Source organism: Panicum hallii, chromosome 5, assembly GCF_002211085.1.
Source record: "Panicum hallii strain FIL2 chromosome 5, PHallii_v3.1, whole genome shotgun sequence".
In the NCBI taxonomy this organism is placed as follows: Eukaryota; Viridiplantae; Streptophyta; class Magnoliopsida; order Poales; family Poaceae; genus Panicum; species Panicum hallii.
In genome coordinates, this window is record NC_038046.1 from 50,837,944 (window position 1) to 50,890,571 (window position 52,628).

A 52,628-nucleotide genomic window follows, 5' to 3' on the forward strand; every position below is an offset into this window, starting at 1 on the left:
CGTCCGCGGAGGAGTGGACTCGTGGAGACCCGTGCCGTGCGTGGCTTGGGCAGCAAGGAGTCGACTCGACCCGACCCGACCGTGCACGTCCATCGAAGCGGCCGGTGGTCCGAGCCGAGTCCACGCCTCGGCGACGGGACGAGTCTTTCTTCGCAAGCCGGTGGCGACGGACGGGAGGAAGGCGCATGCGGCGGGGAGCCTTTCCGGGCAGGGGAGGGGATGACGATGAGCACGGGCCCGCGGCCAGAAGGACACAGGGGGCCCGCACCGCCCCGGCCGCCCGCGGCGGCGGCCGCAGCAACCGACCGCCGGCACGGCCGCACGGGATGGGATGGGGATCGGGATGACCAGCCGCGCGGCCGCGCGCGCGGGCCTCCACCGCGGCGACGCGGTTTCCGTGGGCCCCACCCCACCGTCTCTCCTTGTCTTTCTGCACCGATCGCCACGCGCACCCTGCCCGCGCTCCCCTGCCCTGCAAAGCTTGCATATCCTTTTCTTCTAGAGCAAGCTTGGATATCCTTATGGCTCTTATTATTCTTATTGTTTCTATTTATTACTAATATATAGCATATTTGGTATGGGAACTACAACCCTTATTTGAGTTTGTAGGGTATCCAAGGATCATATGCAGCTGCATTGTACTAAGGCATGCTAAATTTGACTCATGCCTAGTATAGACATTGCGTTATGCTACTACCGTTGTCGTTGAACGCCGATCTGGTGCTACGTTCGAAAGCAGGCCGGATTAATATCCGTTCTTTTACCAAGCAATAGACATACGTGAACTTCAAATCAAATCCTACTAGTAACAGTGACAAAGGGCCAAGTATGTCATGGTACAAAAATATACGATTTCAGATGCCTTTGTGTTGCACAAGTTCACTGGCAAAGAATTCTCTGTCTACAAACGGGGAAGGCTCTGGCTGCCGTACCGTGTACACAGCCAATGGTACGCCTACCATTTCCGGCTGCCGTCCCCGCTCGTCCTATAAATCCCACCGCCGCCTCCCACTACCCCCCCTCCCACCTTCCCCACCCGCTCGCCTCACCCAAATCCGGCCTTCGATCGAGAGCTCGAGCACCTCGCCTCCCAGCCATGGCAAACCGCTTTGCCGGCCTCGACCCCACCTGGGCCCACCTCCCCACGCCGGCCCCGACCCACGCCGCCGCCAGCCACTACTGCTCCTTCACCGCCGCCGCCTTCGAGAACGAGGCGCTCACCTCCGCGCTCCGCGCTTCCATGGCGCCCGCCCACGCCTACACCGCCGCCGCCTCGCCCTTCTCCTCCCCGGCCACCCCGTCCTCCTCTACGACCTCCTCTGCCTCCGAGCTCCTCTCCGGAGGCCACGACGCGCCGGCGCCGTCGTCCGGGCGCGCTGGCCCCCCGCCGACCCGGGCCCTGAAGGGACCTAAGGCCGGCCGCGTCAGCAAGCGCAAGCCGCGGACGTCGCGGCGCCCGCAGACCACCTACATCACCGCCGACCCGGCCAACTTCCGCCGCATGGTGCAGGAGATCACCGGCCTCCCCGCCTCCGCCCCCGCTGCCCCGGAGGCAGCCGCGGCCGCCGCGCCCAGCTGGACGCCGGCGCCCTCGTTCGTTCTCCCGACGCTGGACACGTCCGCGTTCCTCCTCCTCGACCGCGCAGCGCCGGCGCTGGAGGACAGGAGCTCGAGCCGCGGGTACGTGCCGGCCGCCACGGCAGCAGGGAACGACGACTCGTCGGCACTGCTGGAGATGGAGGCGATGATCGACTTCCCGACCCTGGAGAGCTGGGGAATCATCTAACGGCGCGACGAGCTGGCGCGCAGAGGGATTAAGGAGATGGAAGGAAAGCTGGCTTCTTTTGCTGCAGTGGTAGACTGGCAGTCGATCATTTCGCTCTTGTCCGTCCAGCTTGGTAGCAACCTGTTATGGTAGTTTTTGGTCCGTCTGATGCGAGGATCAGACGGCTGTCAGCCGATGCCTCGATGATGCTACTAGCAGTAGCAACCATGGAGTTTTTGCATGCCCTGTAAAGCAAGTAGTGTTAGGCGAGTAGCGCTGTGGTTTAGCTTCTGCAAATGGTCGCCATGGTTCCTTCTCGTTGCTTGTTCAGTAGATTGTGCTAATCATTCTCGTATCGAATCTTGTGGCGCCCTGTTTATGATTCGGCAGAACGAGAAGATTATTCCCCAATGTGAACGGTGTTTAGATTGTGCTTTCAGGCTCTCGGTTTCAGGAATCAGGAGAGTTGCACGTCGCAGGCGCGGCAGCAGCACATTTTGAAGGAGGTGGTGCCGTTGCCATGCCAATGCAGTGCCATGCATGCCAGCTAGTACTAGCAGTAGCAGAGACGAGCGCGAGACACGGCCGAGGGGCATTGACTGGTGGTCCACAGCACAGTAGGTTGTGTGAACGCAACCGCGGGGGCATGGGGGCCGCACCGTCCAGGTGTGTCGAGTGTGAACGCGGCGTCAGCAGCCGTTGCCGAGACGCGTAGATAGATCAGCCAGGCTGATGGAGTGATGGGCGCTGGCCTGCCTCTTTAAGCACAACTCACGACGTCCACGTGAGCGAAGTAGGAACCTTTTCTTTAAGCTACTAGAACCAGTTTGCAACATACGTGATGTAACACAGTAAAACAGACGCATATCGATCCTTCCGTTAGGCTTTAGACAACAGTGTCGGGGTCCTGAAGCAAAGCATGCATACTTCCGTTAGGCTCTAGACAACAATGTCAGGGTTCTGAACCAAAACATACCCAAACGTACAGCTTAACTAGAACAATAGTAAAACTGCAGAGTCCATATAGCCTTTCCTCAAAGCGTACGTGAATTACATTCATTTATTCAACACGATTACTTATTTTCATCCACAAAAGAATTACAGGTACAGTTTCTATATGTGAAGGGTGAATGCAGACCCCACATGGTCTTACAAGGACCAACCACAACTTCGTCAAAGACATATTCAGAAATCAGAACTAATACGTAGTACAGAGGAACATCGGATCTGGACAGCAATATGCACACCGGTTTACACGTCAGTATATGTACCGAGAATTCATGGACACAGGACCTTCTACTACCTATCTCCTTTATGCGTCCTTTTCACCTTCTCAATCGACTCCATCGCATCGTCAAATGATTTCTGCACAGCAAAAATACCAGCACAGTGTTGATTGAGGGATCAGTTGTCAGCATACATGTTTTATCTACAGCAGGATGTAGTAATTTTCAATATTTGCATCTACCAATAAAAGATTAGGGGCGCATTCCAGCCATTACGGTCTTCTCTATGGCAGGATGTAGTAATTTTCAATATTTGCATTTACCAATAGGGGATTAGGGGCACATTCCAGCCATTACGATCTTTCTCTATGGCAGGATATAGCAATTTTCAATATTTGCGTTTACCAATAGGGGCACATTTTCTCCATTACAAGTGCAGCGCAATTTACAATATTTCGATGATGACTATGAGTTTCATCCCTCGAGCAGGTAACCACGCTAATGCGCCTCAATTAGCTAGTCCACCACTCAGCGTATGAAAAAAAGGAAAGGGCTACCAGTTATACTAGTATTACCATGAGAAAATTGATGTCTGAAACCATTTTACTGCCTACCATGCAACATAATATGATCTATCGGCTAATTACTGGTGAAGTGACAACATGTAAATGACATAAAAGAGCATAATCGACATGCCATCACATTATGTGTAGATAAAAAAAAGAGACAGGAAGGGATTGAATTTTAGATGACTAAGCCATCCAATTTGCTACTTAGTGTGCTTACTGAACACATTTGGCTTCAATATTTTGGTGCATATGACAATGGCAATAGCAGGATGCTGCATAAATAAAATGACTAATTTCACTGCTCTCTTTCTTTTCTACATCTTACCAAAGTAAAATGAGTAAACTCGACCTCTTGTAGTTTGTTTCACTCATGTCCTTTTATCATTAAACCAATCAACAAGCTAATTGCTTGCCTATCACAGTATCACCCATTGGCATAACCCCACAATGACAACAATTTAAAAGTTTGTGCAAAACAGTTTATAATAATTGGAGGTTGATATAATTCATTCTGAATAATAGCGGTTCGATTAACCATACAAAGAGAATCAATGTGATTATGTGAACATTGCGAAAAAGAATGAAAAACACTTACCCCAGAGTTATTCATCTTCCAAATTTCTAGAATACTCCCATCCAGAAAAGCTGCTCCAGATAGCAATACACTGCAGTACAGAGTTATAAATGAGACGCTAACTCTCAACAGCTATCATATTTCAAATACTGAAAAATCACCAGAACCATAATACTTGGTAGACAACAAATAAGCTACACTGAATAACACTAGTTGCAACTAAACGTGTGTTCTCTGGAACTTTTACCAACCATATGTGTGGCATTCATTCTCCATTTTTCTTACGAAACTAATCAAACTGCGAATTTCATTGACCTAACATCGACTAAGACAATCATGCTACCTTCTTTTCCGTAAACCTATAATAATACAGAAGATGTGCTACTTAAACATGCAACCGTAGTGAACCACATTTGCACGTTTAGCCCCATTCTGATTGTCCTTGGTTCAAGCACTGATCTCACCTTGTTTGGTCAGTAATCACCAATAGATGGCACTCATCAAAGGAACAAAGCAACTAAGCAAGCGAAGCTACAGACTAGCTTGCTCATTTCCGGAATCCTCTTTTGCACCGCGTTATTGATAGCGAATTGAACAGACGAAATCAATTGACTCACCTGGCGAAACCCAGATTGATAAGGAACCCTCGCCGAGTGACCGCTTTCAGCAGGAATTCCCAATCAATTGATCCCGCCGACGCGCCGGCCCCTGCTCCCGGAGGCGTCCGCCGCCACGAACCACCGCCCTGGCCGTACCCGTAGGCAGCCGACGACGACGACGCCCAGCCGGAGGAGGAGGTGCGCGCGTAGGATGATGCGGAGCCGCGAAGGCGGAGATCGTACTCGGCGCGTCGTCGGTCGTCGGAGAGGACGTCGTACGCATCGGACGCCTGGCGGAACCGGCGCGCGGCGTCTGCGCGGGCGGCCGCGTCGGTGGAGCTGGCGTGGCGGTCGGGATGGTCGCGGAGCGCGCTGCGGCGAAAGGCGGCCTTGACCTCGGCCTTGGTGGCATCGCGCCGGAGCCCCAGCGTCTGGTAGTGGTCGCCCATCGCCCGCCTGGAGGCCCAGGCGATCGGATTCGGTCGGTGGACCGAGGGACGAAAGCTGGAGGATGGCCGCGGGGAGACGAAAGGGATCGGCGGCGGCGTGGCCGCTCTGCCTGCCGCGCGTTCTTCAGGGCCCGACCCGGCCCTTTGTAGGATTACTAGGCTAGATTTGGGCCAAGAGGATAAGGCCCCCTACGCCTATGGTCTTGGGCCAACTATTTCGATTCCAGTTTTACAAACGGAGAAACGGATTTTTTTCCCCCAGAAAAAGAATAGAACTGTTGCTTTTGGATATACGCGAGTTATTATTTGCTGAAAATTCATTTATATCCAAAAATAACAGTGAAATTTCAGAATGCCGAGCTAGGCCTGTGCTGAATGGCTTGTCAACAAGTTGAGCAAGGGTGTGTTTGGTTGGTGGGATGGATGGAGATAGAAGGAAGCGGCTCCATTTTCAGTGGTGTTTGGTTGAGGAACGGTGGGCTGGAGCGGCTCCCGAAAGGGACTATACCTCCAATACGCGGAATGAGCTGGCTCCGCTAAAACGGCCGGACGCAAGCGCTCGCTCGTCCCCCACCCGTGCGAGAGCAGCGTGCGCTCAACACCCCCCCCCCCCCGCGACGCCGTCCTGCCAGGTGACCGCCCCCCACCCCAGGCCGCCCAAGGCCCCCCACCCCCGCCGCCGGCGGATCTGCCACGGCCCCTCGCCGGCGGACTCCAGGGCGCCCAGAGCCCCCCCCCCCCCCCCCCCCCCCCCCCCCCGCAAACTCCAGGTGGGCCGCCCCCCCGTCTTCGGACGGGCGCGCGGCTGCCCAGAGCGCCCCTCCCCCCCCCCCCCCCCCCCGTGCCGGCGGACTCCAGGCGGACCGCCCCCCGTCCCCTGCCCACCCGAAGCCCCCCGCGCCCCCAACTCCCGGCAAGCGCGCAGCCGCCCAGAGCCCCCGCCCGACCAAGCCCCCTCCCCCTCCCCGCGCGCCTCCAGCTCCCGGTGAGCGCGCGCCACAGCACCCCCCACCCACCCCGCGCGGCGCCCCCCGTCCACCGCCCGCCCGAAGCCCCAGCTCCCGACGAGCCACCCCCCACCCCCCGCATCATTTCTTCGTTGTTGGTACTGACTTTTGCTATGGTGCATTTTAACCGGTGGCAAGCTCACCCTAACAAAGAAGAAGGTGACCATACTCACCTGACTCTCCAACCAAACACAGAATGGAATTCTCCAACCAAACACAGAATGGAATGGTTATACTCTAGCGCACTCTCCAACCAACCAAATAAAAAATGGAACGGCTCCATTCTACTTACCAAACGTAGAACAAAACGGCTCCATTCTTAGAAATTAGAATGGAGCCATTCTATTTAAGTTGACTCCCCAACCAAACACACCCTAAGTGAACCACTTTGTAGTTTGTAAAGTATACAGCACAAGAACTTAACGCAGTTTCCACAACATATTCACTAGATCAGTTGATATGAGTTCCCAGCAAAAGCCAGAAAGGCAGATGAACTCACATGGGTCGATAATCAGATCATATACAGCATCCATTGTTCGGAACGGTTAGGGGAACAACATAAAATTTTGACACAAACATATGCAACTTCATTCACTATCTACTAGTCATCTATGGGGACACGAGTTTCCGGTGCACATGCTCATGGAGAGAGTGCTCATCACCATCATGATGATGGAACACATATGTTAAAATTCCGACGAGGCACAGGACCATGCCGACGAGGATCTTGTCGTACCGCTCGACCCAGTGGAACTTGATTTGGTTAGCACCGTAGAATGAGAGGGCCACCAGGGATGTCATCACGGTAATGGTGCTGCAGGCAGAAACTAAATGTAAGTCGACTGAACAGGAGCAATGAATTGGAAGGAAGATAGGACAGGAAGAAACTAAATGTAAGTCGACTGAGCAGGAGGCAGTGAATTGGAAGGAAGATATGCAGTATGAAGCATCTTGTTGATACTTCATGGGCCTATCATATTTTAAAAGAAATCACCTAGAAGAAAATTTGAAGGAAACAAGGCATTTGATGGTGCCTACACTACTTACCCCTCTAAAGTTATGTGCCATCAGTTTCTATTGAAAACTATAGTTGAGAGGTGAGCTAGAAATGAGTGATCATATTTTAAAAGAAATTACCTAGAAGAAAATTTGAAGGAAACAAGGCATTTGATGATGCCGACACTACTTACCCCTCTAAAGTTATGTGCCATCAGTTCCTATTGAAAACTATAGTTGAGAGGTGAGCTAAAAATGAGTGACCCGCTAACAAAGCTGCCACTCATTTTAACATGATAACTAATGATACAGTCATATTCTGCACCCTTGAGTTTAGATGGTAAAACTCTTGTCATTTTGATTCCTAATGTAAGGATCTGCTACAACGAAATGATGACTAATGAAGCAAGAAGTATCTCAATAGGAAAATCTTACAAACTGAAAGAAACAAGATCACAACTCTATACTTAGCAAATGCAATCACCCGCTCCGCTGTCAGTGGATTTTTAGCTCAATACATTGATCTACTTGACTTTGTTCCTTTCTGCCTCAGCATGCTCTATGCATCAGCTAAGGTGACACACAGTGGCCAGAGGTACCAACAAACGGAATTCTGCGGCTAAGCAACTTCTTAAAAGCCAGAATTACAGGTAATCTCAGTATCACTTCTTTGCTCAACTAATTTAGTAGAAGGAAAAACTATCTTGCCACGGTTCATCCCTTTTCTTGTTTCTACTTTAGAGCGCTTAGAAACAAAACAAAAGGAGGACAGGATAGTAGCATTTTAATTTGTACGTACCAACAAGTAAAATTATATCTAAAAAGAGTGGAGTCGGAGAGGGTGAAGACCTGAAGAGGAGCACAATGATTGCAAGAATCATCATTGAGGAAGAGTTGCCAACAGCAAGAAAAACTGGAAGGGTTGTTGCGCAGGGTGATAATGCAGGAACGAGGACAAGACCAGCGACTGCCATCTTTTCCATTGGATGGTTATGAGCATGGCTATGGCCACCTCTTCCTAAGGCAAACAACAGTATATAACTTACTCCAAGAAAAATCAGCAATAGCGAGGCAAGTTTATGAACAGTTTCTTCGCCGGCTATAGTGTTTGCCATAGTAACTGCAGTTATCCCAAGAAGAGCCGTAGAAACAACATGAAGAACACCTCCAAATGCAGCTGCAGAAATTGGTGACTTTTTGTTAGTATGGAAATATGAAAAGAATGTGGTTGTTTGGAAAGTAACAATGTACTCGTTACTAACTTACACACAAAATACGAGGAAGACTATGAAATTGTAAAATATCTTACAGGGATACATTGTTGTAGTACAAAACAGCAAAACCAAACAGAGAAACATAGATGTTGGGTGTAAATCATGACTTCATCTTGTAATGCATCATTAACTCCTTAAAAATGACAACTACAGATTGTCTCAGATAAGCTGCTATGAGAGACCACTAGTTTAATAATGTATGAGTACAGAAAAAACTAGTTTAGTAATGTATTGGCTACTGCTCTAACTAAAAATGAAGCTTTGTAACTTGTTTGCCCAAACTCGGTGCGTGGATATAACACATGACATTACTTGCATTACTAAGAATCATGGTTTTTAAGGCGTCGCCTTGGCGTCCAGGCGGAAATCAAATCCTGGCGTCAGGGCCGCCAGGAATTTCATGGTTATGGCATCCGGAGGCGTCGCCTAGGCGGATTTGGCGTCAGTTTTGCGCTTGGCGGACGCCGCACAGGCGATTTTGAGGGCACGCGCGGGGAACAGAGGGGCAGCGGGGGAGAGCTGCGCGCGCGGAAAAGGGCAGCAGCTGTGCGCGCCTACACCTCCCGGCGCGACGCATCTGAGGGGCGCGGATTCAGAACAAGAGAGGGAAAGAGAGGGTGGCGGGCCGGCGGCACCTGGAATCCTTGGCGGCGGCGCGCTGCTCCGATCCTGCCATGCCTGCTCCCCAATCCCGTGGCTCAAGCCCCTTCTCCTCCAATCGATTTGCATCCTCTTCCTCTTCTCCAACCAATCCGGGTGGACTCCCTCCACTTCTCCTCCACCCACGAGCTCCTGGTTCTTCTTCCGCCTCTCTGCCGGCACCCCCTCCCGCAGCTGCATCACACGGATACAGTTTCCTTTTCCTCTCCTATTCTTTCCCTCTGCTAGGCTGCTAGCGCGTAACCCTGGAGTTGGTGCTCTGCTCTGCTGTAGTGCTATTAATCTGATATATAAGTAGATAGCTTTGTGTGAATGTGTGGTGTGTGCCTGTCTGCCTGATGATGTGCGTGTGCTGCCTTTTGCTTAGCTTCCGTGCGTTGCCTTTTGTTTAATGATTGTGTGCTCCTAGTTTAAACTCTGAATCTCTGTGTTGTGCATGTTGTTCAGTTAGTATAAAAATGCCTAATCGCTTATGTTTGTGCTGCTCAATTCTAAATGATGATATGTGTATGGCGTCACCTCACCGCGCGCCTTATTTGCCCTAGGCGTCCAGAAGGGGGTAGGTCGCCACGCCTCGCCTTACCGCTGTCAAAACAATGCTAAGAATGCCCACTATCCTCCTCAGTACAGATCTACTATCCATATCAAACAATCTATAGTCAAGCTGAGAAACACCAAAACCACTGCATTGGTCACACTCACCTCCGACGGGTGTAAACATGAAAACAAGTGAACAGCTTGCCACCTAGTGAGATGACATAGCAACACTTTCACTAGCAAATTCCAATAATCCATCCAAAAAAGAGGATGGCACAAGCACAAGAGCAGCAGGTGTTCTCCAATACAGTACAGTCTGGCCACCTGACACCAAAAATTCACCCAGACAATCACATGGCGTGGAGCGCCGGACACATGAATATGCTGCCATTGCACAGACAATATCATTCGGATGTTCAGGCGGCACTCAGCACGTCATACGAACTAGGCAGCACCCTGGCACCACCACACTACGATGGCACTACAACTGCAACCATTTGTTGATGCCACTGCACAACTGCACATGAACAACCGTACCCAACCGAAACCAACCACCGACTCACCAAGAGCAGCCCAACCTGAGTAAAACCCTAACAGCACTCTCTTGCACTCTCTTGCACGATCACCTGGACGCGCCTTCACCCACCCTTCATCAAATTAGGCCCCAGATCTGGAGGGAGGGTGAACAGTAACGAGCGGCAACCGCAGCCAGTAGGCGAAAACGAGGCACGGGGGGAGAGAGGTAAGGAGGGAGGAGGGGTACTGACTGACGAGGAGGGTGCGGGAGAGCGGCCACCGCTGCGCGCGCGCGACGATGGAGAAGGGGAGCCAGTGCGTGGGGATGAAGGAGTGCAGCAGCGACACCGTGGCAATGCCCCCGATCGTGGACGCCTCCTCCGCGGTCCACCGCAGCCCGCCCAGTCCGCCGCCGTCCATCCCTCGAACGACCCGGTCAGCTCCGCGCCACCGCCGGGACGCGGGCCGTGACGAGCCTTACTCCCCCCGGGCGCCGCGCAGCCGTGTCGGTGGGGGGTGGGGAGATCTGTGAAGCGAGCGGGGGAGGACCAGGGAGGCGGATGGGGAAAGGAGGCGAAGGAAACAGAAAGCGAGTGGGGTTGGAGTGCGAAGCGGATGAAAGCAAGCCCGGCCCCAACTGCGATGGGGCCTGTCGGATTCAGCCCAGCCCAGTATCTCTCTCCCTGTATTCGCGTCCAATTCGAGGAAGATGTATCGCAAGATCACAAAAAACAAGATGTACAGCTGTACAAGGCAGTAAATAAACACTGCAGCTCTGCAAGTTTTCGGTAACAGTAACTTTCTTAGCTCTGCATGACTTGTTTTTACACAAGAAAAAAAAAGCATTAAAGCTTCCATTCCATGCAAACATGTACTTGTGCATTTGAGGAGAAGGTTTGCAGCTTTGCATGCATCGGATGATGTGTTGAGCTCACCAGGGGCCCCAAAAGCTTTAAGAAAGCAGTGAGGTCAACAAATTTGAGAGGACGTGGCACCTGCTCTCGTCCACCAAAACGATTAAATTGCTTCTCCTCACCAAAAGAAAAGACATCACTCAAAGGATCACTGGATACGTCAGTTAGAATTTAGAAGGAAAAAAAATGTCTCCATGCTGCTCGCGGTGGTTGACCATTTCTTTTAAGAAATTATTAAAAAATATGTCCCTTCACCAATGGCAGGCGTTTGATCCCCGGTAGCAGCTAGCAACAAGTTAAGAATGCCATCCTCTTCAGGCCAGGGAGCCCATGGAACTTCTGTTTCAGCTCTTCTTGCTGGTCGTTGCAACTTGCAAGAAAGAGGAGTAGATCCTCCCAGCACTGTTGGATATTCTGCTGCCACGCCCAGTTTGGTGGTACCGTCGTCATCCGACCCTCCTGCTCGGGTTTCTTTGCCCCCCGATCGCAAGCGAACAACTGCGACAGTGGGGCCAGATTGGGAAATGTTGTCAGATAACCTCGGCAAATGTCAGTTTCATGCAAATTTCTTGATGTGTTGCCGTATTCGTCCGGAGCAACGCCAGAGCAATTTCCTTAGATAGTACGCGCGCTGCCAGCAGTAGCACATGGCAGGGAACGGACGCACCGCTTATGATGCTTCACATCTTATCTACTCAGGCCAGCCAATCATAATCCAAAAGTTCCGAACTGCGCACTCTCTGAGCATCGGCGTTTTTGACTCTCAGAGCTGGAAATCAGCCTTCTGATGCGGTTCTTCTGCCGACACCACCAGCCCATTGCTCCACCAGCGACGCGCGTTCGTAGTTTTTTTTTTTATATATTTCTTTGGATCCCACCATCGAACTCAACACTGAAGCACTCGAACCTGAAGGAGAGAGTGATGGCCAACGCAATAGCAATTGTATTCATCTCAGGTGCTTTATCTAGGGTCGTTTATATGCAGATGAGTCCGGTGCATGAGCTAAAGAACCCGACTCCATAACAGAAAGAGAGAGATGCCCGTGGTGACCGCGCACAGCGCGCATGACGCGAGCACACGATGACCACGGACGTATCGCTAACAGAACCGTCCTTTCCGTCGATGTTTTTTCTCTCCAAAATCGATATAGCATTGGAGCTGCCCTTAATTCCTCACATTGTCGTCTTCCTTGCGCATTATTCCTTACCATTTGTCTTAGTTTCAATATTGTGTACATAAAACTTTGGCACGCTCAAAGTTTTTTATATATATAATTGAAATTTTTAGGCTTCCTTCTTAAAAGCTCTTAACATATAGGTCTAAAGATTTATCCAATAAATGTTCTCAGGTTTTTTTACTGTGCTGACTTAAAGTTTTAGGCTTTATGTTTCAAAGTTTTCATTGTATGGGTCCAAAGTTTTATCTGATAATGTTATTCAAGTATTGTGCAGCATTTAAAGTTTTTCCTGTTGGTAGATCCGTTGTCATTTTCCATATAGCTTCACCTATGACCTATCTTTGTATCTGCAACACTCTTGTAGCTACATAGAGAATATTAGCTATGAATATAAGTTAGGAATATAGAACTTTTTATGTATATGGTTGTTAGTACTTCAAATTAGAGTATTAAGTTTTCGAATATGTGAATTGAAAGTTAGAGGTGTAGAAAAGTTTTTTTATACCTTGTTTGCAAGTTTTTCATATCCAAATATAAAGTTTTAAATATGTGAACTCAGAGTTAAGGATGTACAAATTTTTGGATGTATGAGTCAAAAGTCTTTCAAGTTCAATTATAAAATCTCGTATATATACCCTAAAAGTAGAAAAATACTTTTTTTTAATTAGCAAATTTTGACGTTTGAAATTACAAGGCATAAAATATTCGGTACGTGATTTTGGAAGTTTTACGAAATCGAGTGTAAAGTTTTGTATATGCGATTCAAAAGTTTAAGAAATTCATATTAAACCGTGCTTTTTGGACATTCAGTTATTTTTAGGCTTTTATTTTTAGGAAGGAGAAAGTACGAAAAATATTATAGAAGTTACCTTGTAACAGGGCTTGCTAATAGCGCGCGCTCGCCAGGAGCGCTGTTGGCGCATGATCTATAACACCATCTGTTTTTTCCTTTTCTAGAAAGTATTTTTCTCTGCAATTTTTTATTTCTAAAAAATTATAACTCGTAAAAATGATTTTTGCACACATTCTGTGCGGTAAATTCTCATCGTAACTTTAATGGTACACAACTTTTACGTATAATTCTTTCCTAACAACTTGAAGAATAAGTTTTTAGCACAACTTTTACGGTACATACAAGTTTAATGCATCTTTTTTTAAATAACTTATAGAGGATAACTTTTTAGCACAAATTGTATGAAGATGTTATCGGAAAGATTTCTCGCACAACTTTTAATCAGACAACTTATAAGTAAAATCCGCGGTATAAATTTTTTAGTACGATTTTCATATAAAAGTTGCCAAGAAAACTTCAGACATAACAGAAGGTAATAAAAGGGAAAACCTGGAAAAGAAAAAAAAGGCATGCCAAAAAATAATAGCACTTGCTATCATGGAATGTAAAGGAATAGAAATGAAAAGAGAAATTAAATGGATACCTAGGCCGTCAGGGTGCAGGGTGCAGGCAGCTCCGTTCGCGGCCATCGGTCGGCGTGTAGCATCGCACGCTACGAAGCGCTGGAGCGCGCGACCGTAGAATTGGATTCCCGCCTTGTAACTAATTACCACGGAAGTATAGGAAACTAGACATGGAAACTAGAAACCAGTGGAAAAGTAGTAATTATGTAAGCTAGCAGGTGGGGATGCGTTGCAGACTCGCAACTAACCGCTTGCTGCTCGGTGCTCGGCACCAGTGTATTAGCGACGCATAATGAATATGAAATATATTCGCCGCAAACTAATCCGTACGCGCGCGCGTCGCTAGTAACCACCAACGAACATTCGCCGGCAGCGCACAGCAGCGAACGCGCGCCCATTAACGGCCCCCCGTCCCGCGAATTTGCATCAAATATACTAGGCCTTATTTAGATGCTCTCCAAATTGCAAATATTATAAATTGGAGTACTGTAGCACTTTCGTTTGTATTTGACAAATTTTATCTAATCATGGACTAACTAGGCTAAAAAGATTCGTCTCGTGATGTACAATTAAACTGTGCAATTAGTTATTTTTTTACATACATTTACTGCTTCGTGCATATGTCCCAAAATTGATGTGATGGAGAGAGTGTGTAAAAAGTTGGAATTTGGAGGGGATCTGAACAGGCCCTGCAGGGTTTTTGTAGCTAGTGTTACTAAACAGCGCATGTTAAAAGCTATTTTTTTTACGGTGGAATTGGATGCGGATCTGCGGATGTGTGACAAATCAACTACCCATTTGTTCAGTCTATTGGGTTCGCATACTTGAAACATTTCGAAAATGTTGTCAACTCTAGCTCCACAGCCTGCATTGAGATATAGTGCAAAATGAAGCTAACGTCACCCCGGTAAAAAAATTACTTGACATGTTAAATATAGCATGGTTTTTTTTCTAACAAGTATATTTGGTTACTAATTTGCACTAAGTTATTTTTCTTGTTGTGTTTTCTCTTTTGATTTGTTCTCTAATATGATGATGACGCGTAACTCTCTGCATGTTTGAGGGGAAAAGTAAGATTTTCGTATTTTCAAAAAGGATATTCAATAAATTATTGATTCCTACAGCGGAACTTATCTAAACTTTTAGTTGGGATCAGCGAGAGTACGGAGTACATCCTCCGATGATTACAACAATACGTAGAGCTCAGAAAACTTGTAATTCAGCCCAACGTATACATTTAGGGTCTGTGTGGATCCGGGATTAAACTTTAGTCTCATTATATTGGATGCTTAACATTAATTAGGAGTATTAGATATAGATTAATTATAAAACTAATTGCATAACTAATTCATGGGATGAATCTATTAAGCCTAATTAATCCATCATTAGCATATGTTTACTGTAGCACAACATTATCAAATCATGAACGAATTAGGTTTAATTGATTCATTTCGCGAATTAGTCTCCATTTACGCAATTAGTTTTATAATTAGCCTATATTTAATATTTATAATTAGTGTCCAAACACCCCTTAGTTCGTATATTCATTAGGTTTGGCTATTGTAACGCCAGCCTTTACATCATGTATTGCGGGGTGAGAGTGTCTGACGGTGGTTCCATAGAAATTAATAAAAACTCACTCCAAAGCTAATATGCAAAAATTACCATCATTATCTTTTACTTCCTCCGTTCTAAAATCTAGTTGTCTAGATTTATATATTTTTATATAAATATAGACATATATTATATCTAAATGCATAACTAGAAAGTTAAACCGAACATATTTTGAAGCGGAGGAAGTATATGCTATACGGAGAACCAGTGGCATTTGTTATTCAAACATTCAAAACTGAATAAACAAATAAAGGTGACCATGTGAATTGTTTGCAAACAACACATCCACACCTCGAATAGTGATCTCCAATCAATGTTCAACAAAGTCCAAGAAACAAGAAACACCTTTGAATCTACTTCTGCCATTTTTAAACCCATGTCAACATTTTTTGCAACAACTTCTGCATTTAGATATTTTTGAAATATATCATAACAATTTTAAAACCATATTCAACAATTTTTAAGAACAAAAGAAACACTTAACCCTCAGAAACCCTGCAAAAACTCTCCATCAGCTCCCTTCCGTTTCTGAAAATCCCACTACCAACCACCACGGCACCACCTGCTGCAAGCCTGCAACCCTGCCCCCAACAGAAGAATACTCTCGACTCCCAAAAAGTCTTCCGCTCCCCACCTCCGCCTTTGACCTCGCCGGCGCCCGCCTAAATCCCGCCACCGACGATGCCGCCGGCGCACTAGCACGGCACCTCCGCTCCAGCATGGCGTCCGAGCGCCCGCTCCTCATCTCCACCACCCCGGGCGCCTCCACCCCCGACGACGCCCCCTCACCGCATCCCCCAGCGGCGTCGCAGCTCCCGCCGGCGCAGCCGGAGCCTCCCCTCCGCGCGGACCGGCTCGCCTTCTCCGTCGAGGTCCCCGACCCATTCCTCCCCTCCCGCCGCGGCGACGGCCCCGCCGACGACCCGTCCGCGTCGTCGCAGCGGGAGCGGGAGGTCGGGGACGACGAGTCCCGCGGGGTCGTAGTAGGGGAGCCCTCGCCGGAGTTCGCGGGGAACGCCATCCGGACGGCCAAGTATTCGGTTCTCACCTTCCTGCCGCGAAACCTCTTCGAGCAGTTCCGGCGGCTGTCGTACGTTTACTTCCTCGCCATCACCGTGCTCAACCAGCTGCCCCAGGTCGCCGTCTTCGGCCGTGGCGCGTCAGTGCTCCCGCTCGCCTTCGTTCTCTTCGTCACTGCCGTCAAGGACGCCTACGAGGACTTCCGCCGCCACCGTTCCGACCGCCAGGAGAACAACCGCCTCGCCTCCGTGCTCGCGCCGTGCACCGCGGGCGATTTCCAGCCGAAGAGATGGAAGCACATACGCGTCGGGGACGTGGTGCGCGTGGCGTCCAATGAGACGCTCCCGGCCGACATGGTGCTGCTCGCCACTAGCGACCCCACTGGCGTCGCCCATGTCCAGACCGTGAATCTCGACGGGGAGACCAACCTCAAGACGAGGTATGCCAAGCAGGAGACGCAGGTGAGGTTCTCCCAGAATGGTGGTGTAGGTGGCATCCTGCATTGCGAGCGACCAAACAGGAACATCTACGGATTTCAGGCGAATTTGGAGATTGATGGGAAGCGTGTATCACTCGGACCATCCAACATCGTGCTTCGTGGTTGTGAACTCAAGAACACCACATGGGCGATAGGGGTTGTGGTATATGCTGGGAAGGAGACCAAGGTCATGCTAAATAGCTCAGGTGCGCCATCAAAGCGGAGTCGCTTGGAAACACAGTTAAATCGAGAGACCGTCATATTGTCCATTATGCTTATTGGGATGTGCACAACTGCATCTGTGCTCGCTGGGATTTGGTTGCTAAATCACAAGGGGGACTTGGAGTTCACCCAATTCTTCAGGGAGAAGGATTACACTACTGGGAAAAACTACAATTACTATGGTGTTGGGATGCAGATATTCATTACATTCCTCATGGCAGTAATAGTGTATCAGGTCATCATTCCAATCTCATTGTATATATCAATGGAGTTGGTACGGCTTGGACAGGCATATTTCATGGGTGCTGATAAAGACCTGTATGACGAATCATCAAGGTCAAAGTTCCAGTGCAGGGCTTTGAATATAAATGAGGATTTAGGGCATATAAGGTATGTATTCTCTGACAAGACAGGAACACTGACAGAGAACAAGATGGTGTTCCAGTGTGCATCGATTCGCGGGGTTGATTACAGCTCTGGTAAAGATACTGATGGATACTCAGTTGTAGGTATGATGGCTTCAATGATTCAATGTATCACACTTGTTTTGATATTGTCATTCCCTAATAAGGCATTTGTTTTGCTGGTTTTGGACAGTCGGTGATCAGCTGTGGACAGCAAAGATGGCAGTTAAAACTGATCCTCAGCTTGTGAAGCTACTGAGGGATAGTGGTAAATATGAGGAAGCAAAGCTTGTTCTTGAATTCTTCCTTGCTCTTGCTGCCTGTAATACCATCGTGCCACTTGTCCTTGACACTAGAGATTATACACAAAAGTTGATTGACTATCAGGGTGAGTCCCCTGATGAGCAGGCACTAGCATATGCGGCAGCATCTTATGGCATTGTCCTTGTTGAGCGAACATCTGGTTACATAGTGATTGATGTCCTTGGTGACAGGCAGAGGTAACATATCTCTAGCTATTGGCTTCATAGACATTCTAAATTGGAAAATTACATTAACATGTTTTCAATAACGTTTAGCAACAGATAATTATTTTGAATTGCAAATTGCCTATTGTAATTATGTGATTAGTAGTTAAGGAGGCTACCGGATTCATGATCTTCTAGAAAACAAAGAATGGATAGAATCTTCTATAACTGCTAGGTTTTATTATCAGCAAGAAACGGTAGGGGTACAGACTGCAGAATCAACTATTTGATACGGACTAGCTCAAGTTTTTATACCTTTTGTTTTCTAATTTTAAGTTCAACATCTTTTCTATTTTCAATATTGCTGTTTAGTGACCCGGATGCTAATTTTTAGTTTTCTCTTCCTAATTTGTCTGCATATGTTGTCTTCTCTGGTTGGTGAAGTCGTATTGCTAATTAGATTTAATAAACTGATCTTTTAATAATGGTATGCTTTTCCCTTCTATCTTTTATCTTTTGGTCCTAGGTCTACTGCAACACTTAAATCATTTACTTCTAAGTTCTGAGTGTAGTGATATGAACTCCAGGATAGATGCCAGAGGTATAGTCAATTGAATTAGCTGTCAGGAGAAACTTTTAAATTTGAGCTGCAGTATGAGGTTGTGTTTGCTTCGTTGAATTATAGTATGTCTTGTTGCGTCGTTGAATTGTAGTACAAAAATTCCATTTGAGTATAGGGTTAATGAACTAATAGAGAGCTTTGAGTTGTTAATCTAACTCTAATTTTACTGGTTAAAATTAGAGTTATCTAGTTTTTTTTATCATTCATCCTTCCATGAATGTTTCGAGAGGATCTGCGCTTGGCAATTTGACAGGCACATGCAAATTTAATGACATGCACTTAAGGAGTTTTCTCAATCATGCAGCCCTTAAAGGCTTAAACTTTTCTTTATCTTTTGTGATGTGTAAGTGCTCATCTATATTGCCTGTTATGTCTAGCTATTGTTTTGTGTTACTAGTTTTTCTTTCTTCTTTGGAAGGCCTATTTTGACTCCTTTATTCCCCACTCCAGACTTCCAGTGCATCTTTTTTTTGGTGTATGTCAACTAACATTTTCAATGATCTAATTACATTTTTGGCTTATTATACTGATGTATTCTGCTGGTATGGAATGTGCAGATTTGATATATTAGGACTTCATGAGTTTGATAGTGATCGTAAGAGAATGTCTGTCATAGTTGGCTGCCCAGATAGGACTATCAAGCTGTATGTGAAAGGTGCGGACAGTTCAATATTTGGAATTACAAACAAATCATCAGATTTGGACATTGTTCGTGCTACAGAGGCACATCTCCACAAGTATTCATCACTTGGTCTAAGAACTCTTGTTGTTGGTATGCGTAAATTGAGTCAATCTGAGTTTGAGGACTGGCAATTAGCTTATGAGAATGCCAGCACAGCAGTACTTGGAAGAGGAAGCTTACTCCGATCTGTTGCCACAAACATAGAGTGCAATATCCACATATTGGGGGCCACTGGGATTGAAGATAAGCTTCAAGTTGGAGTTCCGGAAGCAATAGAATCTCTTCGGCAAGCAGACATAAAGGTTTGGATCTTAACAGGAGATAAGCAGGAGACAGCAATTTCTATTGGCTACTCCTGTAAGCTGCTGACTAATGACATGACGCAAATTGTTATAAATAACAATTCAAAGGAGTTGTGTCAGAGAAGTCTTGTGGAAGCGCTTGCCACAACTAAGAAGCTCAGAGCTGCTTCATCAATTGGTACACTGAGTCCAATGTTAGCATCAGAAGCTTCCAACGTAACTATTGCTTTAATTGTAGATGGTAACAGCCTTGTTTACATTCTAGAGACGGAGTTGCAAGAAGAGGTAATCATCTTGATATAGTTCTACCAATGAATGTTCTGGTTGTGGCTCATGCATGATTTGCCTTCTATTGGTTGTGGCAGCTTTTCAAACTAGCGACTGAATGTAGTGTTGTCTTATGTTGTCGAGTGGCCCCATTACAAAAGGCAGGGATAGTCGCTCTTATCAAGAACAGGACAGATGATATGACCTTAGCAATTGGTGATGGTATTATTCCCTCTTTGCTTCTCTTATTATGACATATTTTATTGTCTAGTAACTAATATGTGCAAATCTGACATATGAGTTTCCTTACTTATGGCATTTAGGTGCAAATGATGTTTCAATGATTCAAATGGCTGATGTTGGGGTTGGCATCAGTGGCCAAGAAGGACGACAAGCTGTTATGGCATCAGATTTCGCTATGCGACAATTTAGATTCTTGGTTCCTCTTCTATTAGTTCACGGTCACTGGAATTATCAAAGGATGTCCTACATGATCCTTTACAACTTTTACAAGAATGCTACATTTGTCTTGGTTCTTTTCTGGTAAGAGCTTTTGGTTTCTTTATGTAGATAAGTACTTTATGAACATGAAAAGAGAGGGTAGGAAAAAGGCAATGCTTTATTTATTTTATTACTATATCTGTTAGACAAATTTCTATGTTGAATTACAAATATAACATCTGGTTATGTTAAGTTGCATGGTTGAAATTGGTTGCATTAACTATTTTTCTTATAATTATACTCGGGCATTTGCTGAAGACTAATACTTCATGTGTGATCCCAGGTATGTACTTTATACGGCATTCACTCTGACAACTGCTATCACTGAATGGAGTAGTCTTCTGTATACTGTGCTATATACATCCCTTCCAACAATTGTTGTCGGAATTCTTGACAAGGATCTTAGTAAGTCAACCCTGCTAGCTTATCCAAAGCTATACGGATCTGGCCAGAGGGATGAGAAGTATAATGTGAATTTGTTTGTGCTCAATATGCTTGAAGCGCTCTGGCAGAGTTTGGTTGTTTTCTACTTGCCGTATTTTGCTTATAGACGAAGCACAATAGATATGTCTAGTCTGGGAGATCTGTGGGCACTTGCACCTGTCATTGTTGTAAATATGCAATTGGCCATGGACATCGTTAGTTGGAATTGGATAATACATGCGTTTGTGTGGGGCACAATTGCAGCAACCACCATTTGCCTCTTTGTCATAGACTCCATATGGATTCTTCCAGGTTATGGGTGAGTACTTCCTCTTTAGCCTCTTATTACTGACGACTATTGCATTATCTGTTTGTATTCCCTGTAATAGTTATGCTATTGTTTTTAAATATTCAATGAGTTGGAGTTCGGAACAAAAAGATATTCATGTTCTTTTCCTTATGTGAGATTGTTCACTTCATGAAATGTGTTAGTAGAAAATCATCTGAATAAACAATACCCAGAGCTTTTCATTTATTGCTCATAACATTTCGATTTGTTGCTTTTGCACTGTAATTCTTCTAGTAAAATGAGTGCCGTGAAGTTCTTTTCTTTAAGCTAGAATGAATAAGTTTATTTGCGGTTACTTGTGAGATACTATTATGAATTGCATATTTACCGTTGCCAATCAATTATTTCAGGGCGATCTATCATATAATGGGGACTGGTCTGTTTTGGTTACTGCTGCTTATCATTGTTGTCACAGCAATGGTCCCACATTTTGTTGTCAAGGCTTTCTCAGAACACTTTAGGCCCAGCGATATTCAGATCGCCCGAGAGATGGAAAAATTCACGAATGTAAATCAGGTGAACCGCTCAGAAATTCCAATGGAAGGATTTTCATGACAATAGCAAGGAAACTATAGTGTTTCTTTCTTCTTGTTTCACTTTTGTTTTTTTTTCCACCCTTTCTGTGTGCATACGAGCTGATTCATTTAGCTGTAAGGTGATAGGTTTAGCCTCCAACATGTATGTATGTAGGTATGTATGTATTTCTGACATTTACAGAAAAGGAAATAGAAATAGTTGACGCACAAGATTTTTTTTCAACTGTTTGTGGCAGGAAAATTGCAAGGTAGTAATGTAAATGTGAAGCGTACGGATGCTTTAGTAATTTAGTTTCCAAGATTTGGAGTGTAATGTAAATGTGGAACACACCATTGCTTGAAAATTTTAATTTCCAAAGTTTTTCTCTGCTGCTTTGTCCCTATATGTCGTTATTTTGGCTGTTTATTTTGGTTTCCAAAGTTTGTTTATTTTTTCTGTGTTACCTGAGCGTAGCAGAAGTATTATTTGAAGCCCACGGACAACAAGTTGTGGGTGATCCCAGGCTTCTAAGATTGATACGGAAGTAAATCAATATAGCTGATTTTTGGGTGAAAAAGAATCAACGTAGCTGATTTGGAAAAAAAAAAATCAACATATCAAGGTTTGCATGATAGCCAACTCATGAACTTGAGAACAAAGAAGTAAAAGCACCAGTTTATCATTCCTCCTAAAAACGAAAGAAAACACCAAAATATTTGAGGTAACTCTTTATTTATCATCTCTGGCTACGGTTTTGAACTCCAGCAGAACCATATACAAGCAATGGTGATTCTCCCTCTGCATGCGCTCATGAACCTAAAGTTACCTCACTCCATGACCTCAACATAGCTACAAAGTCTTTCTAGACATGAACTCACAGGCCTAAAGTATTTACATAAGCAGCACTCTGAGCAATCAGAAACTTCAGACCAAACTAAATATTCGACAGAAAAAAAAAGAAAGGAAAACTGGCGAAGTCTTTGCCAGGTTTGAGTTGATTGTCGAATTGCTGCAATTACCAGCACATCAATTCAAGAAGAACACTTGAAGGAACATTGACCATCCTCCGGTATCCTCTTTTGCTGCTGCTTGATTTGCGGAATGATATCACAGATGCGCAATAAAGACCAAACTATAAGCTTCTCAGGTCCTCCCCTGAAATGTCTGAGTGCTAGAAAACACCGCTGGATTGGCCTGCAGAGCCTGTGCAGATTCTGGTGTCTTGCCATTTTTCGGATTCTTTGACTGGAAACACTTGCAAAAGAGTCTCTCATCAGGCTTGATACCTAGAGAGGCCCAGATTGAGCTCTTTGCAGCCTCCTCTGGGTCAGTGATTCTGAGCGCTTTAGGAACCCAGAATGTCTTTTCTGCCTTTTCTTCTTCCTGCGAATTAGCTTCCCTAGGATGCTTTCCTAAAGTCAAAGTCAAAGTCAAAGAACTGCTTCCTGAACGAGCAACACTGTTTTGAGGAAGATATGGCATTGTAGTGACACTACTTCCAGGCCGTGGCACACTCCACGCTCCATTAGGCCAGCCAGGAATGCGGTTCCAGTAAGGTGCCACTTGAGGTTGAGGGAAGGGAACAGCGGGTGCACGAATTCCTAGGTCTGACATCGTTGATAGCAGCAATGAAAGAGGACTGACCTCACTGTTTACCAACCCATGAGTACCATCTGTTGAGAGCTGAGCGTATGCCGTGACAGCAGCAGCGTAAGACTGAGTGTGGGGAGGAGGCTCTTTCACGCCATTACGGTACCCTGAAATGTAATTGCCCACCTTTTCTGGCACTGAATTGTCTGAGGAACCAGATACCACTGCAGATGATAGGCCTGATTTTTCTTCCTTGTCGTCGCCAGAGCCCAAGGAAACAAGACGGGTGTTGTTCTTCTGCTCTTTAGTATTAGGTGCTGGAGATATAGACTTACAAAGCACCATTTCTGATCCAGAAGTTGTAATTGCTTCATTTTCTTTTGATGGACCTGGAAGGACATATGGCTTGATTGCATGAGATTGGGAGCTAGATGTGGCAGCGACATATCCATTAGCAGCTATGGAATAATCATATGGCTGGATGGCAAAATGGCGATTAGATGGTCTCCTGTTTCTGCGCTTGCAACCTACAGGGACATTCCTCAAAGTTCCTCCGTCAGTCCAGTACCTCTTGCAGCCCCGGCAGTAGTGCCTGGGTTGGTTCACGTTGTAATTGTTGAAGTAGCAGAACTTTGTGTTCATACTGTTGCAGCGAGGACAGGGCAGAATCGTATCTGGCTTCTTGAACACCTTCTCTTGGCCAGATCCATCAGAATCAGTCTTAACTTCCTCAGACTTGGAATCAGCTTCCATTTCCTCATGCTCACTGTTGATAGCTTCCAAGCCATTCTTAGCTTCCTCAGACTTGGAATCAGCTTCCATTTTCTCATGCTGACTGCTGATAGCTTGTAAACCACCCTCAGCTTTCCCAGACTCTGAATCAGCACCCATTTTCCCATGCTGACTGCTGATAGCTTGTAACCCGTCCTTATTGTTCTTGGAACCGAATGAACTTGCTCCGACATTCAACGACTTGTTTGGAAGGCATGCTATGCCATCATTGCTTCTTACATCATCTGCTAACTTGGTGCTAACCTGAAAACAGATAGTTTTAAGATGCATGATTAGACACGCTAGCAGATGAAAAACACTACATCAAGTGGAATTTCAGATTCATTTAGCTTTAAAGGCAGGCAGTCAAATACTAAAACTTTAGTACCAGTTTACCAACTAACCATTATGTTCTATATTTGCAACTGCAGATACAATTTATTACTGTTAAGCATATAAATATGAAAAAATTGGAGATAGTTTGGGTGGTGCCAGCACAAGATGGTGATGCCAAATTTATTACAGCTGCTGCTCAACTTAAACATGGGATTAAGAATTCAAGACCCTGAGAACCTTTGGCCCAACAACTTCCATGCGACACATGATTTTCAGAGTTCATATGCCAGCAACTGCTACTTACAACAAAACTGACCGTCATTGCGTATGTAGTTCACTAAAATGCACGCTTGCCTTACTTGGAAATGTGTGTGGGTGCCGGAGTTGTCAGACGGTTGTGTGAGGCAAAATTCTTATATGGCGAACGTGCGCCGCTGGCCCATAGCGACGAACGAAGGACGTGGTTAGAGTTCGGGGTTAGGTTAGGGCTGGGGGATCTGGGGGAAATCAATGCCGATGGGATTAGAAGGGGTGGCCGCCGGCAGCGGCCGGACAGGCAGTGGTGATGGTCTCTGGGCGTCGAGGGCGCCGCCGTCCTTGGCGGAGGATCGCCGGTGGGCTGTGCCGAGGAGGACGACGGGTTGCGGGCGGGGTAGAGTGGGTGGCCGGAGCGGCACGACGGCGAGTCGCCGCCGGCCGCCGGCAGTGGTGGAGCTGGGCGGTGGCGGGTCGGATTGGCGAGATCGAGCGCTGGAAGAGGAAGTACCGAAGAAAAAAGAAGACGAAAGGAAGAGGAAAGTTCGCTGCGAATCTTGAAATGAAATCCAATACAAGTGTCTGGATCCAACACGGGTGCGGATCTCAGACGCGAAAAGAAAAGAAAAAGGGTTCGGACCCGGTGTCCGAATAAACCTTGCATATCCAGGCTCTACCGCTGAAGAAGTACTAGTTAAAGGATACTATGCTTTCAGCCACGCTTCACCAAGGTCACTATCACAATACCAGTGCTCAGAAACATGCGAACGCATGACTGGCAAACCGGACAATCAACAACAACCTAAACAAATCGCGTTCATGGTTGCCAGATGTGGACCACAGCTGACTTGCCAGATCTGTGCAGTTGGCACGTGTGCAAACCCATCATGTGCAGCCGTACGTGCATAACAGGACTGTCAGGGAACCACAGGGTCCCCTCTGATTGCATCGTCAGAATCTAAAAAACATTTTACTGGCCGTTTTAGTAACACAAGAATCTGTGGCCCCTCATAGTCATAACTACAGGAGAAACGATCAGTCCCTAGTCACATGAGATGCTATCATAATCTACTGAAAATCACCCAGATGAACTTAATGGAACCTAAACTGCAACTCGACACCAGACTTTACACTGATAGGACCTGAATATTCCTTTCCTTTCCCATGCCGATGCCTATAAAAAATAATATATGTACTACAACTGAGACGCCCCAACTTGTCAAACAAAACATATCTAAAAAAAAACTACTCGTCAAAGCAATCAGCGATTTCCCCTGAGGGAAGGCGCCGTAAAAAGAAAGTCCGAGGACAAAACAAAACGGAACCATACAGATATACAGTACTGGCAGTACAGTAGACATTATGGATCAGGGCAAGCAATCTCCTAGCACACATATGGAGGATTTGGATGCACAAGCCATCAACAAAAGCAGGCTCTCAGAACGAAAGATCAACAACCCAAACGATTCCCTGAAACCGCAATGATACCAAGGCAGCCAAGAAACACACATGGCAGCAGAATTCCCGTACGGAAAAACAGGAGGAGCAAGAGCACAAGGCCGTGGCCTTTTTTGGTCGGGCAGCGAACCAAACAGGATTCAGAAACAAAGAATCGTTTCACCACCACCACCACAACATCAGCGATCGGGAAAAGGCGCGCCCGATTCGGCTTCCTCGCCCTCCTTTCCCCCAGGTACGGCCGGCAACGACCGTCCTGCCCTGACCCGGTCAAGGAACGATTCCAGGAGCACAGAGAGAGAGAGAGAGAGAGAGAGCGCGGCTGCTCACCTCGGTTGCGGCCGCGACGGTGGCGGAGTCCACGGCCGTGACGCTGAGGCCGAAGAGCTGAATGGCGGCGTGCCGTTCGCGGTCCGGGTCGCCACTCGCGGCCATGGCGCGCGCGCCGATCTCGGCCCCGGTCCGCGCGGTCACCTCACCAGGAACAAGCGGCGCGGGTGGCATGCGTCGTCAGGGGGTGTCGGGACGGCGGTCTCGAGGCCGAGGAATGCGAGAGGGGGTGGGGTGGGGGAGACCTGGAAGACGGCGGTGATGATTGCGTGGGTGCGCGAGCGGAAAGGCATCCTGCTGCTCTGGTCTGGAGCGAGGCGCCGGGGGCGAGGAGAATTCGGTGGCCTTTCCGACCCTTTTTGATGGCTGCAGGAGCAGGGGGGTGGGTTGGGGGAGGAGGTCGACCGGGGCAGCCGGTGAGAACGCATGCGAAACGGGACACGTCAAGCGCCCGGGCGCGGTCGGCAGCTGCGGCCTCGGCTAAGCGAGGAGCAATGGAGCGCCTCCTGAATCTACCCTTTTTTTTCTTATTTTGCAGCATTTTGATTTTAGTTACTCCATGGATGGAGTATATTAGGAGAGATAAAGGTCGCCGCCGGCCGCCGGTGATGGTGGTGGAGAAAGCGGGTAGGATAGTTGAGAAGTGTAATCTTATCATAAGATGAGGCATGGCGTATGAGCGCCGGCGAGGAGGAAAACGGATGGGCCTCGTAGCTAGAGAAAGACGATAGGTCACTTGCTATTTCTTTTGAATTCGTACGTTACAATTTTTCTTTAAACGGAAAACGACAAGAGTTCCTAAATAGTATATGCGTAGATTTTGCCTTTTTGATCAAATTTAGATTGTAGCGATAAAATGGAGAAAGGTGTGACTTATGGTGGTATTAGCAGATGCAATAAGATTGAGCGGTTATTCTGTGACTCAGCATTGGCGTCTCTAACGATGAGTCTACATGTCAGCTCTCAGCTAGTGTCAGAAAAGAAGAAGCACGGTAAAGGCATAAGATGATGAAGAAGAGATAGCTTACGAAGGAGTACGAAGGCACTATACCATTTAGGCGAGCATGAGGACTAGGCTAGGGATTAAAAGACACTCGAATCTTGTCATCGTCTTAACATATCACTAGTCAGAGCATATCTCTCTTTACTGAAGTAGTGGAATTAAACAATGGATGAGAGAAAATTGATCTAGTGACATAGAAAGACTAAATGAAATATGATGAGGCAAACAACTAGAGCACCGGGCAAACACTCCTAAAATAATGAAACAATTATAGGTTGCATGCATATACTTATCACTTGTAACTTGTAAGGAAACATATAGTTTAATGATAAGTAAAGTAAAAAAATCTCAATACATTTGAATTGAAGTACAAATTATGTAGTCCACATGTAATTTTTTTTAAAATTATTTCCAAAATCTTATTAAGAAAATAATGTTACATTCTAAACTAGAGTTATAATAATACATAGACATACTACATGTTAGAAGTTCTATATGGACTAACATAAATGCATAACTAAGATGATATACATGCTATTGCTATATCTTTATAAATAGAATGTATTGCCAAACTCAATACAACATGGCATGTGTCTTTTTTTGTCACATATGCAAATCCGTCTCGATCGAAACCCGCTAAACGCCCCCGAAAATTCCACGAGCGGTGAGAGGAAGTCCTGCTACCCCCGGAAATACTCCTTGAATGCTACGGGTGGCGGGCTGTGTCCGTGAGCGCGTACGAGGAGTGACCGGCGACAGCCGGTCGCCGGACGACGTCATCCGGCCCCGTTTCCTAGTCACGCAGGAGTGCCTAGATGCACTTTTCGGCGACTGGAGGAGGCGGGCCCCACCTTGTGGTGTGATTGACCCGGCCCCACCCCCATCCCCACGGCTCGGCTTGGCCCCTGAGAATCGGAAAAGTGCGCGGATGCTTGTGCGGCTACTGGAAACCAGAATCTGCTTGCAGTACTGCCACTGCACCTGTAGAAATTCAGAACAGAGGTCGAAACGGGTCCTCCACGAACGAATTTCTCTCGAATTTAACGCAGTTTAAACATAAAAAACAATGTCAAATATATGATCTAAAATAGAAAAAAAAAGAAACGAGAAGCTAGTTTCCGGTTTGGTCCGTGTGTGCGTCGCAGGGCCAGGACGTTCGACGACGACAGTGACTATGACGACGGCATCTGGTCCGTTGGCCTTTCCAGGGCCCGGGCCCACAGCGTCCTAAAGATGGCGGACCCAAAGCGAAGTCAAAGCGAGCGATGCGACTACGAGACAAGCGAGGAGGGGAAACGGAACGGGAAAGGATGCGAATCGGCGGAAAAAGGCATCGAACGGCAGGGGAGAAAGTCGCTTTTCCCCGCGCCCGCGCGCGAGCCAACGTGGCGCTCGTGGGGTCCGGCGCGCGGGGCCCCACCGGGCAGCGCCGAGAGTTGCGAGGGCGCAGGCTGTGCTGGGCAGCGGGCAGCGCTCAACGGCCAACGGAACGGACAGACTTTCCTTGTCCCTAGCACTGATTAACTTCCTAAAATCTCTCCTTTTACTTTTCTTGTCCCCCGGCGCTGATTAACTTTCTAAAATTTCTCCGTGAATTTCCTTCTACCATCACACCTTCCCAGATTTTAGTCATCAATCATAAATCAATCAATCAAAACTGGAAGGACACGGCGGCGGCGGCCTTTCATTTGATCTCACTTTTTGGATTGCAGCGACCAAAGAAGTCGATCTGATTTGAGCCGAGCGACAGTATGCAGATCGGCCGGCAATGGCGACTCCCACCGGCATGTTAGAGCCACGCCGACCTAAGCCTCGTCTGCATTTACACGCGATCAACATCGGGCAGTGCTGCGCCAGCGACGTGAAGGTGGTGCACGATGTCCACTCCAAGCACATGTACGTTTCGCGGGGCGATGAGAGTTCGGCCAGAGGTGTGGAGCGGCGGCGACCGGAGCACAGGTGCGGCTACCTGGTGAGCGGCGGGGAGGGCGTGGCGGCCTGCGGTAGCGGCAGCGGGGCTTTAGCTACTCTACCCAATGCGTGTATCCACGGGACGTCGGATCCACGGGCGCCGCAGGACACGACCGAGCTCGACGGACGAGGAACCTACCGCGCCGGCGGTTGAGTGCAAGGTGGCCAACTGCGGCGACATGATCCTTGGCTTCATCAGGTGATCCATGATCCTTGGCTTCATCAGGAGATCACCTGCGACCTCCTTTTCCTTTCCGCGGTTTGTTTCACACGCCTTATCTATGTCTTTCTTTTGGACTTTGGCTCACGCTTTGTAAGCTTTCTCTCTCTTCAAAGCAGATGCAATTCTGGAAAAAATGGTGCCACTTCCAGGGAGGTGTGGGTGTCCTCTTGTGATATATGGGGATCTATCATCTCGAATTGAACGTGTGCATCTGCACTTTTCTGTAAGATTTTGCTGACGCACACAACAATTTATGAATTCGTTTCTCTGTTTCAAGCACAGGTGATTCTAAGGGGACGGCAACGGTTGGGGCATCATCTTCTGATCTAGGGTTCTAGCTTGTCAGTTGGAGGTATGCATCAAACATTCTTCTTAGTTTTAGCTATCGATCTTATGGTGCAGAGTTGATTTGTTTTTGATCTCTATTATTATGGTACAAAGGGTGCCAGTTTTGGGGATTGAAATTCCACAATGTTTTTTGTGTCTTTTTACCTGCAAACTGAAATTCAAGGTTGAATGCTTGTTCATTCTTTGCTTGATTTTGTTGGTTAGGGTTTAATTTTAGTGTCCAAATTCCATTTTCCCCAAACAAATTCTGAATGAAAAGAACACGTCTGTATATACTGAACTAAAGACTGTTGACATTGCTGTTATAAGAATGCTAGGCTATTCCATGGTTCGTAACCTTTACAAAAAAAAGCCATGAACATCTAATAGAATTATTAGATCTTTTTTCTAATGTAGGCGGTAGACAACCGATGATGTTGCTTTTGAAACTATACAGTAGAAGGGCTTGTTGTATCTATTTTTTTATTTTTAAAATCCCCATACCTTCTGATGTTAGTTATGTTTTTAAAATCCCCATACCCTTCTGATGTTAAAGTAGCTAAAGTATATGCTATGTAAAATTAGGATACTAAATTTAACAATTGATATCAGTTATGGTTAGACAATTTAATTGGTTAGTAAGGGCAGCTATCAGATTACTATTTGTCAAAATGTTCTTTTGTCGTGTAATGCAATATGTGAAATATTTAGTTTGTTACTTTTGTATTGCTTGCTGAAAAATGTGACATGACTGGCGCTTGCAGGATTTTTATTTTCTTGCAGTTTTAATAAGCATTTTTCATGTGTTATTGTGATGGCAGACATGTAATGATAAAAGGTCGCAAACATCTCTGGCAAAATGCATGCATTTTTCTTTATCGATAAAAGAAAATTGATCATACACAGGTGCATCTTAGTTGGTTATCCTTCTTCTTTTCTGGTAGCTGCATAGGAGGAAGGAAAATGGCTTTAGCTTTGTCCTTCGAATAAAAGAATGCGAAATCAGTAAATATAATTGGAGTCGACGAGAAATTTAGGCTGCAAATCAGTATCGAGTTTTGTTTGTTGTGACATATGTAGGGAGGATTGGCATGCGACCACCTGTGTTAGCATGGTCGAGTTTTGGAATCAGTGGCATTGTTATTTGAAAGGTTTGGAGATAATCTACGATCACCTACATTATTTTTTTTAGCTACCATACTTATCATAACTCCAAAATGTGCCAATTGTGTTCCTGTTGCTGCTTGCAGGGGTCAAGCATACATTCAGACAATAACATTGTGCATCCATAATACAGCTACAACACTTTCTGAGGTAACATGTTTGTTCTTTTCTCTTTCCATGGTTCAGTATAGGTTTCTTATCTATAATTCTTTCGTTGTTGATAATATTATAGTTTGATGGTTTCTTATCTATAACTCTTTAGTTTGATACACAACTTACATAATGGGCTTCATGAAGAAACAGTAACATGGTTTCTTTTCCAAAAGATAATCAAATTCTAGAATTGTTGCTTGCAATTCGAAACTCTGAATAACACTGCATAGGTTGAATTGTCATAGGGTACCTTACAATGTATTTCATCTTCCTACTCCTCAAAGAATGGCATTGGACTCTTATTTGTGAAGCTTATTTCCAACATGATTTTGTTTGGCAGTGGATTCATCGGACATGCTTATGTGCCGGTTATTATATGTCACATATGGATTCTGAACTGAAAGTGGGTCTTTGTTCCTGAAAGTTCAGACCGTCCTGAATTCGCTAGCTTGTCGTTCTTATTCTATATACTCACATTTGGTCTTGTATGACACAATCATGATTGGGAATTGAAAATAAGTATATTTGTTTGCTGATTCTGGAAGTTCAACTGACTAGAAGTGCTAGATTACTGCAGTTAGCTAATGTAGGGCAAAAAGAAAATGGAAAATCCACAAGTAAAAATTTCAGTTACGCTTTACTTATAGTTGGCACTGCTGATTTGAAATCAAACTAAGAGGTAATGCATGCTCTCATTTTCATGATGGATAAAACATAATGATTGTGCACAGAAATTATTTCATTTTTGTGTAAATAAATATTATATTATTTTATACTAGAAATACTTTTTCCCATATATTAATGTCGATTAATATATTATCTGATTTTCATCAGATTTGTTTGATAAGTTGAATCTATTTTTCGTGTAAAGTGTAGGCAAGGAGGATAAGCTTGGTAACCGGCGTTCCTCCTCCTGTTCACTCCATTTTACCCATCCCATATTCAGATTGCTATCTGATTTAGTTATTATCTTAAACCAGGTTTTTTTTTTTGCCATTTTATACGAGACATGATTGGGCAGGATACGTAGTGCCGGCTTTTAAGATGCCAGAGGTACCATTTTTTTTGAAAAAGAATAGTATACATGTGGTGCCTGTTTCCTTGTTTTTCTAATGATTTCAAATAATGTGCTTCCAGTCACAATATAGATGTGAATCTGGTTATATAATTTTGGATGCAAGCAAGAGAAAGTAAAGAAATATAAATCGCACAAAACAAAGAAAAATGCTTTGCTCCTCTTCTGTACGATACATTTATTTTTTTTCTTAGACTTGATTTCTTTCACCTTCCCTTTTAGGATGGTGAGGCTGTGTTCGATCAATTTTCTGACCTGCATGCTTGGAAATATTGATACCAACATCCGCATAAATGAATGCATGTCTTCAGTCATGGTGGTGCCATTTTATCACTGTAGATGATGATATGAATTTCAGACACTATGGAGTAATAGCTTGCTCAAACAATGTTTATGTATTTTGGATGATCCATGTGTGGTGTAACAATGCCTGCATTTTTTTAAAAAAATAGATATTGAAAACACAGGAGAGTTGCATTTTTTTAAAGAATTGATATTTATTTATAGCCCATGGCTTCCAAATTTACTCCCAGGGCCTAAAACACAATGCCCCCTTGGAAATGGCCCTTGTAAGCTGATTTTGCTGAATATTCTCCAAAGTAGCGAGATGCCAAATGTGCCTATCTTCAATTTGAGTTTGCAACACCACTTCGGATAAGAGGTCCAAATATCCAAAAAATCAGCAAGGCACCAACAGTAAGTGCCCCTTGTAAGTCTGTAATCCAATTTTGATCCGTGAGTTATGAGCTCATTTCTTAGGAACCAAAGCAGATAGACAGAGTGCGAGATCAACAATTCTTTGTCCATGAATCCATCTATCCTTACAAGAACCATTGTCGACAGCAATACAGACTGCCATGGAGAACTGCCATATTATTCTACTATGTAATCTTGATCCTCGCAACGGTCCATGCAAAGGTACTCGACTGGTGGTAAGGGGATTTCAAAATAATATAATTGATGCTAAGATCGTAATTAGGCAGTATGCAGGAGAGAGTGTGTTTATACCAAGTATACCTATATCCCCTTCTGAAGATCTTTCTCTTCTGTTCAAGTTCAAACAGAAGTAGTTCTCCATACAGCTGAGTTTTGCCGTGATCATAAACAAGGCATAGGATCAGACCATATCTAATGTTGGTATCTAACTCCCGGAGCTAGTTTTTTTTTCTCACAGGCAGTTGTATGTGGCGTTGTTAAGAGGTGTTGAGTATGATACTATGTGGGTTCTCGCCTGGAGAAATATGAACATCGATCCTGCTAGAAAAAGAATCAAGAATATTGATTATTGATTCGAGATGTTTCGAAGTCGTGAGGTATTTTTATTTATTAATTTACTTTCTACATATATATAAGCTTTAAGATTTTTGTTCTCATATCCCTTCTAATCCTATAAATTGTTCCCGCAGCATCTGTAGTTGAAGCTTTTGAATGTCATGTGGAATAAAACGAGCATTGCATAATCAAAATGGTATTGCAATTAGTTAGATGGATGTAAAATGCCTCTTGGGAATTGGTTAGAGGAATTACTGTGTTACTATCTTTGTAAGATAAGAATGTTTGTGTATCTGTGATCGATGTATATCTCTATTAATTTTATTATGGGCAAATTTCAAAGCTCGTGCAAGTTCATTTAGTTCACGGTGGATTGTTTGCGCATCAATAAATTATTTTTATCATTTTGTATGGCCGTCTTTGCAAGGTAAAAGTTAATTTCTTTATCAAATATTTGATATAACAGTTTTACTTATATATATTCTATAAATATAAAATTCTGATTTATCAAATCTTATAAGACAAGTGCCTATGGCACGTGCATCTCCACTGGTTTTTCTAAACACCAGAGGTGTGACACTGCCCCCCTCGCTACGGTCTCATGACCTGGCATGGCATCGGCCCTGTGGAGGACCGGAGATCGTTGCCCCAATCCCGCAGCTTCTCCCTCGTGCAAATTTCGCATTATCAGAGCACGTCCAGCCGCGGCCACGGGCAGGAATGCGGCTGTCATCAGGGAACTGAGGGAAGGCATCGTCTTATGGAAGGTGCCTCCATCGATCTGTTTCTTGCATAAAAATCTAATCTCTTTGCGTTGATGCGGTGCTAATGTACCGGGATGGATTTGGATTTGTCTCCTGCATTCATGTTTCCTTCTGCGGATTTGGAAGAGCATACTGCATTTCAAGCAGGCAGGGCAGCGCGACCAGCATAGTTTAATTATATTGTGGTGATGCCGCAGGAGTACTTGTTTGCTGTGTGAATCTAAAATTGAAGCTCCTGTTCTTGAAGGTTTTTGTGCTTCATCGATTTTTTCATGCTATATTGATGATTTTTATGCTTCCTAGATTTTATTTTTATCCGTTTTCTTCAGTTTTTCATGTGCAGACTGAGATGGTTCTCAGCAGCGATCATGGCTGTGGATGAGAACATGCAGCAGGCTCGACCCCCAGATTATGTCACAAGATAAAAATTCTCCATCAAGCTTAGATGGTCCCTAACACGGTACGATCCAGGCATGTTGATGATGCGTGAAAGGTGTTTGACAAAATGTAGGACCTCAGGTTGATTTATATGGTTAGTTCTTTGAACCTTCACAAACAGGGAACATTAAAGAGGGACATGTATGTTAATCATGTCAACAAAAGTAGATGCAGCCATATGAGAAAATTTACACAATTGTAAATCCTTCTCATCGGTACCGTAAAGATTTGTTTCCTATAAATCAAATTGATTATAGTAATTCAATTAGTAATATGTTGAGTCTACATTATTATTATTTTTTCTAAAATACATATTTTTCTATAAATATAAAAACATTATTTTTAAAATTTTCTGTGAATATAGAATACTTTTTACTTGGTTTTTCGAAAATGCGTGTCACACGTGTATTCTATTTACACTATTTCAAAAGCCATCATTATGTTCTATGAATATACAATAAATGTTTAATAGTGTTTCAAAAATACGTGCATGGCGCAAGTACGCTTTACTAGTTATAAAGAAAACGAATCAATACAGCGACATATATATGCTAACGTTCAAATATATAGTGCTCAAAATGGAACATGCACACACCATAAAACACATTTCAGAGTTTGAAGAATTTTAGAACTCGATCACCTGTTTCTTGCGGAGAATGCATTCTGGCATTGTGACATTGTCTCCTGCTTCTTTGTTCTCTGCCATGCATGCTGACCTAATTAGTGCGTGCCCCGGACCACCAGGGAGAGAGCTAGCTAGCCGCGTTTTCCTCGGCCTTTCCGATTTCAGGTTCCATATATATCGATCGTGTGCAAGTCCAGCACGCAGCCCCAAAGTCCGGAACGGAACCGACTCCTCCGATCCTCCCTATTTCATGCCCATCTACCTTGTCGCTCGCCGCCTCGATCGCACGGAACGCAACCACCGTCGTCCACCGATCGCGCGACATGGCACGCGCTCCCCGTCTCGCAAGCAACCACCGATCACGCGGCGGCATGGCTCTGCCGGCGTTGATGGAGGAGCTCGTGGAAGAGATCCTCCTCCGCATCCCGCCGGACGAGCCGGCGCACCTCTTCCGTGCCGCCCTCGTCTGCAAGGATTGGTGCCGCATCATCTCCGACGGTGGGTTTTGCCGCCGCTACCGCCGGTTCCACCGAACGCCTCCCCTGCTGGGCTACATCATCAAGGAATACCGCACATCCCTCAAGTTCGTCCCAACCACTACTTTCTCACCGCCGCCGCTGCCTGCCACCAAATCCTTGGAGGCCGTTGACTGCCGCCATGGCCGTGTGCTGATGACCGACATTCACGGCGACCCACCAGGCTTCATCGTCTGGGACCTCGTCACCGGCAACGGCCCGCGCCGCATTAATATTCCCGCTTATCACCCGCACGAGGACCTGTGCACTTTCACTGGGGCTGTGCTATGCGCCCGCCATGGCTGCGACCACCTCGACTGTCGTGACGGTCCGTTCGTCGTGGTCTTTGTGGGGTCGTACGATGACGACGGCGCGGACAATGATGACGTGTACACATTGGCAAGCGTGTACTCGTCAGAGACAGGAGCATGGAGCGCCCCAACCCCCAGTGTCAATTACGAACTTCGGTTCTGTGAATCCTGTCTTCTCATAGGAGACGCGCTCTACGTCAGCCTTTTTTCGTCTCGCATAGAGATCCTCAAGTATGACTTGGGGGGGCATGGGCTGTCGGTGATCGACGCACCGCTAATGCGTGGCCTGGCTAGCGTTCCCATGGAAATTGATGGAGGGTTAGGGCTAGTCGAGTATGATCACGGTTGCATCTATACGTGGTCACGCCAAGCGGATGGAGGATGGGTGCGACACAATGTTGCGGAGCTCCAGACGATCTATATCCCCCGACATAACAAATTTGGCATGATTCGCTTCGCACAGGAAACAAATACTGTTTTATTCAGTTTAGATGATTATATAGACCAGGGAGTTTTCGCACTTGACCTCAACTCAAGGCAGGTGACGAAGGTCGGCGAAACACGTGCCTGGCACACCTTACCTTGTATGAGCTTCTACACTCCAGGTACCACTTGTGCTTTTCTGTAACTACTAGCTTCTGCACCTTGCACATGCATATCTTCGTCGTTGTGATCTGCATAACTAATTTTTCATTCAAACATATATAGGACAACAAGTAGCACTTCATTTAGTAGCTAGCATAAATGTATGAGCGATGGCACCCATGTGCTCTTGAGCCAACACCCAATGGGATTGGGCAATTAGAAGCTTGCAGTTTCATATCATAGAGAGGCCTAGACTGTACCACACGACTTCTATATGTTTTGAGTAGGCATGATCCATGAATATTCAATCAGATGAGCAAACAAAATGTGATAATCATGCATGATTTTTTAAATAAGAGATTTAATATATGAAATCGAAAGCTTGTGATATCATAAGAACCAAGATAACTATATTTTCTTTTTCTTGGTTCAAACTGTTAAGAACAATTCTCGAAATTTGTATTGCTCAACTTTTTTTTTTGAAATATGCTAGATATCTATAGGAACTTATATATATATATATAATTCTTTTACTCACTTCGTGTGCACAAATACCAAGCTAGTTCTTGTAATCATCCAGAAGTATATATCTCAAACATGTGCAAACATCAATTGAGTTATGCCACGGTTGTAATTTTCTGCATTTTATCTTTGCAGATCTTGCTAAGGGCAAACTGTCGTCACCGCAATGAATAAGATGCAACAATCTATCCCTTAGTGTGCTATTGTTGGCTTCTTAACGATTAGAGTGTTTCGTCTCAGATGTGTTAAAAGAGTAGGTCATCATGGTCGATATGTCTTGTTTTAACTTGCTGTCTTGTTTTAAGTTTTCCCTGTTTAAATAAGAAAAGAGTTGGCCACGTGTGATCATACTCATCTTAGTGTTTAACCAGGTAGTTTTATTTTAAGTATCAATCTGGCAGATATCAAGATCAATTCGTATGTTTCTTCTTTCAATCTTTTCATGATCATGTCTGAGAACTATGTGTCTGTTTTACATATTTGTGTGAATGCTCATTTCATGTTTGTGAAGACTGGCCCACATGGAATTGATAGGCCGAATCTTCTGTTATCTTGAACGACAAATCTTTAGTCCGATTCCTATTTGCAACAATGAATCTTCTCTTGTGGGAATTGATAATCATTCAAAAATCAGAACCCAGCCTATTTGCAAAAAAATCAAACTTACAAAACATTATCCCATTTTCACTATATATGCCCTCGAAAGATGGTGCAAATCCTTGAACCAGTCAGTTTCTTAGTAGTAGTTTCAGCTAGTTCTGGCACGCACGTTGCATGTTCGGAACTGAGTACATTTGAATTTTAGTTCAGTTGTGAACCTTTCAGTAACCAAGGTTGTCCCTATGATGTATAAACCTAAACTGAAGAATACACGAAACAGAATGGGAAGTTAAAGCCAAATAGTGTTGAGCTGTGTTGTTATTGCTGAAGTAGTTGCTACTGGGAACTTCATTTTCATGAATACACAAATTACTGTAGATGGATGATAGCATCCTATGTGGTTTGGTTACTCCCTTTTTGCTCAATCCTAGAAACTTGTGCATTTGTTTGGTCTCCGTGCTCACATTTAGATTTGGAGATCACTGCTAAAAAAAGTTTGCAGGGACGGTTGAATTTGTGTCTGCAGAGGCGGAGGCGGGTGGTCCAACCGTTCCCGCTTCTCGCAGCTAAAATTGAGAATTTATAGTCGCAATTGGACGCCCGCTCTTAAAAATTAATTAAAAAATAAAAAACAGCGCCGACGCTCGCCGGCCCCGCGCGCTGCCGCTTGCTCCGCCGCCCGCCCGTGCGCCGACCGACCTCCGCCGGTTGGCACGCTAGCTGGTCCTGCCCGCTCAGGCCGCCACCTCATTGCCCGGTCACCAGCGCGCCGCCGCGCCTCATTGTCCGGCCACCAGCAGGCAGCAGGGCCCCGGTCGCCCTCCTAGGCTTCCTCAAACCCATGTTTTGCTACCAAAGCTTGTACACTCTTGGTACTAGTAGCCTCATGCCCATTTATCTACATGCATGCTTCCTGCTATTTTTGTTTGTCAACGATATTACGAGATGAGATGACATTTGCTTATGCTTCTATGCTCTCGTAAATAATCGAACTTTCACTTGCTGACAAAAAATTCTGGTTTCATCTTACTCATCTTGTATTCATCTTATTGCTTCAACCTTATTTACTTTGTTCCAGTAAAATACCCTGAGGGTCCATAAAACTGTGCTGCAGTGGCACCTAGATCCATGAAGTCTGAATAGCAGCTTTAGGAACACTTCTGGGGTAGTCCATGAGACGTACAGGATAGATCTCCAGATACCCACAAGAAAGCTACCCATAAGCAAAACGATGTCGGACTCCTACTAAGATTTCTCTATAATTCTATTAGAACTCTACCTACTAGGACTCCTACCTTGTAACCAACTAGGAATCCTACCCCATATGATATATAAAGGAGGGCAGGGGTACCTAGATCGGCAGAGAGCCAACAGGTAACTCAACACCTAAGCACATGGCGCGATATACAATACCCCAAACAGGATGTAGGGCATTACGCTACTCTGGTGGCCCGAATATGTCTAAATCTATGTCTTGTGTCCTCGCTTTTACCTTCAAGTTCCAGATCCGGCAATCCCTCGTCAAATAATCTCCTACCTTAGGGTATCCCTAGGTAGGTTGACATTAAAAACGCCGACAGTTGGCGTCCACCATGGGGCAGATCGTCAAGATCATCGGGCGAGTCTGAAGGACCTCTTCATCAAGATAAATGGTCAAACCTTCTGACTCTATTTCCTTATAGTCTTGTAGTCGATGATGTAAACATGGTTAGGTCCAGGTCAAGATCAAGATGTGACTCAAATCAACGTGAAGCCCTCTCCATTGAGTACCCTGTGGATTCATCTATTTCCGAAGAGCAAACTTTGAAGGCAGCAACCAAAACTAGAGGAAAGAAAAGGGTTGGGTGTGAAGGAAGAGACAGAGAAGCTGAAACAAGATCTGTCATTTGACAGTAATGGGCACCAGAAGCAAAACAACGGCTCAAAATAGCCCGGCAATGTCCACCGGAAGCAAAACAAGGCTTAGCCGCTGAGGGAGTGCTTATTTAACTTGTTTTGGTGGTGCTCTTCATGAGCAACAATGCTGTAATGTGAATGTGACATATCTGTATGTCATGCTCCATTTGGTTTTTTGCTGTAAGTTGACAGAACTTTGTCGTGCTACCATGACAACACTTGCTGCAATATGATAATTACATGGTTTCATGGCCATAAGACACTGACTTGCTTCGGTGTCGGAGTCCACGGCGGTGCAGACCACCGCCGCGTCCCAGCTGAAAGGCGAGCCCGGCAGGTTAGGTCTCCTACTGCTTGGCCGGACTCGGACTCGGACCACGGCGAGCGTTGGGCCGAGGATTTGGGCGGCGGCGAATTGCGAGAGCGTGACGACTACACGAGTGGGGATGGGGAATTTCAGTCGATCCAGATTGAGTGGTGGACTCTGTCACACGGGGCCAGGGTGGCAATGGCACTGGCACCACGGAGCGATAACTCAAGGATTCTGGATAGATAGTGTTCATCTTCATTCCAACGGGATAATATACGGGTCGGGGCTCTATAAGATTTTCGGATAATATATATGACAATTAGTTGCAAGATATTGTTTCCATTTTTTTTGCCAAAATTTATTCCTGAATTGTGACATTTTTGTTTTCCCTTTTTACATTTCATTCACAAATAAATTTATTGAGATGTGTGTTTACAAGACAATTTTCAGTAGCCATTTACACATTTTGTTTGGTCAATTTCAGTAGTACAAGACAAGATTTGGTTAATTTCAGTAGTGCCCAATTTGAAGCCACGAAATGTTTTTTTGGCCAATATATAACCATTGTAACAACATGTATGGAATGAATGAATTAGCGTGCTGCAGTGTTGACGTGTTGTAGCTTCATTTTCTAGTCGTTCTCTAAACAAGCAAGCAAGCACATGATCATGCGGCGCATCGATTCTCCGATGAGTCCACGTGTACACGCACATTCGTTCTCAGTGTGGCGATCCAGGAAGAGGATCGACGACGCGGAAGCAATTAAGGGTCCTCGGTGGCAGTCGAGGTGCTGCATGGTCGCAATCGCCTCCCCGTCGGCGCCTCCAGCTTCGGCTTCGACGTCGTCGGGGCTCGACGAGCGGGCGCCACACGAACGCACGGCATGTCCGTCAACTTCAACGCCCAGTTCGCGTCGCAGGGGACACGGTCGCGTTCGTCTCCGAGCGGACTGGCGCCGCGGGCCTGTTCATGACCCGCCCGGGTCCGAGACGCTCCCAGCGGCCGAGAGCAGCCTGTTCCACGACCACCCCACTCCACCTGTGGTGGCCAGCCTGCCGGTGTACGTGTCCGACGGCACCAGGCGGTGGGCGATCAATCAGCAAGGAGCCCGGCCCGGCTCGGTTGGCGGGCGCCCTGAGGCCGGCAACGACGCGTTCCCGGGCGGCGGTATCGGTCCGGGCGCACGGGTCACAAGAAACGGTCGGCGACGAGATGTGATCGGCACGGCGCGCGGCGAGGAGGTGGGCGTCCGGCGGCTGACGGAGGGTGAGTGGATCGACAAGATGCCGACATGGTCCCACGACGACGACGGGAGATCGTCGAACCGGCGAACCCGCCCCGGCCGTGTTCAGCATCCACTTGGTGCGCCCCGACGGGTTCGGTTCGGTCTCCGCCCCTCCGGTCCGGCGCGTGCACGTGGCGGGGCCTGAGGGTAGCGCGGAGGCCGACATGGAGCTAGCGGATCAAGCACCTCGGCGGCGACAACTGGACGCCGGCGTGGGCACAGCTTTGTTTCAATTAACCCAGCAGTGTTTCAATTAGAAATTAACTGATTGATGTTTTGTGCATTGTCGTTGCCTCCTTTGTACCCAATTGGGCACAACTCTATTTCCAAATAAGCGTTTTCATCCAATTACTGATCATACAGATTTAACATGTTCAATCACAAGACAAGACTTGGTTTCAGGAAAAACAAGAGGGGTTTCAGTAGTTATCTATCAAACTTCAAGCCACCAAATGTTTTGGTGCCCAACCATTGTAGCAACATGGCATGTATCAATAACATACTAGCACTCTTCAAATTTCATAGGCTAATCTCCAAACAAGCAAAACATCAGGTACATTCAGACACAATGAACTGTATGCAATCCTAGCTCTGATGTCAACAGAAAATTCAGGAACTGTATTCAATCCTAGCTCTGATGTCAACAGGAAATTCTGGAGCACACAGAGAGTAGGATACCACTTGGATCACCATCTTACAAACAAGCCCCATCCAGCTTTACACCAACCTGCAAGCTACAACTACGTAGCTAATTGTTCGTACTGAAGATCAACTCTTCTCCTGTCAGTACTCAATGAGCATGTTTCCAACGTATACAGAAACAATGAAGCATGTTTCAAGCATTTAGGACCTATACTACAAAAGCACATATCTGTCATCATCTTGAACACTAAACCACCAGGCAAAGTAATAAGGCAACAGCTATGCATAGACATCAGTTTGCTGATTGGTAACTCTATTTCGACAGATTTTCCTTCCACCATCGATGATAAACATATACCATTGTAAAGTACAAGACAAAAGATGCAGGTTCAGTAAATAAGTTTCAGTAGTCATCCATCAAATTTCGAGCCACAGAAAGTTAAACCAAACGAGCGGAACATGGCATGCATTAACTTGTGGCATTTCAATTTCATACAGTAAACTTGAAACAAACGAAATATCATACGCTCATTTTCCTGAGCACCAGGACATTCAGATATCAGGAACTATATTCGTTCAGTCTGATGGAAACGTTAAGCACCCAGAGAGTAGGATACTGCTTGGGCACCACCTTACAGATAAGCTCCATTATGCTTTACACCCAGCAGGTAAGCTACTACATTATAGCTAATGGCTCATACAGAAGAATCAGAAAGCATGAAACCAGCACAACATGATGAGCAGTAAAGTCATAGATCCTCAAGAGTTATCCAGATAAGCCCTCTATGATCACCATTAACACTTCTTAGAAGTTAGTTAGAAGACTTTGCAACATCACTTGAGCTTCTTATGCACCCGTTCATCTCCATCACCTTCAGCAGCTATTCTCAGTTCTGCAAAAACATAGAAATAAAAAAAACATATATAAGCAAAACTGAGGACTTAATTTGCCACCAACAGCAAGGACCAACAAGTGGCAGCAAATGCTTAGCCAAACAGCACTATCTTGTCAGTAGCACAATGCATATTCAGCTCCATGGAGTCATCATTTATCAGTAGGACGACCTAACACCGATCTGGAAAAAATTCTGATCCTAGAAGAAAAAACGATTGCTTCATTCCTCATCATGGCTTGGGGAGGTCTCATCACGCTCACGGGGTGCCTGACCTGTCCATGTATGTCAAGAAAAAACTGCCCATTAGAACAATCTGTAGATCAGTACCTGTGCTTGCCTATCGAGTTGTGAACCTGAGCATTCCATTCAGTACCTGGAAGGATAGGGTGGTAGAAGCTCATTATCGGGAGCAAATCAACCGAACCTTTGTTCGGCAACTTGTTCCACTCGCGGGTTTCCATGTTGATGCAGACTGGTCCATGATCCTCCGTGTACAGGATCAAGGAAGGGGGTTTCTCCACGAAACCCATCAAGCGGACGCCGGGCAGTGGGAGCTCGAACTGCTCCTGAAGGATCCACTGCAGGGCTCCGTCGGGACCAACAACCTTCTCCCATAATCTGACGTAATCGCACTCGTCGCCTGGGAATGCAGCAAATCGGAGCCGGTCACCTGCTGCCGGGACGAGCACCGTGCCTTCAACCGTGTACAGGCCGAACGGCGGGAGCTGGATGAACGACAGGCGCTCGGCCGCTGGCCCGTCGAAGAGCTGGTAGCGAATGATGCTCGTTCCAACTGTCCTGAAATAGATGCAGCCACCCACGACGGTGGTAGCGTCCTTGGAGATGGCGTAGCGGGGGCGGTTGTTGGCAGGCGTGTGGAGCAGAGCCGTGGCGGTCCAGACATCGGTGGCGGAGGCGTAGGCGTAGGCGTACGTGGCGGTGAAGCTCGTACGGATGAATATGATGCTGTAGGGGCCGCCGCCGCAGTGGAGGTGGTCGCAGCCCTGGGCGTCGCAGAGGATGGATGCGCTCCAGGTGTCGCCGTAGAAGAACGCCTCGGGTAGTCGCACCTCCTGCTGCTCGGTGGAGACGGCGTCCCATACCACCATGGAAGGCTTGTTGTCTTGTGGGATCGGACTCATCCACTTCTCGAAGAGAACTCGCCCGTGGCGGCTGTCGAGGGCGGTGAGGTTGCGGCCTCCACCGGGCACGCGCCGCACGCGCAGGGTGATGGATGCGGGGGTGGTGGGCGCGAAGCCGGCGCGCAGTATCCCCCTGGCATCGTCGAAGTGGAAGATATAGCCGAGCATGGGGCGCGCGTCGCGGTGGAACTCGCGGAAGCGGCGGAGGAAACTGGGCTCGGTGATCAGGCGGCGCCATCCCTGGGAGACCGCCGTGCATCGGAACAGCAGCTCCGGCTGGTCCGCGGGGAGATGAAGAAGCACCTCCTCGTACATTTCATCGCTGAGGACACCCTCCTGCGTCGAGGACGCCATGGCGCCCGAACTCCTTGCGTGAGCGCGGGCGCGCGCGGCTTGGTGTCGACGGAGGAGCGTGGCGAGGAGAGGGAAGTAGAGGCGGTTGCAAATGCCGGTCAGGGGGGTGAGGTGACGTGAGGCGTTTTGTAGAGGGTCCTGACTGGCATTGGCAGAATGGCAGGCTGTCAGGAGTAGAGGGCCCTACCAGCTTCCGTGGACATGAGGTTTCCTCATCAAAATTTGAAAACCCAATACGTATCATCATCGCGCTTGCATTCAATTCAACCGAGGAGCTCTCGCCCTCGCTCTGCTCTGCGGCTCGCTGGTTTGGATTCTAATTTCTGTCTGAAATCGATCAGGTGCTCGATTGATTTCAAGCCACGAATCGGCACCCTTTGGATTGGAATCAGATCACGTGATTCTCCTCATTCCCAACTCTACGTCAACGGCGAGCGGCCGTGGTCTCTCATCTCGCGCGCCGGGCCCGGCACCGCAGCCGCTCCGTCCTCGTCTCGCCCGCCGCCACCGCCTCGGCCCGGGCAGACAACCGATCGGACCATGCCGGACTCTACCGTCTCAATCCTCTTTCAATTCCAACACTCCGCGCTCGCAAGCCGGCCACCAGATCGAGCTCCCCTTCTCCCGTCTTAGCTTTCTTCTTCCACTCCGGTGAACTCCGCCGCCGACGACCTCGCCCTCCGGCAAGCTTCTCCGCGTCACGGTGTGCGCGGTCGCACTCTGGGTCCCCCAGTGCCCTCCGTTTCCCCTCGCGTGGAGTGCTGCCTCCGGAAAATGAGTTCATCGGATCTCCGGCGAGATACTTCGGCAGCGAAATTCACCGCCGCTGGTGACATTTGACGACCACGCCTTCTCTCAATCTCTTCCTTGTCACCCCCTCAACACCGTCTCCCCGTCCGTTCTTCCAGGAAATGACCGGAGACACGACTCCGATCCGCCGCCCGAGCCCGAGTGCGAGCGCCGCCTCACAACCCGGGGCGCCGCCTGCTGTTCATCCCCGACCGCCTACCCGAGGACCACCCCCGCTCTGCCGGCGGCATCATGGAGCTGCTCGAGCCGCGGCGTACCGTGCCTTGTTGCACACGGATTCACGCCGTTCGCCACCGGTGACGTGTGTCGTGGCCGACGGCATCATGCCGTTCGTCGTCAGCGTCGCCGAGGAGATGGGCGCGCGTCCCGGCGCTGACGTTCCGCACGGAGAGCACGTGAGCGCGGCTTTCCTGGCGTACCTGTCCGTGCCCAGGCTCCTGGAGCTCGGCGAGACCCACGTCCCTTCCGACGAGCGGGGATGGAGGGGACCCTACGGCGGCGAGACCTCCCACGTGTAGTGCCACAACAGCGAAGTCCCCGACCCCGACCCCACGCAATGGCATTGCCATTCAGTTTCGTCAGAACATGCTGATGGGAAGCAGCGGGTGGAAGTCGGCAGGAGAATGGGCGAGTTATCGACTTCGACTCGGAACCATCTAGTTCGCATCCGACGACTGCCATTGCCATTGAATAAAGGTTAGCGCCTAAACGTGTTGCCGGGAACTAAACAGTGTTTTATTTTATTTTAACCAGCCATTGCTATTTAGGCTTGGGGGGTATGGTATGTAATATTCATTCAGATGAGAACTCGTGAACCCTACGTAGGATATAGGATTAGCTGTAGTAGGTTCCGTCTCCCTGGCGACCAGATCTCGATTTGCTATTATTTGTATCGGAGATTCAGTAATACAAGCTATTCTTTCTCCTCCCCAACGTGTTCTTCTCTGAGATGAATTCCCCATTTCTCCTTACACCTTTACTTGTTCCTCCCAATTGGTATCAAGAGCAAGCTGTTCCTTGGCGGTTCTACCAAAATTCCACAGCCATAGTTCCATATTGAGTCCTACTGGCGTGGTGGTTTGCTGGTTTCGACCTACTCATGTAAAATTCCACCCATCCCACCCTAATCCGTGAACAGAACCCTATTTTTTCCAAACAATCTAGCGGTAGAATGGATGGAGGTGAGGGTTGCAAGACGCTTGTTGTTGTGTAAAATTCCATGAGCCAATGCTGATTCAGATCCGCGGTGGTGAAGGAGGGAGGTTGCTCTTTGGTTCAGGTTGCAAGACACGTTCTTGCGTAAAATTCCAAGACCAAATCCGCAACCTTGGCAGCGGTAGACTCACCAGCAGTGCGGAGGACGCGGCAAAATCAAGGTATGGCTGAACTCATGGCTAAGCTAGCTAGGTAGAAATTTGACACCGCAATATATAGCAAATGATATCACGAAAGTCAAAAAATATACAACAAAAATAGGAAATACCTTATCATTAGTCATCATGATCATCATACATTGAGACTTGAGAGCCAAATGTCATATTGTCATATATAGATTAAAATCTGAGAAAAAAAATAAAAAAACTTAATAATGACATATTTGAGTAAAGAATGTTAAACAAGTGAAATAAGAATGTACCTCTAGTTACGTCTAGGTCTAGGAGACCTAGGCAATTGCATTTGTCTATTTTTCTTATTTTGAAATATCTTTTTAATTTTTTGAAGATCAAGACCTTTTTATATTTCTCTTTCAATGTATATCACCATCAAGTCATTTAACCAACCATCGGTCATCTTGTTGCGCAATTCAGTCTTAATAATCTTCATAGCCGAGAAAGCCCTTTCAACCGTTACGGTCGCCATCGGTAACAATAATACCAACTCAATAAGACGATACACCAATGGAAACACAATATGTCTCTCAAGTTGAGCCATTGTCTTCGATAGGCTAGCAAGATCATGACAAACTTTGAACTCTTCAAGTCTTCTCATATGAATAATGAAAGTTCTTAGTTGATCTTTTATAATCTTACGGTCATCAAAAGAAAAATCATCACAATAGGTATCCGCAATCCGAGCAAGTTTATCCACATCAAACTTAGAGAACGAATTTCTTGGGTCAAGACAAGCAAAACATACCAGCAACTCTGAGGATACCTCATTAAAGCGATGATCAAACTCCGTAATGATAGAATCTATAGCCGCATAAAAGTATCAACCCGATAAAAATATTCTTGAGTGATATTGTTTCTTCCACCTTTTCTTGATCGGCCAAATCGTGGCACTTCATCACTCATGTTTGGTACTGGGATATCCTTGTCAATGCAAAATGCTTTGGTTTCTTCCAACAAGGGCTCCCAACCCTCACTTCTCAGATTAACCAAACGTGTTCTCACATCAAGAACCAAAGACATAGCTTGAACAACATTTTGATCCTTCCTTTGCAAGAGAAGAGAGAGCTCATTTGTGATACGAAGGATTTGCAACATCATCTTTATAATAAACACAAAGCTGACACTCCATTTTTCCAACAAAGCCTCCTGCACCAGATGGATTGCGCTCATCCTGGTGCACAATTTCTAAGACTTCTATTACAGAATCCCACATTGATTCAATACGAAGCAGAGTCTTACAATGAGATCCCCATCTTGTATCTTCGAGTCTTGACAATGATGTTTCTTGTTGTTTGCCTCTACCAGATGAAATTTCTCCTCTCTCCAATTTAGATAAGAGATTTAAACGATGTCTATTAAGCAATAAATCTTTCCTTTTGCAAGAAGCACTAGTGGCACTCACAATCGATGTTACATATTCAAAGAAATCCTCAATAGATGAGCAACATTTGGAGACAGCAGCAACTACTAATTGCAATTGATGAGCAAAGCAATGGATATAGAAAGCATATGGTTCTCATCTCGAATTAACTTTTGAAGACCATTAAATTCACCTCTCATATTAGAAGCACCATCATACCCTTGCCCTCGAAGTTTTGCAACAACCAATCCATGATCACTTAACGTCTCAACCAATACTTTTTTCAATGATTCTGATGTTGTGTCCTTCACGTGCTTGATACCCAAAAATCTTTCTACTACTTCTCCTTTGTTGTTAACAAATCTCACAGCAATAGCCATTTGTTCCTTGACTAAAATATCACGGGATTCATCAACAAGAACAGAAAATAGACAATCCCCCATTTCTTCTTTTATTGCTTGTGTGACTGCCTGAGCACAACAGTTTGCAAGTTCTTTTTGAACCGTTCCGGAAGTCATTTTGGCATTTTTTGTACACAGCTCATCAAAAGCTTGTCTCACCTCCTCATTTCTTTCTTTGTACCAATCAAGAAATTCTAAAAAGTTGCCTTTATTCAAAGAAGTACTAGTCTCATCATGACCACGGAATGGTTCACCTTGCAATGCAAGGTAACTTACAATACTTAAGGAGGTCTCCAAACGGGTCTCATATTTGACCAATGCATCTTTGCTATGGCTTGAAACCATATGTATTACACTCGACCTTTGGTTATGAAAATCATGGAATGTTGTTGCTGTCATATTGTGTATGCTATTAGGTCCACCAACATGCTTTGGAAATGCCGTGTAAACATTTCTCCACTGTGAGAAGCCAACTTTTGTAAACGCATCATGACAAAACTTATCATCCATTCTATCATGTTTAAAGAGGTAACAATAGAAGCAATAAGCCTTGTTCTTCTCCACACTATATTCCAACCAACTATGTTGTCTAAACCAATGCTTTTGAAAGCTTCTTTTATCATGTGATTGAGGAAATTTATGACCAATTGGTTGAGTCGGACCTTTAGCTATGAATGCCCTTCTAACTTCATCTCTAATATTAGAAGCAAAGCGATCAATTGGAATACGAAGTCCCGGATCAGAACTGATGTGATCCGGGTTGAACTCAGTTATACCTTTAAGTTCTTGACCATTAACTTCTTCACTATTGTCATCTTGACGTGCTTCAACCTGAACATGTGCATTTCCTTCACCATTAACCTCTTGAATCAGAACATGTGCAACCTCTTCTTCCCCTTGTATTTCAGATTCATGATGATCTGCAACTCCACTAGACGAGTGCTAGGTCCTCGCGGGTGTCGGCATCGCATGCAGTCTCCTTGCATCCCATGTCCGGCTCCTTCCCGCGACCGGCTCGTCCCTCTTCCTGGAAAAATGGAGTGTTTCAGCTTTGTGTTTATTATAAAGATGATGTTGCAAATCCTTCGTATCACAAATGAGCTCTCTCTTCTCTTGCAAAGGAAGGATCAAAATGTTGTTCAAGCTATGTCTTTGGTTCTTGATGTGAGAACACGTTTGGTTAATCTGAGAAGTGAGGGTTGGGAGCCCTTGTTGGAAGAAACCAAAGCATTTTGCATTGACAAGGATATCCTAGTACCAAACATGAGTGATGAAGTGCCACGATTTGGCCGATCAAGAAAAAGTGGAAGAAACAATATCACTCAAGAATATTTTTATCGTGTTGATACTTTCTATGCAGCTATAGATTCTATCATTACGGAGTTTGATCATCGCTTTAATGAGGTATCCTCAGAGTTGCTGGTATGTTTTGCTTGTCTTGACCCAAGAAATTCGTTCTCTAAGTTTGATGTGGAAAAACTTGCTCGGATTGCGGATACCTATTGTGATGATTTTTCTTTTGATGACCGTAAGATTATAAAAGATCAACTAAGAACTTTCATTATTCATGTGAGAAGACTTGAAGAGTTTAAAGTTTGTCATGATCTTGCTAGCCTATCAAAGACAATGGCTCAACTTGAGAGACATATTGTGTTTCCATTGGTGTATCGTCTTATTGAGTTGGCATTATTGTTACCGGTGGCGAACGGAACGGTTGAAAGGGCTTTCTCGGCTATGAAGATTATTAAGACTAAATTGTGCAACAAGATGACCGATGGTTGGTTAAATGACTTGATGGTGATATACATTGAAAGAGAAATATACAAAGGTCTTGATCTTCAAAAAATTAAAAAGATATTTCAAAATAAGAAAAATAGACAAATGCAATTGCCTAGGTCTCCTAGACCTAGACGTAACTAGAGGTACATTCTTATTTCACTTGTTTAACATTCTTTACTCAAATATGTCATTATTAAGTTTTTTTATTTTTTTCTCAGATTTTAATCTATATATGACAATATGACATTTGGCTCTCAAGTCTCAATGTATGGTGATCATGATGACTAATGATAAGGTATTTTCTATTTTTGTTGTATATTTTTCGACTTTTGTGATATCATTTGCTATATATTGCGGTGTCAAATTTCTACCTAGCTAGCTTAGCCATGAGTTGAGCCATACCTTGATTTTGCCGCGTCCTCCGCCACGCCACTGTATGCTGGGCTTGATGGATCAGGGGAAAAGAAAATGAGATAGGCTGCAGGTTGATCCAGCAGCTGTGCTAAACATGGGTGAAAAGATAGAAGAGAGATACACCTCACACGTGCTGATTTGGGTTGCTAAACGTGATTAGACTTAGGATTAGACTAGGTGGGTGTCCGTGCGTAGAGTTGCTACGAGTGACAAAAATCATATTATATTCTAATATTATTTTTTTGGAACATATTCTAATATTATTATGCATATATACCTTCTAGTCCGATTCGAACTTCTCTGGCCGCTCCTTTGACCGAACCCTGCTATGTCTTTGACCAATACCACATCATCTTTGACTGCAGCTTCTGATGTCCTTTAACCTGGTCGCATTATCGGTCTTCCTCTTAACCGTAATCGGCTTCTCTCGGTACCATTATCTTTTGCTTAATTTTACTTGCAAAATATTTAGGCGTAACCAAGGTTATTATAGAAGATTTATACAAGGTTATGGAATGATTTGTAGACTCCTATTTGATGCTCTTAAGAAGAACAACTTTTAGTGGGAAGAACAACAGCAGCAGCAAGCATTCTTAAAATTGAAAGAGGTGATGTCCACACCACCTGTCTTAGCATTACCTGATTCCAGTAACCCTTTTGTCCTAGAGGTAGATGCTAGTGGAAATGACATTGGGGCAGTCATTATGCAAGAGGGAAAACCAATTTCTTTCTTTAGCAAAATCTTGGGGCCCAAAGTAGTAGCTACTTCTACATATGAGAAACAATCTCTTACCATTTAGAAGCACCGAAGAAATGGAAACACTATTTTACTAGTACATCTGTTGTGATCAGAATTGATCAGCAGAGTTTGAAGTAAATTCATAAGTAAAGATTGTTGGAAGGCATTTAGCATAAACTTCTAATTAAGCTTTTGGGTTATAATTACAAAGTCGAATTCAAGAAAGGAAGGGAAAACAAAGTTGCAGATGCTCTATCAAGGGCTCCACATTCAGAAGAATTGATGGCCATTTCAATGGTAGTACCAACATGGATTGAACAGGTCACTAGTACATATGATCAGGATGAGAAGTGTAAGGAGTTAATTACAAAATTGAGTATTGACAATGCTTCTGTTCAGCATTATTCCTTGCAAAATGGCATATTGAGATACAAGGGAAGGGTATGTATTGGAGATAATGGGCCACATAAGAAGCAACTGTTGGAAAATTTTCACAAGTCTGCATGGGGTGGTCATTCTGGAGAAAGGGCCACCTACCGGAGGCTGTCAGACCCGGACACATGGGACTGTGCACGTGGCGTACTTTTCTAGGATACGGGATGGGACATGGTCCACGCCCTACATCTATTGTAACTACTCGTAGTATAGTAGGACTACTCAACAGTAGTGAAACTAGTTGGACACTGTAGGAAACTACCCGAGAAGTACTCGGGTAGGACTCTTGGGCTTGTACCTAACTAGAACTTCCATGTAAATCTGTCCCCCCAGACTATATAAGGGCGGACAAGGACTTCCCTCCAAACAGAGGAGATCACCCGATCACCACTGAAGGAAATATAAACCACATAGGACGTAGGGTATTACGCTTTCGGCGGCCCGAACCTATCTAAACCTTATGTTCCTTGCACCTTCAAGTTCCTGATCTCGGCGACACCCTAACTACAAACTCACCACCTCGGGGGTATCCCTCGGTGGGCATGGCGGTAAAATACCTACAGCTGGCGCGCCTGTCGGTGTTTAACCGGCTGCCCACCGAGGGATATACCCAAGGTGGTAAGTTTTGGGTGAGGGAACGCCGAGATCAGGAACTCGAAGGTGCAAAGAACACAAGACTTTAGACAGGTTCGGGCCGCACGGAGCGTAACACCCTACGTCCTGTATGGTGGTTTGTATTCTCTTTGATGTAGATTGACCTAATGATCTTCTGTTTTGAGGGGGGTCCCTGACCTCCCTTATATATCCGAGGGGTCAGAGTTACAAAGATGCTAACCAACCCCCTCCGAGGGATCACACCAGAACTGGTCTCGAATAGATCCTCTCCGTGTTGGTTAGCTCTATCTCCTATTTAAATGGGATAAACAAGAGATAAACAAA

The 52,628-nt window shown here is 45.7% G+C and overlaps 5 protein-coding genes across 6 annotated transcripts; 2 read left to right on the forward strand and 3 right to left on the reverse strand.

The window, feature by feature from the left end:
- The first annotated feature begins 1,006 nt into the window (after positions 1–1,006).
- Positions 1,007–2,120, forward strand: LOC112893898 (calmodulin-binding protein 25-like). Its single transcript, XM_025961424.1, has one exon. It carries the CDS (start codon positions 1,097–1,099, stop codon positions 1,784–1,786), a length of 690 nt encoding a protein of 229 aa, XP_025817209.1. The 5' UTR covers positions 1,007–1,096; the 3' UTR covers positions 1,787–2,120.
- Positions 2,121–2,807: 687 nt separating this feature from the next.
- Positions 2,808–5,287, reverse strand: LOC112893840 (chaperone protein dnaJ 72). 2 transcript variants are annotated; one of them, XM_025961346.1, is made up of 3 exons: positions 4,752–5,287; positions 4,156–4,225; positions 2,808–3,130 (listed from the first exon to the last, which is right to left on the reverse strand). In XM_025961346.1, the coding sequence occupies exons 1-3, from the start codon at positions 5,180–5,182 to the stop codon at positions 3,065–3,067; spliced, it is 567 nt and encodes a 188-aa protein (XP_025817131.1). In that variant the 5' UTR covers positions 5,183–5,287; the 3' UTR covers positions 2,808–3,064. The 2 variants fall into 2 exon arrangements, with proteins under 2 accessions (XP_025817131.1, XP_025817130.1); XM_025961345.1 differs by having other exon boundaries at positions 2,808–3,156.
- A 1,321-nt stretch (positions 5,288–6,608) lies between these two features.
- LOC112895473 lies at positions 6,609–10,748 on the reverse strand. The gene is made up of 3 exons (XM_025963427.1): positions 10,424–10,748; positions 8,035–8,362; positions 6,609–7,003 (listed from the first exon to the last, which is right to left on the reverse strand). The coding sequence occupies exons 1-3, from the start codon at positions 10,590–10,592 to the stop codon at positions 6,799–6,801; spliced, it is 702 nt and encodes a 233-aa protein (XP_025819212.1). The 5' UTR covers positions 10,593–10,748; the 3' UTR covers positions 6,609–6,798.
- Positions 10,749–15,873: 5,125 nt separating this feature from the next.
- Positions 15,874–21,790, forward strand: LOC112893881 (phospholipid-transporting ATPase 1-like). Its single transcript, XM_025961404.1, has 7 exons — positions 15,874–17,523; positions 17,612–17,918; positions 19,065–19,776; positions 19,857–19,980; positions 20,082–20,301; positions 20,543–21,001; positions 21,382–21,790. The coding sequence occupies exons 1-7, from the start codon at positions 16,014–16,016 to the stop codon at positions 21,584–21,586; spliced, it is 3,537 nt and encodes a 1,178-aa protein (XP_025817189.1). The 5' UTR covers positions 15,874–16,013; the 3' UTR covers positions 21,587–21,790.
- Positions 21,791–22,277: 487 nt separating this feature from the next.
- On the reverse strand, positions 22,278–24,960 carry LOC112894490 (cyclic dof factor 2-like). The gene is made up of 2 exons (XM_025962223.1): positions 24,604–24,960; positions 22,278–24,172 (listed from the first exon to the last, which is right to left on the reverse strand). Exon 2 carries the CDS (start codon positions 24,026–24,028, stop codon positions 22,691–22,693), a length of 1,338 nt encoding a protein of 445 aa, XP_025818008.1. The 5' UTR covers positions 24,029–24,172; positions 24,604–24,960; the 3' UTR covers positions 22,278–22,690.
- Positions 24,961–52,628: the final 27,668 nt, after the last annotated feature.

Coding starts and splice junctions, on each gene's coding strand:
- LOC112895473 (XM_025963427.1), bottom strand. CDS start 10,592: ATGGACGGCGGCGGACTGGGCGGGCTGCGGTGGACCGCGGAGGAGGCG. Junction 8,363..10,423: donor CTCCCGCACCCTCCTCGTCA/GTCAGTACCCCT, acceptor CAATTTCTGCAG/CTGCATTTGGAGGTGTTCTT. Junction 7,004..8,034: donor ATCATTGTGCTCCTCTTCAG/GTCTTCACCCTC, acceptor TTCTGCCTGCAG/CACCATTACCGTGATGACAT.
- LOC112893840 (XM_025961346.1), bottom strand. CDS start 5,182: ATGGGCGACCACTACCAGACGCTGGGGCTCCGGCGCGATGCCACCAAG. Junction 4,226..4,751: donor ATCAATCTGGGTTTCGCCAG/GTGAGTCAATTG, acceptor TCTGTACTGCAG/TGTATTGCTATCTGGAGCAG. Junction 3,131..4,155: donor GGAAGATGAATAACTCTGGG/GTAAGTGTTTTT, acceptor TTTGCTGTGCAG/AAATCATTTGACGATGCGAT.
- LOC112894490 (XM_025962223.1), bottom strand. CDS start 24,028: ATGGGTGCTGATTCAGAGTCTGGGAAAGCTGAGGGTGGTTTACAAGCT.
- LOC112893898 (XM_025961424.1), top strand. CDS start 1,097: ATGGCAAACCGCTTTGCCGGCCTCGACCCCACCTGGGCCCACCTCCCC.
- LOC112893881 (XM_025961404.1), top strand. CDS start 16,014: ATGGCGTCCGAGCGCCCGCTCCTCATCTCCACCACCCCGGGCGCCTCC. Junction 17,919..19,064: donor GTCCTTGGTGACAGGCAGAG/GTAACATATCTC, acceptor TGGAATGTGCAG/ATTTGATATATTAGGACTTC. Junction 19,777..19,856: donor AGACGGAGTTGCAAGAAGAG/GTAATCATCTTG, acceptor TGGTTGTGGCAG/CTTTTCAAACTAGCGACTGA.